We start from the raw sequence: 72,089 nt of genomic DNA on the forward strand, positions 1-72,089 counted from the left end.
GGTAACTATGAACTTTTTTGAAATGGACAGTACAAGTAGAACTAGAGGTCATAACAAGAAAATATTCAAAAAACGATGCCGTCTTGATATTAAAAAGCACTTTTTCAGTTACCGAGTGGTGGATTTGTGGAATAGTTTACCACAATCAGTAATAAATGTGGACTCTGTAATAAAATTTGAAATAATGTTAGATGAACATTGGAAAAATAACCGTTTTGATAACATCATTGTACATCAATTAACTCAGATATAAGCCAGTACACGGGAATTACTATGTAATTACTTTACAATATGTAATATTTGATATGGACATAGAGGCTTTAAGCCTGCGTCCATTATTTATGCTAATAAATTGCTAATAAATTTAACACTTAGCAGTATGGCCCTTTGTCAGTATTATTGTCCGTGTGGGGTGTCCTGCTTCATTTGTAGGTACCTTGGTCAGTATACGTTTTTCTGGTAGCGCTAAGCCGGCTTCCTTGACTTGAGAGTTAAAATTTAGGCACTTGCCATATTATAGACTGCTGAATGATGCAATTTACTTCACTATATTTAACTCTAAATTAAAAGGATTTCGAGCTTTTATGATTCTGTCCTTGAAGAAGGCTGCCGATGATTACGAAGTGTTACTTGCCCCTGTTGACAATTTTGTACTGTGATGTTCTGTACCATTTTCTTGTTATTTATTGGGTAATTGAAATGTTTCGCATTAATTTACAATCTAGCAACACCATTGCAGATTTATTTGCATATTTTGTTATATTGTGTTATTTTTCAAATCGAGACTAAATTAGATCGCTTTGAGGGAAGCTTTGTATATGACATGATCACTCTTGGGTAAATTAAAATTGACATGCTAACTGCCTTAAAAGTACTTAAACATTCTTTCCGAATTCTAATTGCCACCTATTTACCCACTATTGATGTTTTTTTCGTAATACATATACAAGGTGAATTAGAGTTAATTGGGATTGATGTATTTGCTCTAAATTCTGACACCGCTCGGTATTTCAAGGTTTAGTATAAAGCTTCCATGGTTAAATTCGTTCATTATGATCAAGGAGTAGATATCGTTACCCTCTCTGAGCCACGCGGGTAACTGTTCTACAAAATTTACCCTTGTCAACGACTGTATTGACCTTCTGTCTACCCGAGAGGTTTTTTTATCGTAGCGTTATAAGTCTAAATACGTATATTAACACATAAAAGGTCATTAGGTCCATCAAACGGTAAAACACACAGCGATCCAAAAGCAAATAACATTAAACAAACCAAAAGGTAAAAGACAAATGCTAAAAATCTTACATAGGTAAATTAACACAAAATATTTAAATGGTACGTCATAGTCTATTATAAAGACCAACTTATTTCACGTAATGTAGAATTTTTACAAATCTCAACAGTTTCAAAAAGGGTTTACGATAAAAACATTCTCGGGTACAGAGGTCAATGCAGTCCAATAAAAAATGTGTAATGGTAAATGGCTCATCACATCCTATGCACTGACGATTCTTTTCGCCATTCAACATATATGAATGTGTCAGGTATGTATGACCCATCCAAAGACGGGCAAGGACAACTTTGTCTCGGTGGTTGTCTCTATAGCCTGGAGACCATTCAACGACAACAGGTTTTATGGAGTGCAATTTATTACTGGTATATGTATTCCATTCCTCCTGCCACTGAGCTTTTAAAAATTGTTTAATAAATGGTTTAAAATCAGTAAAATGAAGTTTAAAAACAACAGGTGGGTTTTTTACCAAGGAACCCAGTCAAAAGCAATACGAAAGTTAAAGGCAAGTTCATAATATAGTATTAATTTATTATGAATGAAAATATTTTCGATATTTCTATTGTCAAGACTTTGTAGAACGGATAGAAAGTTTGAATGGATAACAGCTCTCATTAGCTTGTTTGTTTGAATATTGTGACAAAATGGTGATGTGACCCAGTATCAATTTATATAACGCTTTTAAATATTAATTTTGCAATAAATGACATGTATTTAATACCTTAATCTTTCTTAGAGATGTGTAAATGTTCTGGATAGTTGTTATCCATCGTGATCAAGGAAAGTGGTGAAATATTATCAGAGTATTTCTGCTGTGCCATGGTTTGTTTTGACCGGAAGTGACGTATTAACTGTGCACACTTGTAGAAGTTATATATATAGAATTAATATGACTGCAGTATTTTCACTGTGTTTACGGGAAATTGGTATTAATATTTATCGTAGTTATGAGATCTCGGGATTCCGACGGATAAACCGACGGTAGAACATCAGCACGTGAAAACCGACAAGCGTCTGTTGCTCTTTTCCGACCGGATTCAGTTGGACAGTAGCTGTCAGCTAGAACAGGTGTGTGTTGTCTGTGTGCTGTGTTTGTACTATCCGCCGGGTAACTTGGTGAATTCCTAGTCCCGATGCAGCCAGTCTTTTGTCCTATGAAATGTCGGGGGGGGGGGGGGGGGGGTGGTATTACTAATAGGAAGTTATTATTAAGGGTCTTTTGAGAAGTTTTTTTTGTAATTATTTGATATTTTACAATAATAGTTATGGTAAACGTACTAGGGCCGTAGTCACACTACTCGTTCTTATAGGGATGGACGGGCGGTATTTTTATCACTGGGTAATTTCTAAATTCCCGGTATGTGGTTACCTTATCAAGTGCTTGACAGGGATATATAAATCTATTTTGTACTAGGCTTAGCAGTGAGAAAGAAATATTGAGAGTTAAGCATGATGATAAAATAGTTGAATTTAACTTTGTAAATACACGTTCGAACTGAAAGAGCATTTTTGTTATTAAGAAGTAAGAAGTCTATTATTTTTGTGAGAAGGGATAGAAGTCTGGAATATTTGAATGTTAGTTTTTCCCTTATTTTATCTAAGGATGTAAATGTTTTGGAAGTGTGTAGAGACCAGACCTAGAATGGATTTGTAATTTCTTAACTTGCGTATGTTAAGATTTTGTCCATTTTAATGTAAGCTTAGGCCTTCTAGTAATGTGCTAATTTTATGCCAGGAAAGCTAATATAATAGTAATAATTTTGTCAATTTTACTCGAATATACAGTTGTAGAAATTAACTACTAGTGTGGAAGATTGTGTGAGTCTGATAGAATTATTAATGTAACTTATGTTCAAATATGAGATTCATTGCCTAATTAAATATTGAACTTTATTACAATCTTCTGGTTTTCTGTACAACTGAGCTACATATCTAGAAACATGATTTGCTCAAATAACCACAGGATAGTCTGATGCTATTGGAACATTTTTCATAAGTGATTACTTAGTTATCTGATTATACTGAATTGGATGACAACAAAAGGTCAAGTCCAGGTCAAAGTAATGTCATGATCAGTGTGAATTAAAAGGTATAACAGTTGGAGTACTCGGAAACTACGGAGATGAAACATCACTTAGTCCTGAATGCAGATGGAATGAACATAAAATCCTGATGAAGAATTTAATCGTTAATAATCTAATTATTTATTGGGTTTAGATCTATATATATTGTGACAGTCTACACGCTACCATGTTGAATAGATCTGAGATTGGGTCCAGATCACTATGGTGTCATTTATTTTTGGTGGCAGCGGTAAACGTTTATTGGTTTATTGTTATTCATGCATATCACTTTTTGGGTGTGATATTGAATTGTTCAAGTTTTAAAACATATTTCAGTATTGTTCATAATTGTTGTTGTAGTTTGTGAGTAATTATTGTTGATTTAATTTAAATTTCACTGCGTCTTTGGTAATAGCTGGTCTAATTAAACCTTATGTATGGAGGATGACAAACCCAGAATTCTTGAAACTGTTTGAGGTGACAGTGTATATAGAGCAGATTCTGTATGGTTGTAGATGTTTGATTAAGTTTTTGCAACTCAAAACACTTGAAACTGAGGGAGGTGTCAGTGGATAGTTTATGTTCTGAGTGAAGCTTTATTTTACTATTGACTTTATTTTTTTGGGTTACAATTCGAGGTTCTTAAAACTAAGGACTCGGTCGTCTGTGTAACATGGTGCTGAATGGTATTTTTATTTTTTTTTACTGTCGCGAAGTGAGGTGATGGTATATCCGCGTAGGGATGATACCTGGTTAGCGAGTTTTGGTAACTCGCAGTTTTTTAACAAAAATATTGTTAAGATGGCCAGCTGTTTAAAAAAAATGGTAACCATTAGCAAGGTTGCAGTCATAGTATTAATTATTATTTATACATGAAGGTTCTAAAGACAATGCAGCTTTATAATCAAAATATTTTACAAACCAGTTAGTGTACATATGGTATATTATGATTTTATATCATAGTACCCTTATCTCAGATTTTACATTGTTTCTGTGTTATAAGGTTACAAGCTAGAAGAAAACTGTTACAATACATTCCAACCTTGGGACTATAAAACATTTGTAGTCAGGGAATTATCCTTGTTTTATTCACTGTATAGTGTAATAAATATCCCAAGATCCAATTCTTTGGTGATTGGCGAAATCCAGGTGTTTCACCTGTGTAATAAATATCCCAAGATCCAATTCTTTGGTGATTGGCGAAATCCAGGTATTGTACCTGTGTAATAAATATCCCAGGATCCAATTCTTTGGTGATTGGCGAAATCCAGGTATTTCACCTGTGTAAAAAATATCCTCAGATCCAATTTATTAGTCATAGGTGTATAATACAGGTGGTAACTGCCTGTGTATTCATCTCAGTCCTACAGCTATAAACATGGCTGGGGGTACAGAGCGCCGCTCCAGAAGAAAACGTCAGCTTAGTCCAGTACATCTAGAAGACACCACTGATAGTGAGGTGGAGATCAGGCCTGGACCTAACTCTCGGCAGTCAGTCGTAATAACTACTTCAGGACATGTGGCGTCAACCAATCCTCCACTGGTGAATCACCACATACCATTAACAATGCAAATGGTACGGCTTCTGATGTCCCTATGAAAACGCAAATGCAGTTAGCAGAGATGAAAACTCAGTTACAGGCCAGTGTTTCCTTAATGGCAGAGGTTTTAGCATCAACAAAAGAAAAACCCGATAGTTTAGACAGTACCAGAAACGCATAACCTTCACACTGTATACATCAAACGACCAGACGTCACCCGTCACATGTATCCAGCTCGGATAGTGAGGAGGCTGACATTATGGAGAGGTCTGAAGAAGAGAGCGACAATGTCATTGCTCATACAGACTATGGTCCAAGAAACACCAAGATGTCCAACAATACAAAGTTACCTCCCTTTACTGATAAGGAGACCTGGAAGATCTGGTATAACAGATTTGAAACTGTAGCTGATAGAAATGATTGGGATGAGGGTGAACGACTGGACCAATCACTGCCTAGATTGCAAGGAAAGGCTGGAGATTTTGTATTTGGACAACTCAGTAGGAAAGTTAGAAACAGTTACAAGGCATTGGTGAAGGAGCTTCACAACAGATATAGAATTATCGAGACACCCAAGACTTTTACAGCACAATTTTTTAGAAGACAGCAACTGTCAGGAGAGAGTGTGGAAGATTATGCTGCTGACTTGAAGCGATTGTATGACAAGGCACACAAACACAGGGATAATAGAACTAGATCAGAGGACCTCTTAAGAAAGTTTTTTGATGGGCTCCTGAATCACAAGGCTAGCTTTGAAGTTGAATATCACAAAGAACCTACAGATATTGATGAGGCAGCCTTCCATGTAGTAAATTATGTAGAGACAAGAAGATCTCAGAGGGATGATACAGTATCACAAGATGGACCAATACGTAACGCTTAGTACAACAGTGGGTCAGAAGACGACACAACAGACAAGATTAGAAATGTTGATGCATCAAAGAAGAGTAAGGTCAAGGTCAAGATGACAAATAATAATGGGATGAAAGAATACATCGATGCTAAGCCAAACACTTTGCTAGATACTCAAACTCTCATTTCACTTTTAGTAGATATTAAGGAAGCAGTTGTGAAGTCACATGGCCATACTAAACCTAAGCCATGATAAGGTGCTTGTTATCTCTGTGGAGATCCTAGCCATTTTGCCAGGAATTGTCCACACCAAGCTGATCGCTCTACTACTTCAGCTGCTTACAAACCGGACCATTGTCAGAGGTATAATAGCAACTTAAGACAACAGAAATTGGTAAATCCTAGGAGGGACACTGCAGCACCAGCACAGACTTTAAACTAAATACGGCTACTTCAAGTGATCAGAAGGATGCCGATGGAATCCTGGACCTATCACCAGATAGAGGTCACATTAAAAATCAAGAAGAGATCATTAGACAGAAAACACCATCAGTCTCTGGATTATACATAAAAGGAAAGGTGGATGGAGTAGAAGCTGTATTTACTACTGATACTGGTGCAACCAGAACTCTTATATCTGAACATATATATTACAAGATACCAGAAGAGAAGCGACCCAGACTAAAACCAGCAGAAGGACTGAAAGGACCAAACAATGAGATATTGAGTAGCCTTGGAAAAGCTCATTTCACCCTCCACTTAGACACATTAGTCTTAGACTGTGTAGCTATTGTAGCGGATATTACAGATGATGCTTTATTGGGGTTTGATTTATTGATGGATAATGATAAGGGCCCTGCTGACATTTTTTTGGCTAGAGGAGAAATCATCCTAGGGGGAGTCACTATACCTTGTACATCCATCACCTCACCAAGCCGGATCCGGAATGTCAGAGCAGCTGATCATTATGTTATACCAGGATATACAGAGGCTATTATTGAGACATATGTAGATAGATTGGAGGAGGAGTCTGACAGCAATTTTCTTGTCGAATCTTCCGATAAGTTCACTAAACGATACCATTTAGCTATTGCTCCTTGCGTGGTTGATATCAGAACTAAAGCTAAAGCTAAAGTAAGACTACTTAATCCAATGGCAACAGATGTATCAATTAATCAGGATACAATCATCGGTCAGGCTGAACCAGTGGACCACATTATACCTTTCGCAGATTCGGAAGATTTATCAGAAAGGACAAACTTCCAAGCAATACGGAGAATCAGGATTTGTCGGGAACCCAATCTAAGTCATCCTTTAACTACACAGAACGGAAAAGGCTCACAAGCAGAATTACCATGCCATCTTCAAGACTTGTACGAGGGTGCAACTATAGACTTCGACAAAGGGAAATGCCTAGCTATTGCTACTTTACTGAATATATATTCAAACAGTTTCTCTCGGGATGATACTGATATTGGATTGACTCATCTAGTAGAACATAGTATTGATACTGGGAATAATCCACCAATTAAGCAGAGACCGCGTAGGGTACCTATAGCTTTTGCTGGAGAGGAAAAGAAGGCAATAGAACAGTTGGTTAAGCAAAAGGTTATCCAAGAATCATCATCTCCATGGAGTTCTCCTATTTGTCTTGTCAGAAAGAAGTCTGGAAAAGTGAGGCCTTGCGTTGATTATCGTAGAGTCAATAATGTCACAGTTAAAGATGCTTTTCCTTTACCACGCATTCAAGACTGTCTAGACTCTGTTACTGGTGCTATATATTTTTCTACCTTTGACCTAACGGCAGGATATCATCAAATCCCTGTGAAAAAGGAAGATATACCAAAAACTGCCTTCATTACCAAGTATGGATTGTACGAGTTCAAGACTATGCCATTTGACCTTAGCAATGCACCTGCAACTTTCCAAAGATTTATCGAAATTGCACTTAGCGGACTACAGTGGCTGACATGTTTAATTTATTTGGATGACATCATTGTCTTCGGATCCACGTTTGAGGAACACTTAAAGAGAGTTGAGGAAGTAATTCAACGCATACAAGATGCAGGGGTGAAGTTAAAACCTGGAAAATGCAAATTGTTCCAAAAAGAAGTTCCATTCCTTGGCCATGTGGTATCTGAGAGAGGGGTCAAACCCAATCCTGACAATGCTAAGAAAATATTAGACTGGCCAACACCAGTATATGTGAAGCATGTCAGACAGTTTTTGGGGATGGCAAGTTATTACAGGCGATTTGTCAAAGGTTTCTCAGACATTGTGTATTCCTTGGTAGAGCTGACAAAGAAAGATAGGAAATTTCACTGGGATTCGAACTGGCAGCACAGCTTTGAAGTCATGAAGGAGAAATTAACAAGTCCTGATGGCATGGCTTACTTTCGTGATGAAGGCATGTATACCCTAGATATTGATGCTAGTGATTTTGGTATTGGGGCGGTCCTCAGTCAACAACAAGACAATGAGCATCGTGTGATTACTTACGGCAGCCACACAATCAATCGTGCTGAACGCAACTATTGTGTGACAGATAAAGGGCTTCTTGCTGTAAAAAACTTTGTTGAATATTACCGACAATATCTACTCGGTCGTAAATTTATTGTCAGAACAGATCATCAAGCGCTAGTATGGCTATTCAGCATGAAAGAACCAAAGGGTCGTATTGCAAGATGGCTGGAGATCTTATCCTCATTTGATTTCATCATTGAATATAGACCAGGAGTAAAACACAGTAATGCAGACGGAATGTCACGATGTTATAACCCATACGAATGCAGCTGTCCCAAGCTCTCTCCAGACTTACTGTGTGGCCCATGCAAGAAGTGTACTCGCCGGACAGCGGATATGCAGAGCAACCTGCTGGTTACCACTGTGAAGGAGATCAGAGCAGTGACTACAAGATTACAAGCTAAAAACAACCCAGAAAAAACAAGAGAAAATGTAACCTGGACCCCATGGCAGTCTTCATACAGTTCCAAAAACCTTAGTCATCTTCAACAGATTGATGATGATCTCCACTATATATACCAATGGGTGGAAAAGGGCACTCGACCCAAGCATGAACAAATTCTTAAGTGTAATTCAGCTGTCAGACATTATTGGCACATATTCCAAAGTCTTACTCTTCAAGAGAGTGTACTCTGTAGAGAATTCCATAAAAGAGATGGAACAGGACATTACCTGCAGATGTTAGTACCTCATGGGTTGCGAGATGATGTCATGATGCACATGCACAACTTGTTAGGGGGTCACTTAGGGAATAAGAAGACAAAGGAAAAATTACTCCGACATTTTTATTGGTTTGACGTACGTGAAGATGTCAACGTTGTCATACATGTGGACAGATGAAGCCTCCATTAAAAACAACAGGGCTGGACTAGGAACCATTCTCGTTGGTGAGCCTTTAGATCGATTAGCTACCGATGTATTGGGTCCACTTCCGATGACTCCTAGGGGAAACAAATACATATTGTTGGTGACAGACTATTTCTCAAAGTGGGTGGACATTTTACCTATACCAGACCAAACCGCCAGGACATGTGCTGAAGTTATATTGAATGAGGTCATTAGTCGTTATGGTTGTCCATTATCATTACTCTGATCAGGGCAGAAATTATGAAAGTTCAGTTTTCAGAGAATTGTGTCGCTTGTTGGAGATTAAAAAGACCCGGACGTCACCACGTCACCCACAGTGTAACGGTCAAGTAGAAAGATTCAACCGTACCCTAATACGAATGATGAAAGCATTTCCTAAAGGTGAACAGTGTGACTGGGACAGGAACTTAGGGTGTTTGGCAGCTGCGTATCGAGCAACTCCACATGAGTCTACAGGAATTACTCCAAATATGCTGATGATGGGTAGAGAAGTTCGTCTCCCAGCAGAGATTGTTTATGGCAGTCGAAACTGTAGTAAAGAAGATATCACCTGTTATGGAGACTATGTTAACCTTCTTCGGTCTAGGATGCAGTTAGCACATAATATTGCTCGTGAACACTTGGAACACAATGCCCGACGTCGTAGAGATCATTATGATCTTGATCTTCAAGCTGTAACATACAAAGTTGGAGACTTGGTTTGGTGCCTAAATGAAGAAAGAAAAATAGGTGTTTCGCCAAAACTGCAGCCAGCTTATTTTGGTCCATACCTGATAACAGAGAAAATAACAGATGTTAATTACAGAGTCCTCATTGATGAAAAGAAAAAGGGCAAGGGTACTAACACCATGACAAGCTTAAGCCGTATGAGGGAATTTTTAAGCCCAACTGGATAACGAATGCCAACAAACATTTATAATATCCGTGTGGATGTTTACATTGCGATGAGTTTTTAGGATACTGTCAAGCACTACACGTAACCATGGACCAGGTTTATCATAGTATAGTTACATATTCAGTGGGAAGAATCTCTTCAGACATTAAAGGGAATGGAAGGTTACTGAGTCCAAGATGTACGACGTAATTCATCCTCTTGATATTTTCCAGAAAGAACACACATCATGTCACACCAACGTGAAGTACAAGTAAGCACTAGAGGACGGGCATATCCGTGTAATTTCAGTAAACTGACTGCAGAAAAGAAAAGGGTGGTTGCGCACATTTACAAATACATCTTCCATTAGAAGCCAGCAATTTCTTTTGCACGTTATGTTTATTTCGATCCCCGAGAAGAGCGCAGCTGGAGCACAACGTAAAGTCTTATACGCCACATACCACAAAGGTTCGGTCTATGATTGGATCGGGTGTAACATTTGATGAAAGTACTTATTTAAATAAGCCAAACTCATCCCAAGAGTTAATAGAAGGTATACATTATACCATCCTAGCAAAGGAGGACTCCAATAAGATATGGCTCTCACGATCAAAAATCAAATGCCCTTCACCCCTCCAAGAAGCTGAGGTGTTAATGTCCTCTTTAGAGGATTTTGATATGTCTCTATTAGAAGACACAGAACCCAGCAAACCTGACCAGAGTCAAAAAGGAACTGAGAATAGTTCTACTGAGCTACCATCTACGGCTCAAGTTCCCTCTTGGGCTTCAACTTTGATTACATTGATAGAGCAACAACAGGCGGTTATGGAGGGCCAAAGTAAACTCCTGGTGGACATTTCACGTGACTTACATAATACTAGGAAGGAGCTTACTGAGGTGAAAGAAATGGTCAAGACCTTGCATGCTGTAAGAAAAAGGAAACGAAATGAGTGACATTTACAATTGTGATGTACATGTATGATCATTATAAAGCCAGTTGTTAATTCAAAATAGTTAAATAGGAAATACTGCTGAGTGAATATTCATACCAAGTTATCTATATACATCAGTTGCATATGTACGTTATTATTTGAATTCTTGTAAATTAATAATTAAGTAATGTTCATGGGGACATGAACATGCTGAGAGAGGGGTAGTGTGACAGAATGGTGATGTGACCCAGTATCACTTTATATTACGCTTTTAAATATTAATTTTGCAATAAATGACATATGTATTTAATACCTTAATCTTTCTTAGAGATGTGTAAATGTTCTTGATAGTTGCTATCCATCGTGACCAAGGAAAGTGGTGAAATATTATCAGTACCATGTGGAGTATTTCTGCTGTGCCATGCTTTGTTTTGACCGGAAGTGACGTATTAACTGTGCACACTTGTAGAAGTTATTTATAGAATTAATATGACTGCAGTATTTTCATTGTGTTTACGGGAAATTGGTATTAATATTTATCGTAGTTATGGGATCTCGGGATTCCGACGGATAAACCGACGGTAGAACATCAGCACGTGAAAACCGACGAGCGTCTGTTGCTCTTTTCCGACCAGATTCAGTTGGACAGTAGCTGTCAGCTAGTACAGGTGTGTGTTGTATGTGAGCTGTATTTGTACTATCCGCTGGGTAACTTGGTGAATTCCTAGTCCCGATGCGGCCTGTCTTTTGTCCTGTGAAATGTCGGGGGTGGTATTACTAATAGGAAGTTATTATTAAGGGTCTTTTGAGAAGTTTTTTTGTAATTATTTAATATTTTACAATAATAGTTAAGGTAAACGTACTAGGGCGGTATTTTTATCACTGGGTAATTTCTAAATTCCCGGTCTGTGGTTACCTTATCAAGTGCTTCACAGGGGTATGTAAATCTATTTTGTACTAGGCTTAGTAGTGAGAAAGAAATATTGAGAGTTAAGCATGGTGATAGAATAGTTGAATTTAACTTTATAAATACACGTTCGAACTGAAAGAGCATTTTCGTTATTAAGAAGTAAGAAGTCTATTATTTTTGTGAGAAGGGATAGAAGTCTGGAATATATGAATGTTAGTTTTTCCCTTATTTTATCTAAGGATGTAAATGTTTTGGAAGTGTGTAGAGACCCGACCTAGAATGGATTTGTAATTTCCTAACTTGCGTATGTTAAGATTTTGCCCATTTTAATGTAAGCTTAGGCCTTCTAGTAATGTGCTAATTTTATGCCAGGAAAGCTAATATAATAGTAATAATTTTGTCCATTTTAATCGAATATGCAGTTGTAGAAATTAACTACTAGTGTGGAAGATTGTGTGAGTCTGATAGAATTATTAATGTAACTTATTATCAAATATGAGATTCATTGCCTAATTAAATATTGAACTTTATTACAATCTTCTGGTTTTCTGTACAACTGAGCTACATATCTAGAAACATGATTTGCTCAAATAACCACAGGATAGTCTGATGCTATTGGAACATTTTTCATAAGTGATTACTTAGTTATCTGATTATACTGAATTAGATGACAACAAAAGGTCAAGTCCAGGTCAAAGTAATGTCATGATCAGCGTGAATTAAAAGGTATAACAGATGGAGTACTCGGAAACTACGGAGATGAAACATCACTTAGTCCTGAATGCAGATGGAATGAACATGAACTCCTGATGAGGAATTTAATCGTTAATTATCTAATTATTTATTGGGTTTAGCTCTATATATATTGTGACAGCCTACACGCTACCATGTTGAATAGATCTGAGATTGGGTCCAGATCACTATGGTGTCACAATATTTACAAAACGGATCAATCCTCTTGACAGATTTGGCAAATTAAAGAAAACCATTAGATCAACAATCCAATCATTGATATTGTATGCTATATCTGGGACCAGTCATCAGCTCAGGGTGCATGTTTGTCATTTGTTTTATCGATAAGTAACCTGTACTTTTATTATCAGGTTCTGATGAGCGATTACACCATATGACAAAGTTTTGATAATACCACTATCATCATTTGCGACCTATATCGCCGATTTTCGTAATGGCAAAAACAGTCGTGGTTGACAATTTCCCTGTGTCCTCATCTTCGTATCGTAAACTGTTATTTTTCCATAACAATGGTTTTTTGAACACATGCCTTCTAACTATAGTTCTGAGGATGAACCTGTTAACTCTTTGAAATATAAATAATGTAGCATTTTCAGCATTTAGCAGGAACCTGGCAATGTTGATGAGACCATATCGATCAGTAATGCCCCAAAGACGTCCTTGCTCTGTGCTTTTCATTTTACCTTGAAAAGTCACCGTAATCGTTATAGATGATCAGTAAAGTATTGTTAATATCTTGTGAAATAAATATGGAGACTTCGATCTGAATATTTCATTTCCCTTGATGTAGAATTTATTATGTAGGGGAACTAAATATAACTACAACGTGATGAATTATAACAGGTGACCAATTAACGTGACACCAGATATGTGTATTGTATCAGTAAGGACTTGATAAATTTCACTGATAAGACATATGTTTGATTTTTTTTTAAGCAACTGAAAAATACAAAGTACTAGGAGTGAAAATATGATGAAACTTTACGATAGGAAACCCTGATGCATACATATATATCTTGCACATGTAATTATTTAATGGCAAAATAACTGAAGTTTGACGGTTTAACATTAATCATTTATCTTTAACCTTTTAGTTTGTTTGATGTTATTTCCTTTTTGGATCGCAGTGTGTTTTACCGGTGGATGGTCCTAATGACTTTTCATGTGTTGACGGGCCGTTAAAATTGTAATGAGGATAATAATAATCGTTTAGCGTAGAGTCTCACTTATATTCATATGAAAATTTAATTGATACCTAGTTTGGTTCATAATTTCTCTCCTGCTTAGAAGTTCCCCTATTGCAATGGAAATGATCATGATCCTTATAGTTTCCTTTCTTCCCTTTCTTCTACTCTTGGTCTCTTTCGCCATTTTCTCTCTGTTTAGAGGACGCGACACTGAAGACTCAAATGTCGAATTTCGATTTGCAGTGTGACAATACGGCGCACATCCGAACATGTCCTAAAAACCCATCATTTATCTTTGAAAATATATTAGCGTAAGTCATCAGAATTGTGTTATGAAAATCAATATCAACTCGTTAGCCTAATAAAAAATTTAAAAGTACTTGTACAAAATAAGTAGCTATTTACCGACAGGTAATTCTGTATGAAGAATGCATAACGCTAAAAGGTTGTTCCGTATCGGAATGATCTTAAACAAGAACTCCCAAAGTATCAATGATAAATATGTAAGATTAAAAATTGGTCATATGAATGAACAAAAGCATCACTGTGAAAGGACACTCCTATTTCTGCTTTATGTATTTGTTTACCCTTTGCTGTCAGACATATTGTGATATATTACTCTGACTTTAGTATAAGTTATTCATTATCATACGTGCTGTAGACATTAACAATAAAATATATTCCGTTATCCACATCACTTGCCTTGAGATTTTTCAACAGAACAGCTGAAGACATTCTTTTAGTAGCACGACTTAAACATTGGTTGTTCAAATGTAAAGTGACTGGACGCTTACTCCACAATTAAGTTAATGGAAACTCACTGACTCGTGAGTTGAGTAACGGAACTCTTGTGCATGAGTTGTATACCTGAACTCAAAATACAAATGTGTATTATATGCTATCGTAATTTAACAATTAAAAATGAACTGGTTGTCAAGTTACTTCTTAGTTGAGAAAATAGACACTATTACTCACGAGTTCAATGATGAAATATTTACTTCTGATTTGAATGTCTTAACATTTCCGCACTAGTTAACTGACTAAACATTAACCCATTACTTCAAACATTGACTCATTAATCCAGTGGCTGAATATTTACTTGTTGAGTGACTACATACTTGCTTTAGTGTTGGTTGGCAACACCTTAATTGAATTGACTTAAATCATACTCATACGTTTAGTGGTTGAATACCTCTCATAAGTTGTGTAGCTGAACGTTAAGTCATGAGGTAAATTTATATTAGCTCATGAAATGGGTGAATGTACACTAACTTATGACTTCATTTAATAGCCAATTAATCAAGAGCGACTCGCCCGTACACACGAGACGAATGATGTCCCATGAATTAGTGACGGAACTGATGAGTAAGGGAACATAACTCATTGAGTGAGAGTACACTTTATCAGGAGTGACGTAACACTAACTCTTAAGTTGACTTTTCTGAGGTATGTTTAAGAGAATGTTTTCTATGTAAGTCTGTTTAACAGATTAGTGTGATCGGATATCGTTAAGTTATTAACTAGACTAATTCAAGTTCCTTTTTATTCCTTGCATCACTTGTTGACCTCTATGTAACATCAGTTCATACTCAATTTGGTTCACAATCTCATCAGTAGATTCTTCTTTTGCATAATGAGAATGCAGTGGATTATAAAACAATTTCGAAAAAATATAGCTATTTTGATAACAGTAAAATTATATAAGAAATGATGATAAAAAAAAAAAACTTAAAAGCATGTCTGACATCCAGTCGATCATAAAACAACCAAGAATTCCCGACTTATCAATAATATATTTACAACTATTACATAAGCCTGATGGAAGTAACATTGTGTATACCACACAGGAGACATTACCTAAGCTGTACAATCTATTATACAACAAGACCAGTTTATCATCTATTTTAGATCGACTATTCGTAAACATGGGTGGATTCGCACACTGCACGCAAAACGACTGCACTATGAGACTTAATAAACCACACCCATGATTTTTAGATAAAGTCGATTCGGTTTTCATGATACTGTCAACGTTGACAAATTACAGGAATACAGATTGCTAAAGACTTGAGTAGAATTTATTGTCACGTCAGCAATATTACATCTGTGTGTGATGTATAAGCTGTATCTCGTTATCATGCGTCAATGTTTCGTTATTGAAAAGCTTGTTCTCATCTGGGAACGTACTTTTACTTGAATTTCTCCTCGTAACCCTGATTTGCATTTTAATGCTTTTGTTATCGTTGAACTGCCCAGAAACACAAGTCAATTTTAAGGTATATATGTATATATACATAAATTCAGATCAACACTGCATGCTATCGTTTTAGTAACTTATTTTATCACTTCCAATGGTATCAATTGTAAGTTAGGTAATCATCCCCTCAAACCAAACTTTACATTTTGTATATCATTAGAAATACTATATAATATTATTTTCTTGTTTTACCAGTCTTATGCAAACAACCTTTTGCATTATGATTAAAAAAAATTGATTGAGTGATGAATATTTATGTATTACATATTGCTGCCGAGAATCATGGAACAACTGGATGGAATAAATGTTGCTGAAATTGTAATATACACACTTTTGTGGATTGTCTATCCCCATTTTGTCCTTATTACAACGTAACATATATTTGACATAGGAAGGAGAAAACAAAGTTGGAGAACCAACACTCTTGAAGTCTTAGATTGCGGTATGGTTCCTAGATGGATACCACAGGGTATTCAATAGAGATCCTTAGAATATGTAAACATAAAACAGTAAAGGAAGGATACTCAACATCCAGGAACTCTTGTATCTGTTTATTCTTAAGAATAAACTTCCGTCGACATGTTTCGACCATGCAGTCGTCATCAGGACGGTGATTCAAAATATTACAACAGCTAAAGTATACTTTTGCGGTAGTGAACATGACGTGATAATGGACAAAGTGCAATAATAATTATGACGTAAACAATATCTTAACAATTCGCCGACAATATCAAGATGCTTTAAAAATTCCATAGATACTATGTATGTATATAGGTTCCTGATTCATATGTTCATTAATTTCATCAAGACAAAAGGTGTCATTAAGATCTGGTTGATTTTGATGGAATTTGGTATCATTTTCTGTAACATAGTTGTACAGGTAGTAGTGTCTATTTTGTTCCACTTCGTCTTCTTCATCTGAGGACAGATATAAATCTTCTTCAAGTATCCTGTTGAGTATATTAGCTGGTGTAGTTGATTTCTTGGTGGAGGATTTCTCTATAGTATCATCCACTGCTGGTTTAATTCTAAATTTCACGTTTTTGAAGTCCTGAGTGCTTCTGGCCTCAAATGGGGGTTGCCATGCTGTAGGTTTGTTAGCGATTTTTTTTAGGTGAATACATTTCTGGCTGGATGAGGTTATCCCCCTTCTCATCAGGATGTTGGTTTTTAATGTGACGTGTGGCTACATATTTCCGACAGTAATGATTTAAGCAAACAGTGCACAGATACCTGGTTACTTTGGTACTGTGTTTGAGGTTCATATGTCTTTTTAACGCTGGAATCGTACTGACTTTCGTGGTACATTTCAGACAAGAGATGTTTTTCCCTGGTTTCTTTGTTGTGAATTGATGTTGAGTATCCTTCCTTTACTGTTTTATGTTTATATATTTGACATGTAACGTTATGATTAAACAAGGCGTTTATATTACCTTTCAATTATATGCAGCTCTGTTTATATATGTGTGTAGCAGCAGAAAGGAAGTAACATCAGTTGCACTGCTGGTCGATTGGTGACAACACCGACGTTATGGGTGGGTCTTCACGGTCTTCATGGCTGTCGTTCGAATATAAAATATTAATACAACTACACGTGAAAGAATAGTATCACGTAGCTCGCGTGGCAAGTGAACACTATGCCATGTGCATAACCTGAATAGAATGTCTTGCCATGGTGTATTAATGGAAGAGCTTAGTATGGTGTACTGACTCTTTGAGAGGCGAGCGGAACACTACAGATACATTACGTATACATTTGTGTTCTTTAAAGATGAGATAACTATTCGATTTTAAAATCAAAGGAAATGAAACCTCTTTGGTGTATGTTATTGTTCAGTGTGACAGCTTACGCTATAATTTTATCAAAACTTCACACTTTTACTAGAGTTCTACGTGTAACGCCAGCGAACCATGATCTGTATACTCTCGATTCGAATTATGGAATTCAAAATCACATGATGTGTGCAAAACATTGCAAAGAAGCAACATGTCTCTCGTTCTCGTACACAACAGTCGACAAAAGGTGTGTCATCTACTCCCGATGGATCGAAACAGACAACAACGCTAACTTATCCGAATCAACTATGTATTTTTCAAAGGGTAAGTGCCTCTTTATACATATAAACACATAAAACCAAAACCGGTGTGATAATTTATTATACTTTTACAATGACTAAAAATTAAAAAAAAAAAAAAAAAATATGATATACATGCATACATGGACACCATTGTGGACAAGATTTCCCCATGAATTCGCCACTGCCGGAACAAATGGGGAAGATCACCCCAACAAATCAACAAGCTTACGTTTTCTTTGCTATCAATATATTACTGATTAATGTGCACCAATTTTAACATTGTACCTTTCTATTGATATGAATATTTTGTTTCATTTAAAGTCTTCAGTGACTGCTCTAAAATCCCAAACGGATTTCCTTCTGGTGTGTACCGAATTACTACAACGCAAGGCAATGTTTTTGATGCATTGTGTGACATGGAAACTGCCGGTGGACCATGGACGGTACATATTATGTCACTTGATTGAAAATGCTATATACACTTCTATTGATTGTTGAGCCTTTCCTAGATAAATGATTTGCAACATTGATATTTATATATTATCAAATGAGATTGATAGCTTGTTTTTCGACCGAGAGGTTGACTTGATGAAATCCACGACTGAATTTTAAAACCAAAATGATCACTTAATGAGACAAATGTGTTAAAGAATTTATTTAACAAGACCCATAAGCAATAATACATCTCGATGCATTTATGCCTATATCATCGCGCATATCTCATTTTAGGACGTGCATGTATCAATGGTAATAAAAATTTTCGCTTTAAGGATTCAATCCAAATCCGTTTTCACTACTTTACAGTTAGCTAATATGATTATTTGTGCATGTTCTATCATTAATCGTTGTTATAAGCAAAACATTTTTGGGTTAGCCGTATCAATTAATATCGATTCGTTATTATTGACAGGTTTAGTTTGTGTATGTTCATATTCAGATATTTAGATTAATTCAAATTATGGTCATGAAATATGTCCTTATTGGCAGTATTTCCCTCGTTGTATTTGGTATCCTTGATGACACAGGTGATCCAGAATCGGATAAATGAAGAGGAGGATTTCTATCGCAACTGGTCAGATTACAAGAGCGGTTTCGGCGATTTATACGGGAGTTTTTGGATCGGTAAGCTTTTACAGGTTAAACGTTGCACCACAAACCGTTCAAAGTGTAAAATTATCAAATTTATCGATTATTGATTTAGGACCAGTTGACATTCTGCTGTCGCCATCTAGCTTTCAACAACTAAGGTCGTTGGCATCACTAACGACAAACAAGATGTGTATGGATTAATTATTAGTGTTAATTGCTAATATATCTAATGCAAGACTGGTATTATAAGGTGCTTTTCACTCTTGTATCTTTTGTGCCAACTTCACTATAAACGGACATCTACCAGGATTGTTTATACCACGTTCATTGCTACTCTTGTAATTAACAGGGTTTTTGTCAGCATTCATTTTATTTCCCATATTTAGAACATACTTGAACACGATTAAAAAACAGGAAAGTGTGTGTGTGTGCGTGGTTGTGATGATCTGTGTGTGTATTGGATAGGTATGATATACATCTTGTAATTCTACATGTCTACATGATTTTAAGTCCTTGCATTTGAAGGTTAAGATTTCTTTAAGTGATGAATTTTTGAAAGGTGAAATATTGTCAGGTAATTTAAAAGCAAATGAAGTAATCCATCAAATCAAAGTACCATTATTTCAAATCTATGCATTATGGTCATAATGTATTTTTCAAAACTCTTTCCAAGATTTCTAGAGTAATTCCAATAGATGAGCTTATTGAAATTGTTGACGCTCACAACCACATCACGCCATCATATGTGCCGTCACAAAATGTAGTACACAGACAAACTATAGCTCAACTGTAAATCGCAAAGTGTATAAAAATACAATTGCATGTTAAATGTTGTATTTCCGGATAACGTTCCGGTTACTGATATCCTTAAGGCAATATCACATAGGTTTAATCATTACTTTTATCAAAGGCAATGATATTCTGCACCTCCTGACAAGAACTCCAAGGATCCTGCGCGTAGAATTAAAAGTCTGGAACGGAGTAAAGGGGTATGCCCATTACTCAACGTTTCAAGTGGCCAACGAAGATCAGAATTATACACTTCTAGTGAATGGCCTATCAGGGAACATTACCAGTAAGTTTCGTTACATATTATTGCGCTGTTGTGGTGTCAATTGTGTGATTGCAGAAAATTCATCCATCGATATACCAGTTTCCACTTTAAGTAACAAATGTAGGTTCATATCTGTAATACGGATAACTCAGTTAGATTTGTCTATGTTCTATATTTCCGATGACCCAAATAATGATTTATATATCGAGTGACTTTCACAATAAATGAAGAAATCATAAAAGATTTGCAGTTTGCTTTGTTCATTTGTGACCAAAGAAAAGGAAGAAATACTTTGCGCTACTTTATTTTTGATGGAAATGTTTCGTTTAAAACACATAAAATATAGACTACTCATCTATCGAATATGACTATTCTTAAATGAAAAGTGTCTTCTTTCGCCATTGACAATCTTCAATCTACGCATATTATCATGACGTCGGCTGTCATATTGTCGCTTATATTGTTACTCTATCATAGGGTTGTGCAGGTTTTATTTCGAGATGAACTCATAAATTTTAAGAATACAAAAAAATTATTTGAAATTATTCTTTTCATTCTTTTCCATCTTGCGTCACTCATCAAGTGCATTAACTGCAAAATTTATATATAGTTTAAAAATTCGAGACAATAATTGTTCTACGTTGCTAAGATATCTTGTCTCTCTTATTTACTTTAAAGAAAGATCAAGATTCTCCATGCTACTGTAATATTTCTTTATGTTGTAATGCAATATCATTTCGGTGAAATTTGTTTTCTAGAATTTCGCGTCCGAGACAATTTCTCGAATATGAAATCGCCGCGACTTAAGACAAGAATGATCAATTTCAATTGAGGTATAGTATAATATATAGGGATTCACGAACATTAACGTCCATGAACATGTTGTTATTCGGAGAGCAGGAATCTTCACAGTCCCGAAAGATAGTTGGTCTACAATAAGCCTATCTACATATCCTTTAATCTACGAAGTAATAAAGAAGGTTCTGGTTACATAGTTATAAACCGCCATAAGTATGAATAAAAACCAGAAATTAAAGTAAGCTTTTAGTCACCTTTTGTCCATCAAATGTATATTTTGCTGTCTCTCAAGTGTCGCCAATGATTTGCATATTCATAAAAATTGCTATTTTCATATTAATAACATAACAGATATCAATTAGTTACGCGGTGCTTTAAGTGCGAAGACTACAAACAAACGTTAAGATATGCACGGTAACATTATGTATTCCATGACAACTATATAACTCGATTTCCAAACACGGACCTCGAAATGAAGTTCGAAAACTGTGGTCAGTTATAAAAAAATAGCTACATGTATTACTGCATTATAAGTGCACCATTTACTATTTGAATGATACAAATTAAAAACTAGAATTAACTTGTAAGATTATTTTACACTAGTGATTATTTTTAGTTATGTTTTTGAATGAAAAAAAAAATGTTTTGAATTAGATAAGAAAGCCACTTAATGTCAATAAACCTTTACACGTTATTCAAAGTGTCGTTGCTAGACACTTTCCCAACTGTATTGCCTACATTGGATTTTTTCAGTCGCCTCGTAGGTTTCACATTTTATGCCACCAGTATCACAAGTCATCAAATGACGATGCTGTTTGATTCACTGTGTCTAACTTTAATTTGTATTAAAATGTGTAATTCACTTTTGCGTGGTATGTACAATCTTCTAATATTAGATACTGAACATGAAACAAGTAACAATTGGGAACATGGTTGGTAAATACTTAATAGCATTTTCTCGCTGTTTAGGTGATGCTATGGACAAAGACGATGGCATCGCCTTCTCTACGTTTGATAGAGATAATGACGAAAATCCTGATTTCAACATTGCCGAAATGAGGCAAAGCGGCTGGTGGCACAAAGCTCAAAACGGTACTAAGGCAAATCTGAATGGCCGTTTACTGTCTGACAAGAAAGAGCCTAAGAAAGCAATGACCTGGGTGCGCTTTCCCGACCAGAATATATTCTATATGCCTTTAAAGACGACCAGGATGCTAATTCAATAGATGAACTGATGTAAGATTTTAGAGTCTATATCACTTTGTTCACTTGTGACTTTATGTATTTTCCTTCCAGATATGTCATTTTGCTTTATCACAATTGTATAAAGAGTTTTGTTGTTACATTTATTTCCTACAACGATGGAAATTTTCATAACATGATCAGAATAACATTTAAGTTTTAAACAATGTTTTGTGAAAACGCACATTCATCAGCTCGCGTACACACGTTTAGATGCAAAATATAAACAACGTACAAACATGCTTTCCCGTACATACAATATGATGTTATACTTATGTTTCATATTATTCCTTAACCAAAGTCAAACGAATTAATCACTTGAATAAAGTCGGATATCTTGTATCGGTAAATCCGTATTCATAGCCACTGCGATTTCATCTTTGCTGAATCGTGAGGTTAAATTCGTATATGATATTAAATTTCAACTTGTAACACGCACGTTCTGTTTGTGTTTGATATTATTGTATCTGCTATTAAACAATTACAAAACGGATAAACCTATATTTATCTGTCTTCTTGGCAGAAGATCAGGTTAGATAATAATTTAACAGCTTCATGTAATAAGCAATCTCATCTAGTAAAAATCTATTTGCCAAAAATCCAATTGCGATGCTTGCTGTGGTACCTTTGGTAGTGGAAATATTTAGTCAGAGTCAGAGTTGTCTTTCTTTAGACTTATTTTTAATTCATTCACCAGCGAAAATGAATACTTTTACAGATTTACATCCTCTCTCTCTCTCTCTCCCCCCCCCCACCCCCCCCCCCCCCGCCTCAAAAAAAAAAAAAAAATTAACACACATTATTTTTTTAAAATTCACCAATTAAAATGTCCGAAATAAAACTAAAACATTTGCAATAAACAAAATGCTTACAGTACCAGTGTTTCAAGTCATTCTGTACATAAACATTTTGAAGTATGGCTGATATTATGGTGTCTTCATTTGTATTTGCACTTGTGAAAGATAAAAAAATAATAGCTATTCTCTTTAAACCTATTTGTTACTATAGCAGAAGCTATTAAATGTCTACTAAATAATCGTTATTTGGAATATACAGTACAGTTGAAGTGATTTGGCTCTCAACCCCTGCGGGAGCGAGCGATTTACTGACCTGTCGCTTTAACTGCCGCGACATCGCGGGAAAGGCGGGCGACAGGGATTAAGTTATTGTATACGGTTGGACCATTAGTACATCAGTCCTGCAAGCCTTACTCAAACTGAAGTTCAAATGAGGTTCATTGTTATAATAAATTACGATTACTTTTTTTAAATCACTAGTGGTCCAAAGTTAACGTGCCCACGCTCCTTTAATTTCCAACAGGGCATGAGCCAGGAGAAAATTTATTGTAACTTTAATTTCATGTATATTGGTCGGATTTTCAAAATCCAATATTGTGTTGTCAATAGAATTGATTTTACATGTAGGCATAAGTATGTTCGTGCAGCTGATCTGATGAGAGGAGAAATATTTCTGGTTTACACGTATATGTGTTATATATGTCTCTGGTATCGATATGAAATTTTTGACTGCACTCGCTTCAACTGTCGAGATGTTTGTTTATCTACATATGTATTGAACTGCATTTTGATCATGATTAACAATTCTAATTTCAATTTCATACCAATCATCTTATCATTTCTTACTATACAAGATTCAAATTCTTTATATTTACTTGTACTATATAGTACGATCGCCGCCTTTTTCAATAGTATATTTATATATTGTATGAATTAACTCGTTTTGACATACATATGTAGGCAGGTGAAAATAATTTTCTACCAAATCTACATTCAACAGCTACCATGAGTTTTGTAGAAAGTACATTAAAAAAGTCACCTAACGCCCACCCCACCTCATCCCCTAACCCCATACCTATCCCTACCCCTCTCTCCATTCCTGTTTTATAAAACAATGTTTAATAAGGGACTTAAATCACTCAAATATTATGTACGTATGCACCTTTGATGGGTCAGAAATGTTGATAGAGCTGAATTTACCGTGGCTACAGTTGTAATTTATTACCCTTGTTATGTAATTACTACCGGTGTTACCGGCATTGGTGCACGGACCAGTGAACATCATGCATATTACCTGTATTATAACGCCTAACAAATATATAGCCGGATTTGAATCTAAAGGTGATGAAAGACACATCATTAAGGATACAATTTCCATATCTTCGTGATCTCAGCAAAAGTGGAAACCTATTTTCGGTGAATGGTCTTCATGCTATAGAGACAACCACCGAGACAAAGTTGTCCTTCGGATGGGACATATATGCCTGACGCATTCATATATGTTGAAAGGCGAATACAACCATCGATGTATATGATGTGGTGAGCCATTCACCGTTAAACATTTTTATTGGACTGCATTAACCTTCTGTATACTCAAGAATTTTTTCATCGTAACATTACAATTAATAAATTAAATTAATATAATTTCAAGTTATCTGAAAGATGTTAGTAGGTATTATAGACTATGACTTACACTTTTAATCTTTTGTGACAATACAACCTTTTTAAATGATTAGCATTCATCTTTAACATTTTATTTTGTTTGATGTTTTTTTTTTTTTTTTTTTCATTTTTTGATCGCTGTGTGTTTTGATGGCCCTTATGAACGTTTATGAGTTGATGGGCCGTTAAGAATGTCATTATAATAATAAAAGCATATCGATTATTCCCTTGTTGTCTATATATATAAGTGTATGCTTTCACCTTATCAGAACTGACTCTTATCATTTCACTACATCATAAGTGTATATAGGTCTTTGTTCAGGTACCTAACAAGATAACAGAACGGTATTATGATCGAGGTACATGTCATAGCTTCACGTTTCCATAAATGTGCATATTTAGGTTGTAATGTTAATTTAATAAACTGTGTTACATAGAACATATCTAGTTTAATATTGCGGTATATAATTGAAAAACTACACATTTATTGGATAATCATCATCATCGGTAACCAATCAAAAATGTGTTTATTGCTCTGCTATTCCAACAGTATTCTAGCAGTGTGTCTTTTTACATGATATGTTTGGCTTTCAATTGTGTCAAATATGAACACGATAATTACATGTACAAGATGTGAACGTATTTCAGTTCAGAAATTCAGTAACAAAACTTGAGTTGCTGGTCAGGACGCTAGAAGTGACAACCATACATAACCTTTGTACTATACTTTTTATTTACAAAATATCATCATCCTACTTACACAGGTATAGACTATACAATATTTACACTTGTTTATGAGGTCATCATGATATACAGCCTTGAAATTTGAAAATGGAATGTTTGTTAAACAATAACGAATCTTTTTGTGATACAATGTTATAGATATTCATTATTCTGGAATCCAGACTTCATTATGTCTGTGTATAAGGTTAAATGGACTATCGTATCCGGCAGTAAAAGCGTATGCACTGTCGAATGTTGTCATCTTAAGCTCAGCCCTTAAGGCGTTGAAGGCAGTCATGTCCTTACTTTCGCTGCTGTACCCGGAGTAGGACCTAACGAAATTAATGAAATACTAATTATCAATAGACATGATAATGTATTGATGAAGCGTGAAGGTACTGTTAAAGTATGTTTTTATTGATGACCACCATTTGTAAATATTTTAAAGTGATTTTGCAGACATAACATTCGAGATTCTCTTGTTTCATTTCCGAAATTAAACGATACTTACTTGACGTACACTACCATTGGGGGTAGAGTGACGAAGTAGACTGAAGGGTCGGTCGGGGCTGGTGTAGAGTCCTGCATCTTATGTGGCACCATGAAGTACATGATGTGTGTAGAGGCAGCTTGTGGGTTTGCTCCGGGCACGTGCCGTTTCAACACTGGTGCCGTCATGTTGATTTTTTGGCCTGTTAGATGAATTTCATGTCAAAGTACTGTATGCATAATTATCTAATGAATTGATATTTCAATACATGTATATTATATCTCGTTTGTTATGTGTTTTTTATGCCTGATTTTTCAAAATAATAATTACCAATTGTATGACATTTTCGGCGCCAAATATGATGACCGATATGTGACAACACAATGGTAGCATAAAGGGTTGATATTAGCAGAAAAGTTTACTTATATTTCTATATTTGAAATGTATTTGACCTATGATATTACAGAAAAGTGTCATTGCTCTCTTGTTAACTTACTTAATGCATTATCGCCGGAGATGTAGTGAAAGAGTTTCTGAAACAATTGCGAATTTTTCTGGGAAGATGTTGTGTTGGTGGCGACCCATTTGGATGCTTCATATCTTCTTTTTTCGTAACCCTGCAAAACCGAAATGGATTATAAAGCTTAGCTCCAGTGACAGCAATACAGGCAGGTTTGCACATCGAAGAAATTATGTTCTTACTCTTTCAACGCAATGTACCTAAAATGAATTACCATAACTAGTACTATTTGATTACGTTCAATAAGGTAATTGACATTACATTTGTAACTTTTTAAAGTAAATCATTCGAGACGGGGACAATGCTTTGGAATTTACTTAATTACGAAGCAGTCATAAAGTCTAAACTATGTAAATATATGATACAAAGAATTATCTTTAGAGAGTTAAAAGAAAATTTTATATGAGGAATCAGCAACTGGATCAAGGATTTTGGCTATAGATAGGGATATCTGCGATTAAGTTAAAAGTTGGTTTGGTACACAACTGACAAAATCATTATGATATGAAATTAATATACATAGCCCTCATAACAGATAGATATAAGCAATGACTAATTTAGCTAAATTGACGATTTCAATTGACAGTGAAGATATTGACGTAAGCAAGAAATCATTGATACTATTTCAATTTAATGATAACGATAATTGTTATTATCCTTATTTCCCTTTTACTATGTATAGATTCAAAAACAGGTCATACATATGGTCATGCCTGTGCCTGTATAAAATGTACATTAAATGCAACCGAATCACAGTGATACAATATTTTCATATCAAGATGAACGCACCATCTCAGAATATCATAGTAAATTGTTTTGAATAAAGTATTCTATCTGACCGCTTTACCCTCCATGACATTATGACGCGAAGTTTTCAGTATCGAAAGGAAAATATTAAAAGTAACTCGCAGCAATATCGGCATTCAAAAAAAGATAGAGGCTTTACTTAAAAAAACAAAAACAAAAAAACCCCGATTATTTAGATACTTATTGTGCAATAAGAAGTCTCAAACATCATGTGATGGAATAATTGTAATTAAAAAAAAAACACTAAAAACTATGAACAAAAAAAAAAAAAAAAATAATAATAATAATAATAAAACGAAGACAGACACTTAACTGATTAAATAATGTGACTGGTCTGTTAAAATGTACGATATTGATGAGTAAGTTAACGTGAGGAGAGGATGATATTATCTGAAGTATATTATCGCATACATGGTTTATGGAATTATAACAACTTACCGGTGTTGTTAACATTGTTTCGTAGGCGGGACAATCAAGGTTGTGACAGAACCAGTGCTGATTTGTCATATCAAGTAATCCAGGAGCGTCAGTTGGAGTCCCCCCGAAAAAGAAATCTAATAACCCAGCAGCGTCAGTACCCACCACAAGGGTCACCAAAAAGGAAAATAACATGGTCTTCATCATGCTGAAAAGTAACACAAATTTAAATGCTTCAGAAACAACACAGAAAATACCGACATGTCAACAAATTCTTAATTTCAATTCCAATTCAATGAGACCATGAAATAAATCAACAAAATATGCTTTACACGAAGACTCTTCAAAAAGCAATGCTAATGAGATCAGGCGTTTTGGACGTTTAGCGTCAACTTTTTTTTATCGACGACTCCCGTCTTGCTGATATTAGTCCATCCAAGTAAGTATTGTTAAGTTTTTATAAGAGGACAAGGTAAACAACAGAAAATAAGTAAATAAAGAGGCAAGATTAGAACTTAGTTTCGATAAGAGAATGTATATTTTTTTTTCAGAATTTTCAATAGATTGTAACTGTGGTGCATATGTGTGAAAAAATAATTAAGATCGTATTAATTATCGCTGCATTACAGCAGATTAGGATAATATTCCTATTCTTACAGTATTCTTACCTTTAGTTGACTATAACGCAGTAGTGGTCTGGAATTGCCAATGCTGTAAGAGACGATTTCTTGGTCTTAAATAACTTTTGGTTAATCAAGTTACGAAACGTGTTTCGTCATGGTTTTGAAACACTGGTAGGCTTAATATTGTACACATTGAATAAGATAGGTAGTCTATATGACAATTATACGGAAATTGCATTTACAAATTATTAATTGAAGAACAGCGCATTGATAACATGTTTATAAAGAAATCAATTTATATTTCATTGATATTTTTTCATTTGTTCATGACAATGAAAGGAAGCTAACTAAGCTCCTAATATATGTATCGACACGTGACATTGCATGGTTGTCCACATGATGAGACATTAAATAAGCTTGTGCTTGTGGATCGTCATGTGTTCGGACATGTGTTGATAGCTGATAAAATTAAGCTAACAATACTTAAGTTAAACGTAGTATAACATTGGTCTGATCTTTTTTAGCAGTCATAACAGTGCTGCATTCAGAGAGCGTAGAATGATATTTATAGCTAGCATAAATTGCATCTGAAGTATATAGTGTTACAATGTTTCCACCATATGGTAGTGATTATTGCTACATTAATGAGGTTTAAATATATAAGATGTTATTTGAATAGCATATATTGCTGAAAGTATTGCACGTAAATTGGCTTCTATTGGTAAAATATGTTCCCTGTATGAATAATATAAGAAAACTGTTAATTGTTTTGAATAAAATCAAATCAAGGTGTAATAATTTTGTTCTAGATATATCAAACATAAAGATAAGTACACGTGTAGTACTTAGTTACATAGAAATGATCGTGCCAATAGTTGTATAAGGACTACAGCGTATCACGTGTACGTATCACATGTGTTCTTATCTATATAATCAATATCACTAGAATGTGAAATTGTTCTAGATTTTTTAAACATGAAACACAACTTTAAGCGAAACCTGGTATGTATGAAATGTCTAAAACACCTCGCTTAATCAAGCACGCCCACTTCTGTATGCGTACATATTGTATATATGACACTAAATCAAAATCTTTAACTAGCAACTGTTTTTTTCTTTGATATATAGACATATATTAATTACACACGGTTAATGATAATAGATTATAAAATAGTTATTAAAACAACTACTGACATAAACAGGATCAAAGGTTTCTGTCGAATACCTAAATACAAGTACAATTAGGGATGTATATAATATCACATTGTCGTAATAATGTATTTATGACCGTGCATGGTCATAATATTTTGATATTGACTTTGGTAATATGGTAATAATGTCCACTTTCTCAGTAATATTAACAGGAGTATAAATCATTGTAATATTGTGATCGATGGTTTTTGTTTTAATTCCTCTAACACCATGTTTTTGTCTCGTATATTTATATGGGGAAAACATCGCCATCGCTAATTTTCGAAATAACCCTGACGTAAATTCTATAGATACGTAAGTAAACGATAATAAGGCTGAAAAAAAAATCAACAGAATTGCGACTCGTTTACAAAACGAATTATTTCAGTTTCGGAGTTAAACAGCAAACGACTAGCAGCTTGATGCACTGTTAATTTAAGTAGAATCATTTACAAAGGACATTAAAAAAAATATAACAAATTTATTAGATGTCAATAAAAGCACGCATGTATACAATATATGTCCTCATGCAAGAGGGCTCTCACTCACCGCACATATACAAATTGTACACGTACACAAAGCATTGGAAAAGATATAAGACTATATTTTGAAATACAGACTCGGCGTGGATAGGGAGTAGCGAGAGCCGCCCTACTAACAACCATGTTCCAAGTCGAATCTGGATGTTCACAATACTATTTAAACTTCTAAAGCAGAATTCTGTATGGTATTTAGAAGTTTTGAAACTCATGTTCAAATGTTTGATTGATGATACTCTATCATTTTAGATAGTGTACATGTACTGTGTCGTGATACTATCATCAGTACTATTGCCTTTCTCATGTATTTCATTCATTCGTCTATTTTTTTCGTCATACGTATTCATTCATTCATTAATTCATTCATACATACATAAATACTTAATTTATATGAAGCCGGATATACATTACCATGCTTCGTTACAAAATGTATTGACATCAGACGCATTTCCGGTTACTGCCTGCGGAGGATGGTAAATATAAATTTTGTTGCAAATTTAGTGTTTTGTTCTCTTTTTTATGAAGAATAATAGAAATAATTTAGAATTTGAACTTAAATACCTATACAAAACAGTCAAATCGCCACTGAATAAGGATTGTACCTACTCCGGCACATCGTGATCGTTAGGCTACTGTAGTGTAGGAAATGCCTTATATTAACGTAACATTACAATCTACATAGTCATTGGCTGTAGATCCTTCCCTTAATTCTCGTCCAAGTATGACCTTGCTGCAGATGCTTCTCTAATTTCTCGCTCTCATATGATCTAAATGTTGATGCTCCCCTAAATGCTCGTCATTATATAACCTAACTGTCGATGCTGCCATACATTCTGGTCTTCATATGACCTAGCTGTTGATGCTTCCCTAAATTCTCGTTCTCATATGACCTAGGTGTTGATGCTTCTCTAAATGCTCATTATTTAACCTAACTGCCGATGCTGCCTTACATTCTGGTCTTCATATGACCTAGCTGTCGATACCTCCCTCAATTCTCGTCTTATATGACCTTGATACGATGCTCCTCTAAATTCTGGTCCTCATATGACCTTGTTGATGCTTCCCTAAACAGAAAGGTGCTCATTTTAAACATCGGACGATTTTGAAAGAACATCAGCTTCATTTGTATACACTTAGCCGTACTACTATTCGAATAAAAAGTAGACATGACAGAAATACAAGTCCATTGGCAGTGTCTACCACCACCAACATCAGATGGTTGTGCAAAGGACATACAATTAGGTTAACATGAAGGTCAAAGTTTCGAATGATGTACACTTATAATGCCTTACTTGCATTTTAACGTTGACCAACTTGTTTGGTAAGATTTTGTATATGACTAGTGTTTGCCATATATATCAAGTTTTGATATTACCACTTTAATACATCTTATATTTATATATTTCATGCAAATTGACACGGAGAGTTCAAACTTATTTGAAACTAATTAATTAATCAATAAATACTCAAGAATAAGCTTGCATTGATTCGAAAACAATACTATGTGAAAACACTGCCTTATGACGATTTGAATTGGAAATCTAATATCAAAACACTTCAAATACCCTTGCCCTAAACCAAAAATGCATGACTCATTTGAACTTGCAACTTAAAGTCAATGCGATTTTCATTTACCTGCAGAATTTTTTACTTTATCTTCTAGTTAATTCCTACCAGAAAACCGTATGTCATGGAGTAACATCATCATTAGTTCAATTGTCAGACTGTAAACAATACATCTCTAGCCGTTCTTTCGCAATTGTAATGTTCAGAAACGGGAGTTGTGAGTAGTTCATGTCTCCTTGTTGATTTTGGAGACACTGAAGATGGCCACCATCTTTATAACAGTTTCATGGAGACATGACTATGGAAAAATAATCCATTGACCTGAATCTGCCAATTAAAATCTAAGGTCAAGGGCCATAACTCTAGAAAAAAAGTTTATCATTACCAACTATTATACTCATGAACCTGCCTGCATCTAATAGTAATATAACGACACTTTAAATTCCATCTCAATACCCTATCCGGACAGTTTTAAAATGACTGAGAGCTCTTAAAAACCATGCCAGTATTAGATATTTCGAATTTCTCAACATGATCTTGGATCTTTGACATGTGATAATTTGGGTATATATATATGGTCAAAAACAATAATACTCCTGTCCATCGTGTATGTTAATAATAACTGTGTTAAGTTTGGATTATTTAAAGGCAAACTTTGGCGTTGATATTGAGTTTCCCTTTAGCTGGTACTATACCTTATACACACTCTGACCACGATCAGTCGCAATAGGGTGATTTTCTATGATAACTTCTAACTTCTTCATTTAAGTAGTGTAATATGTCTGAAAGAATTTACTGTTAACTGCCAATTACTGTTTTCCGCCAAAATATGTCTCTCAAAATATAAATGATTAAGTTTAGTCATATAGACGTTTATGATTGCATGGTATCGTTATATAATAATCATGATGAAAATAGTTTGAATGATGATCGGGATGATAAGAAATTGATCAGGGCCATTGTACTACAATATCCCAGTCACGATATTACAGAAATTTTGTTCTTAACAAAGAAATTGAAATCTTGTACTAAATATGACGTTATTTTGATGTATGACTCTACATAGTTATATGATGTTGTACTATGCGTGTATCCGAGTCGTTCTCACAAGACAATGTGCTAGTTTATTCTAACAACATCTCATCTCCAGGGCGCTTTGTAATTATTACAATATCACCTCAAATAACCTGACTTTGGGAGATTAAATAATATCGATGCCTTCGTAATCGTCTTGGTTCTAAGTGATAAATCTTCCTTTAGCCTGGCTAGGTTGCTGTATTCGCGTGGTAGTGGCCATTTACCAGAGCAGACTCTGTCATCAATACCGCTCATAAAACTAGTGTCTGCGCGTGCTTTGGCGCTATACATGACTAATAGATAGTTTTGAAGATTATCTTACATAGATTACTAATTTGATTTTTCTTCGAAATAAAATTATGGTTTGGAGTATAAAGTATGATGTCAAAAACAACAAGTACCAACATGTCATTGTAATCAGTATCATCTCAAATTCAGTAAAATTAAGGCAAACTATAAACAAAGGGAAGATGAACATGAAGAATCCTGAAAAAATGCGATGATGGTAAGACGAGGTGAGAGGTGTAGACATCCATCAACGAATACTTTCATGTAGATACGTATTTCTCTTAAAATTATTTATTTGTCTTACACCGGTTGATGGCCCTTTTAGGTGTTGACGGGCAGTTCAGATTGTAATAATAATAATAATTACATAATTGTATTTTGTAGTGCCTCCTACATGTATCTCTGTTTGTCAACTGATAATAGTTTTCTTTTTGATCTTGAATATTGTGTCTTTTTTATGGGCGAGGTTTTCAATTTTACGTCGTTTAAACCGTTTTGTTTTCCGTATAGGTATATAAACTTTCTAAATGTTAATTTACTTTAATCGTTCGATGTTGTATATTATCGATATATTTATCATTTAAAGTAATATTTTGTAAACAAATACTGATTATAATTTCCTGTTTTGAGTTCATACTATTGTTAATTTACCTTTATGTGGCGTGTTTACAATGTATCATGTATAAAGCAATACTTGCGGATGATGAAGTTTAAGACACATTTACGGCTTCTGCAATTGGTTTCACGAGATACATATTTTGAAATGCTATACTATGATCCTCCTTCCCCGTCAAAAAATAGAAATCAATAAAAATATATATATTATGCATTAAATAACTGAATTAATCTTTATATATCAGTCGTTATTTTGGATATCTCCTGAATAAGTGTGTATTAGTGCTGAAGATGTCTCTTTCTGTGATTTCCCGATGATTTATACAAACGGAATGTCGCTGACAAGAAGAACCACTCAAAAGTTACAGTTCAAATGTTTACTTTGCTTTGAAGTTTTTTTTCTCATTATAAGTATTCTCTTGTCTACAGTATCTTGTGTTTTTCGTTGACAAAATGTGCTGGTTTTTAAAGTTGTACATTATCGAATTCATTCTTTCGTTATAATATATGTTGTTGATCAATGGATATAAGACAGTATAACCGCAATTGAATGTCCACTTTCTCAATTACGTAAAGAGCCACGCGTAGCCAGATAAAAAACTCGAGATGGACAGTACGATATATAACCCCGTACTTCCAAACACGGTGGAGTAAACACCGAAATCATTCTTCTCTTTTAAGTGTTTGCATGACTTAATTTCTACAGGTAAGCAAAATATTGATTCTGATGGTAATGCTATATCAATAAATAAAGGGAAGTAAATTTGGGAGATCAGAAAGAATGGATATGTATGTATGTGTAGGTGTTCTAAAAAGTGGCAGCAAGTATTCTGTGCACACATGCTCGTTTCAGGACTGACTTTAGATTCGGTTTTATCTTAAAGACACATTTTGCCTAAGAATGTTATATATTTCAGAATTGTTGTATGCCGTTATCATTTTTGTTTTTAGTTGTATTTCATTTCAAATCTCCATTTTGAAGTGTTGGAATTTCGGAGACTAGCTGTATAATGTACAAAACATACCTTTCGTTCAAGGAAAATAACTAAATACAAACACTTAGACCAAATATAGACCAGTCTGTCTGTCTGCTGATTGAATGTGCATCGTTTCCTTGACATGTATCCTCTATAGACTGCACCACGAGACAGAAACCTGGCACCTGTGTGATCAGCCTTGTCCTTGGCTTAGGACGATTGTACAGGCGCTAGGATATAGGGAATTCTAAGGTCTGTCGAGTTGTCGATTGTTTTCACCACTTGTGACTAAAGCACAATACAGTGAAGCCATCCATAAAGGACGATGTCTGTGATACACTTGTAATGTAGGTATGCGTCTGTATGTTGTCCGCGGCGGAAAACTCATCTGTTTATTGATGATGTTTAAGCCGTCTGTGACTATTGCAATAGCTCAGAAAGTGAACTAAATTAATATCATTTACTCCAGATTAGCAACAGTCTCTATTGTTAAGTTTGTTTAACATCTAATATCTTTCACTATCTTAAGGCGGGATCAGTTTGACTTCTGCCAAGTCTCTGATTATATATCAACATACAGTACATACATTTGAAATTTGGACAGTAATATTTCGTCTAGTCCCTGTAAGTTACCGTACACAACCTTGGATATACGTCAGTGTAGTACAGGTTTTTACATGCCAGCTTAATTAAAACTCAGAATGGTCGTTTACGCATACACACGCCATGCTACTGATTGATTTTCAGATATCGACTTGTCATTTTGTGATACCGTCTCAGGATTACAATTATGCAAAACCAGTAAACAGGAAACAAGAAACATGAAACAATACCAACATGGCAACATAATCATAATTCAAAGTCAAATTCCTTAAAACTAGGGCTAAATATGAACAGAACATTGAAGATTTAAATGGAGACTCATAAAAAAGTACAAGGAGAATAATACCAGGTTTTCCCTGGATTGGTGGGCGTCTCCTGCTTCAGCGACGACATCCGCCATGTAACCCTTGGTCAATCAAAGTAAGTTCTCAAATACGAGCAAGGTATACAACAATGCCGTGGCATACATTAATACGTCTTTATGGCGTTATTCTATAATATTGCAAAGATTGTTATTTTTTAATGAATCTGTCTTCGATATGTTTCAGGAAAGACTAAAATCACAAGAAGGAGACACCATTGAAATAAAACAGATTACAAAATCATAGTCCGTTTAAACCTTTAGTGAAAAAAGTCTTACTGCTCGAAAACGTTTATGTAAATAACAGTATACATTAGAATGTGATATTGAATATACCAGATATAGCCACATTCCATAAATCCTTGATACTGTTGATAATGTTGTTCTCTAATCACAGCACAATTTAGCTTGTTTTATCTCCTTTATTTAATGTATCTTGTTCTTTTGATGATAACATCCTAAAGTATATATGAACGTTGTGTTCCTTTTCAGACCTCTCCCGTATCAACGTTTCTAAACGGTATTACTCAACATCCAATTTTCGTTTCATAATGCAGCCTTTGGGATATCACACATCTGCATATCCTCTTTGTTAACAGTTATTACATATTCACGAACAAAGAGTTTGATTTCATTTCAGATTGTATTTTGCATGTCTTACCAATAAAAGTGCAAACGAGATAGAACCCATAAACAAAACACAAATCTCGTTTTGTTGAAGACCTTTACGATATATGTTGCTAATCATATGCCGAGACTTGCTCTTTAGGGTTTGACTCGGAAATCTTGCTCGGCGCCATATTGGTGTATGCTTACTCTGACTGTTTACCACTAAATTTTGATGAGGTTTAAGAAAGTTCATTTTGATTTTTATCCACGGGCCAAGTAAATAAATGTATGTGTAAATGACACAGAAATACTATTTAATTATTTCAAGAAATGTCTGAAAAGTAGTTTTCCGAATACTGACACTTTATCGAAAAATTGAAGACGCTTAAAATATGCGACCTTCTGCATTTTGAAATTTATCGAAGGTACAATATATCAAAAGAAATAATTGTATACACGTGACAGCACATGACATTTACGCACCATGTTAGAGTAATAGAAACAGACAAATGCCTTTCTAAGAGACAGATACCATTTGTTTGTGACATAAGTAAGACTTATTGTGAATCACGGGCCATTTTGTTAAACAGAATGTTCACGAAAATAACAGTAAATAGGAATAATGATAAGCTACAATGCTATCATGAGATTCACTGTTCCTTTACTGGTTAAGTCACTACATAGAATACTAACAGAAATGAGACAACGGAAAGCTCTGGCCATAGGCTCCTTAATGTTGCATGCAGGACCATGAAATACACGCACACTCTAATCCGGGACGGATAAATGGTGTAAAAGTTCGGACGATTGCGGGCCATGTGTCCAGGACTTATGTCATAAAAGCGATACTTTTCTCGTCAAAAGGAATCAGAACAGACCAAACATGGTTAGCATTATACGTGAGGAAAACAGCAGACTCTACAGAAAATGGTTTAGTATTGATCTGGTATGTAGGCACTCCGAAATGAGAAGATGATATTCTACAGTAGGAAAAAGGGTGTTTCGGCAGTAAAGATAGGCTTTCGTTATATTCTCTGGACTCCCATGCCTTAACATGATATCTACAATTGTGGTCATACCTAAGTGGCTATTATTGTCAGAAATGTCTCTCGCAATTTCTTTGGAATATGCCCTTTTGCTCTAACTTTTTTCGTTCCTCTATAATCGCATTCTACGTATGACACTCTCTTTTTTGCCCAATTGGTTACATCCTTCATGCTACTGTAAAGTTCAAGAAATAAAAAATGATAATTCCATACTACGATATCGTGTTGTTAAAAACACACTTTAGATAAGTTAATTTTTAATGACTCTTCCTGGAAATGAAAACGGGAATGATACTGAAAGTTTCAACTCCGAAGGAGATTATTGGTTTTCTTTTGTTTTGTTTTATTTGTTTTTTAATACCTTTTAAGGGCTTGAATGATCTTTTTCGTACCAAGAAGTGCCGACAAGAATGTTGGTCTAGTTCAGCAATGGTTGATAGTCATAAGCATTTTCCTTATAAATTTTCAGCTTTATTATGTAAGGAATGACAAAACAGGTTAAATGTTTGCATACAGCGGTATATTGCATCTTGCAATCTTTAGCAGAATCTACACATTGATAATAACAAACACAGAGTTTTATCAATACAAATAAGGATTTGATACAGTAAAGTCAAATATTCTCAGGGCTAAGACCTTTCACTTGATAATCAACGTGAAAATTGCCAAACCAAAAAAACCAGTTTTCTGTATAACTTTAAAGCAGGATATAAAACACAATTGTGATCTAAAATTTTTTGATGTGTTATCAAAATCGCGAAAGAGTCTTTATAATTGAAAACGAGTGACTAACAAAGTCCTGTACCAGTGGTCCACAAAACCACGAATAAATGGACCAAACGTAACTAATATCGTTAGCCATAGGATAACTTATTATTCTATTATTCAAATACAATTGCAGTAAAGAAATTCTCGGTGTTCAGTCAAATTACATGTAAATGTATCTTTTCAATATGTTTCAATTCCAATCCCAATGCATCGTGGTACCATTTTTTTTTTATATATATATGTTTCTTATCATATTAAGATGTCGTATGATAACGGGCATTATAATTAACACGTGTTCTGCTCATAAATTTGCTGGACTCCGAAATGGTAAGAATGCAATATCTATTTGATGAAGAAGACGGAGAACGATTTGCAACGACATCGGCGGGAAAACAGCAAAAAAATTAATAAATGACTGAATAAAAATAAATACATTTGATACTTTGAAATAAATCGTAGCAGAGAAAGCTCTACAATGTATTATATACCAGACTTGTGAAAGTATTGTTTTGCTTTAGACCAGCTATTGAACGTGTATGTTGTGCTGGTTGCCGCCAGTAATACTACAATGCGGGAAAGGGATGGTTTACGATATTCAAGAAATACAGAGAAGCCGTATTATTGTTTCTAGTCATGAAAGCCGTGAAAAATAGATTACTTCAGAACAAATCTCGTGATACCAGATAAAATATTTAATTAAGTAAACATTTCACACTTATGTTTTTATCGTCAGAAATATTAATGTATGACACGACATGCCGAGCATGTTTCCGGACCAGCGTCTGCCTCGGGGGATTATCTCAGGGACGCGTGAAACAGTCTCAACAGTATGGCTAACATATAAGCATGCATCTTGCTGTTACAAAATATCGATATTGTCATCTTGAGTTATTCATCATGTTTTCATAGGCCTTTATTCAAACAAAGAACATAATAACCACTTTCTGCTCTTACAAATGCAATCTAGTGCGACGATGTTCTGTTAAATGTATTTGTGGTATACCATAATTACCATAGTTATGACAACTACACAAACCAGCATTTAGTTGTTCTATTGATGCAGTATTTGTAGTATACCATAATTACCATAGTTATGACAACTACACTAACAGCATTCAGTTGTTCTATTCATTTAGCACTTAACATATACCATTATTATCATAGTTATGACAACTACACAAAGAATCATTCAATTGTTCTATTGATGCAGTACTTGTCTTATACCACAATTACCACAGTTAAAACAACTACACCATAAAAAAGCATTCAATTGTTCTATTGATGCAACCAAAGCAGACATATTTTATTGTTAAATTAGTAGTTTTATAGTATTTCAGATATGTTTAGTTATTTCAGGGCGAATTGACGATGGTTATTTAAGGGTGGTTTTTCACAATAATATATTGATTTTTTAGAGAATGGGATATTGCATAGTATTTCGCCTTCCGCTAAAACAGCAAGGAATGTACTGAATAACGAGTATCTTTATGCGAGATATTTCCAGCTGCTCACGTCTAATCCTAACGATGACTCCGCTGCTTGTTGTCAATTAGACTACTAAAATTTAATCTTATCATAAAAAGTGAAGGAGGCTGAATATATCAATGACTCGATGTAACAAACAACCTGTCAATATTTTCGCTTCAGATATAATGATAATGTCTTGTTTTTCAATACTAACATATTTGCTTTGTCCATATTATATACTAACAACTGAAAATCAATTGCACGACACAACTTTCTTCCCAGCAAGCTGTCAAAAGGTATAAAAAGCGTTATATTGTGATTTTTTTAAATTCTAGATAAGATCATACATGATTTCCTCAACATGTAGAGCTGACATGTCATAGGTGATTCGCTAATCATCGGTGCGTTCCCAAACGAACGATTATCGTTAAAGATGTTGATGCTTGTACGTTTGACTGCCGGATTTTTTGTTGTTTACTTAAGCTTTGACAGTAACCGTTTCTCTAAACTCCCATCAACGCTTATAATTGATTTCTTAGATACACTGTACTTTTCAAAAACAAAATACCACATAAATTGATAAACTTGATAATTTAATGAAGGATTATTGAATAAGAAATTACTACGCATAAGAGCTCGCGTGCTATGACGTAAGGTCGTTGACAGTTTATTCGCTCCACTTTCAGTCATTCAAAATTCATGCATGAGTAGGCCCGTCACATTCCAAATGACATTGTATAATGTCATACAGTGGATGGGGGGTTTCCGATAGCGTAACCGCGAAATGTGGTCAACATACATATAATTGGTTGGTTACGATGTTGTTAGAGTATAAGCGGTAGCAATTTGTGACAGTCGTTATTGGGAGAAGACCAACGTTGCTATTTTTTACTCCCTGGTCCTGATGCAACATTCATTGTTTGCCAGATTCCCATCTAATCAAGCATCATTTCAAAAATCATTTTTCAGCATCAGAGTAAAATACACCACCAAGATTGAAATCTATCCTTTTTAATTGAGAAATGGAAAGAAAAAAACAGACGAATCAGAAAAAATAATTACTTTGTACACCTGCTCTATTCTTGTACGTTTTCAGGAGTCATCGTATTTTCCTTTTGGTTTTGTCCACAATTTAACCTGGTTTTAAAAAATATGAGTTTTCTTTGTTGATTTTGTAAAGATAGAAAATAAGCCCAGGCGATTGTTTGACCCAGTCTATGAAATGTTTTAAATCTAGTGTTGATTTGCTGTTAAAAAGATAAAGCATTTCACACCTCATTCCTATCTCCGTACACGATTGGTGTTTTTCTCAAATCATTCAAAAAACTTCAAAAAGCACGTAGTTCTTTGTCGGCAGACTTTTGATGTTGACGATTTACAGAGAGTAAAATTATGTTATCATCTGGTGCGCTATAAAAGCTTAATGCTTCCAATTAGTAACAGGAATGTAGAATCCAATATTCGTGCAGTTGAACCAGCCCATAAATCAAACAAGGTCTTCAACTAGAAATGCTTTTGTTAACGATTTTCAGTAACCAACCTATCGGATATACGATCCCTATTCGATGCTTTGAAATGTTGAATATTTGTGGAAGGAGTTGACATTTCATGGGATATCTCTAGTACATTTACGTTCCTTGAATCGGATAACATGGAGATTCACGAAGTGACAACACAATGATGTTTAATTGAAGGAAAATTACTAAATTGATGCGTTGCCCTTCAATTATTTACTAACGAGACACATTGTTGTATCGTCTGTCCGTGTCGTTCTAATATTGTATTTTTTTTTCTAAATAAAACTTTCATGGTTTTCTAAAAAAAATCAATCATTAAGTGGACTTATAAATTCGTTATTCTATATTCAGAGTATCAATTTTCTCGCCTTTTTAATCCTCTTAAACTCGAACCCTCAAATACAGCAACCTTGACAGTAAGGAAATTTCTAAGAACTTAGAATTGCCATTTAAAAAGATGAAGATTTGTTCTGTTAAATTTGGTAATTTTGTTAGTGTAACAATGTTGTAAATCTCTAAATAGCTGATGATATATATGTTTAATTGTAAAAGCCGTCCGGTGGTGTAGGCGTTACTTCTCATATCAGTTTATTTATCAATGTACCAGGTGTCAGGTAATGCAACATGATGTTATGGGGTGTAACAAATTTACTATTAAATAAGAAACACATGACAACTTTTATTTCACTGTCAAATACCAAATATCAAAAGATCTCCGAAAATTGGTCAGCTTTATTTTAACATAGAAAAATTGAATATCTTTTAAAACTGAAAAATATAATTGCCTATACAAAATTACAACTTACAAATTGTAAAAAAAAATAGAAAACTTAAATACAAGATGTTTATAATTGTTTATTTTCCATTTTGACGGTTAAGCTGAAGCAAACTAACCATCAGTGCATGGTTCAGCTATCTTTCAAATCATGACTGAGTTACCATCACATTAGTTGAGTATGCGATAAACACGCAATTAAATTTTATGAAGATTCTTCAAAGACCTCGTTAACATTTTGAAAACCCATAAATTTTAATTAAGATTGTTGCATGTTATTCATAAACAAATATAAATTTAAAAGATATATTAAGATTTTAAACATGGTGCGATGGTTAATTATTTTTATGTCTATCTCAATGTAATTGGAAAGTTGGATAACAGACGTAATTATCACGCCGCTTCATAAAACCTATCGGTAATCAATATGAACCACACTTTTAAGTACTTGCTGCAATATTCCAGCAAGTAGTACGTTTCCATTACTGCCGATAGGAGCACCACCCAAATCCATCTTTTCACCTCTAAATAGGGCGCTGGCGAATCGAGTGTTTGCATATATTTTGTATACAAGGAAATTATTTAATTATGATATATTATGGATTAGAAATGCACTGGAGCGATTAATTAATTTAATAGAGAAACTCAGAAAGAAAAAAAAGAACGACATTTACCCCTAATCTTAACTAAAAGGCTATGAAAATTAGGACAGATGTTAACAAAAGAAAAAAATTAAAAGGATACCACAAAAGAAATATCCTGGAGAATAAGAACAGATGTTTCGTTAAAGGCGTATTCGGTCATGGTTTCAATGACGACATTCATCGTGACAGTGATATTTGCATTTATCAAGCGGAAGTATGTAAAAAAAAGGTTAAGCAAATATTACTATATTTGCTTTCATTCTTTCCCGGTTATTTAACGGTTTTTGGGTAATAATTGTAAGTATGACGTCTATTTTGGACTGAATGACTAAAACGTACATAAGTCATGATATCGCCATTGCAGTTACCATTTCTACAGCCACTGTGTATTGAATGTGATTTTAAATCATGATTATGTTCACATTTGGAATTTTCAAATTACTGTTATTTAGAACATCGCCTTGTAAAATACGTACAATGTATTTTCTTAATTAAATTTGAAGGTTTAGGCTAATGTATCAATAAATGAAAATTGAGTGTTCGTATTTGACATAAACTGCCATGTAAATCTAGGCGAGTTGAAATAACTTCACATTCTCAAAGTGAAATTCAGTCATTGCAGTACACCTTTCAAGTAGTCTAGCTGTAAGCTTGTCATAGAAGTTTATTACTATGCCCGTTGGTTTTGTTTTAAATATGTTTCTAGCCTTATTGATAAAGGCATATATTCAATATCAGTTAAGAATGCATTAGAGCATCGACTGTTAGCACCATTGATGAGTCCTACAACTACAAAACATGTTTATGATGTAGTTTCATTGTTTCACTATACTGCATCTGGTGCCAAATTTGTATTGGAAGATACTTATCTCTTGTATGTCTTTTGTACAATATTTGACAACCGCTTCGTTGTATTATTTTCAATATATAAATACTAAGTGTAATTATCCTGTCATGCCTCGTTAACATATTTTATATTTCTCACGTCGACTGAAACCTACGTTAAAAAAATTCATATCTAATACATATAACGTGATATTGTAACACTTAATAAGTCCCAGCCTATAGGGTTTTTATTGTTACCAGGCAATGTCGTGGTAGCTTGCGTATCAGAGCTATTCAAATGTGTTTCTAAGGTGATATTCTACCCATCCGTACGTCATTCTACTAAAAAAAACATAGCAGTTTGTTTATTTTGTTCTGCAATTCGATTCGTACACGATGTGATGTCAATAAATTGGGGAAAGGTAATTACTATTCATCAAAATTCCAGACTTCCCATAACAACCGAGATACGTTAATTACATAAATATATACACTTCGGATGATATATTATCCTAAAAAAAGAACTCGTTTTTTTTTAAACCAAACATATACTGCATATATGAAAATATATGAGAAATATATCCGTTGTTCACTTATAAGGAATTGATTTTGATTTTGACATTGATGAAAATTATCCATGGATACGATATTTTTTCAAATATGTATATTGAAAAACTATTGTATTTTAATAATGATTTATACTTCATGTTGATATTTGAAGTTTCAATTATTTATTATATATGATATTTTAACTGAAAAATTTCCCTTTTATCATGTACAATTGCGCTGGACTGCAATGCTCTGAGGGTTGAAATTTAATCATTTTTGTATTATTGATATAGACGTGAATGCAGTGATACGTCTATGGTGTTTATGGAAACACGTTTCCTGCCAAAATTGTCAAAACATAATTTTGAAATTAAAAGCCGTATAGGAGATAAATTTCATATTTCTTCCGACTGTTGGCTTAAAACACATGTCGTTTTCAGGGTTACTTTCTTATATATATATACAATATATATATAATATATATATGAGGAAACACTAAATTACTCACTGCAGGTAATCATTTCCATTTTAGGAAAAAAGTGTTATATTACGTCTGTTGTGTAATGTGATTCTTATAGGGTAATAGTGTTTGTTCTTTTCACCGAGTGTATTACACTGAAAACCAGTATCTTAGCCAATTGCCTGCTTTGAACAATAATTCTTCGTTCTGTAATATCATTTGATAAATCGCCACAAACTGACGGTATATCAGGCTTTCAATTAATGGTATTGTATTCATTTCATCATAACCATATTATCCGATGGAAAGATATCCATATATATATATATATAAAGATATAAGATGGCATGATATTTGGAGGAACTAAGGAGTTTATAGTCTGTATATATATGATTTTGTATTGAGATAAGGAGGTGTTGGAATTTTATGAATTAATCAATTTAACTTTTAGCATCGTAAATTATGTAATGTATATGATCTATTTGTTCTGTTGTCCTTTGTTATATCTAGTGTTATTTATAGTAACATTGTAAACATATTCAATGCCTGTATTCCTTAAAGCTTTCATTTAGTGCCATACCTTAAAAGAAACAATTATGAATTTTTAAGATAATTTATTTTTTTCTTTCTGGTCAAATTATCATCTTGACTTATGTATGAAGTAATCTAGACAGAAACAACGCAGGAGAGATCAGTAGCCAGGGTACTATTGGAACAGCTTTAGTGTAATAGAAGCCAAAAGTATTATGTTGCATCATATAAAGAAATGTTAAAAGCTATGAAAATCAAATATATCAGAAAAAATCATCATGTAATGGTGTAATTAGTGCACATTTACATATTTACAGTAATAGTTCTTTTTGCAAGAAAACTCAACCGTGATTCATTTGTGAAAATAAGAGCTCTCCTGATTTAGATCAGTGGACGGATGTACGAAAGACACGCAAGTTGATAGCTCTTTTTAATATAAATTTAGTATGAGAACTTATAAGGTGTGTTATTGACTCTAAGGCTCAAATTCTAAAGCTTAGAGGCTATTAAAGAGAATGAGGTAAGTAAAAAGGTTTACCTACATGCAAGATCACGTCTTTTTCTAATTCATATTTCTAACATTTTAAAAGTGTTTTGTAAATAGTTTGATGGATTGTCACCAATCGTTTTGTAATTACTTTTAAAAATGAAATAATTTGATGTTCCCTGATATGTGCTTTGTGCATAACGTCTCTTTTTCTGTTTTAAAAACAATCTATCTTGACCGAGTGGCCCACTTTTTTTGGAGGAACTTTCTCCACAACTGAAGCACTCTGGAATAGAATTCGTGAGACGCTACAATCGTTTTCAGGTATCGTATCAAATAATTAAATGGATCAGTTCAGGCATTATCTATTTGCTCATGTTAGGTACTATATTCCTCTGTGGGTTTGTTATTTATGGTAGCCATGGTGATTGGGGTGGGATAGATGGTAAGGGTTATCTGTGATTTATTCCAAGGTATCGTCCATTTAAAATGAAAAATAAGTTACGTAAGCGTATCAGCTTTAACGATAATACCATCATGTCATTAAAAGTATTTTACATTAGAATAGAAAGAAATATATGTTACTTTATTTGTTCATACACTTTCTTATCTATACGATTGTACAAAAGGCACACAAGTGAAAAGCACCTTTTCATAATTTAGAGTGAGATGCGGTAGAGTCCAACAATGAATTAAACTGCATCATAACGGCTGTTTCGTCCTTCTAGGATTCGTCAGCGAAACTAAAATTTCGAAGGAGATGACTAAGGAAAATCTAAAGTGATCGAAAAAAAGGCAAAATCTAGACGGAAGCGTCGACTACATGTTTAATTTCTGAACCGTGCCACAATTCGAGTGAATTAAAAGTGGCAAACCAGTCATGGCGAAACCTCGGGGACCTTAAGACTATGTTTTAGACCTCGGGTGCCTGGCACCCATTGAAACTGAGCAAAATAGTATCGTCAAAGCAAATATATATCTCAATATTTCTTCTTTGCATCTTTTAAATATAGAAATATTGATTCTCAAGTCTTTTTAAGACAATAAAAATTATAATTAACTTAGGTTTCGCACAATACCACATGTGATTACCTAAAGTATGTAAATGTATCCTTTTGAAATAACAGTGAGTTTATTTGTAACTCAAATAAAGCTTTTCCATCAATACAGGAGAGGAGCGAACCTCAACCCCGGGACACTTTGTCATTCAGACGGAACACATCCATTCCATCTAAATGGCGTGTGGGACTTTGTAGTTGTTTTATTGTTATCAAACGCAAAATAACATGTTGCCCTTTAAACGTCGTTTTAATAAATCGTTGAAAATGAAGCTGACATATTATCCACTAAAATGTTTGAATTGACTATCTGCAAGAGTGCCTTTTTAGGAGAATTGATGGTGACATTACGTTAGAGAGTAAGACAGCTAATCTATTTATCCAACTGATTTGTAGAATTTCCAATAAGACTGTTATCTAATACGGTTTAAACCGATATAATCTAAACAATATATGCAATCCCATATACATGCTGTTTAATTCACTTCTTTGATGATAAGAGAACAGAAAATGAATCAAATAAAAATTTCCACGTTGAAGTCGACTAATATTATAGTTATCCTTTTTAATTAAACCAGGCTAGATGATTTCCCGTCAGTACTGTCCTTCGAGAATGCATTGGAGTTCTTCCTCCTCTTGACCTGTTACAAGTGACCTCGATATATTGATATATATGTTATTCATATTTATGCTACTTTGCCATGTTTTTCTCAATTTCATTTTCGGATTACGATCTTCTTAGCAAGTCATTATTTTCCTGCCGTTCTCCTAAGATTACTGAAATTGAAACATTATACCATATCCATATGCAGTAATGTTAAATATCAATTACTTGTTTCTATTTCTGTTAATAAGGATTTGGTTTTTATTTCGTTATACCATTTTGCATGAACGAACATGTGTTATCTTCAGGAAAAAATGGTTTTCTTATTAGAAATATTTTTGTATTTTACCTGAAAAGGTAATTTTCTCTGAAACGAATAGTGAGAGCGCTAGCTTTCAAAATGTGAAAGCTGGTGTAGATTTTAATAAGATATTGAAATATGGATTTTTTCATTCTTGATATACAGATTTAATGTTAAGTGAGTTTTCATTTCATATGTAATATTTGATAAAACGATTCATAGAAGCGTTTATATTTATGATTAAAACTTAAAAACTCATTAGAAATAAACAAACTTTTTATGACATTGCTCAAAAATCCATTTTCACAGGATTTGCAGGAAAATTATGAAGGACGATAAAAACGGTGGCAGTCATTTGTTGCGGCATGTTCAATTTATGACGTCACATCTTTATTCATTCAATGACATCACAATCGATTTCTGTTCTGAATGTCGCATCCAATGAAAATTGCTACAGAGAACAAACGATATATATGTTACACTAGTGACATACACAAAACAATTACATGGACGAGTGAACAATGTTATTTAATAAGTATCGTATAGAAACGTTATCGATTTCATTATTAGAAAAATTAAAACTTCAAGATTATATATTGTGATAAAGTTGAAAACTGCATTTTGAATTCTACGTGAGGTCGTGAAATCAACAAGTATTGAACACTATGCCATTGCGTGATTTAAATGCATCATCAACACCATTATATTCTTAATACACATAAGTATGTGCTAAAACGTAAAAAAAAACAGATATTGATCATTGCGTGTCTTACTAAGTTAAGACTGGTGCAGTATGCGGTAAGATCGTTTAGTAATATCATCACTTTTCAGCGTGTTTTCCAGGAGAAACAAAATCCAAGTCAACTGGTCCAAACTGTCTAATCAGAAAACATTTTTAGACACTTGCGAATTGATTCTTCATCCATATCAGCCAAACCAGGCATCGCGGAGCAATTTTGTATTACACACCAAACGAATCTGCCAATATTTACTCCGTATCATCAAAACGTCATATCACCCAAAAGCTAGCTTTTCTCGTCTGGGAATGTTCATCACCTACCATACGCCTTGACTCACACACTTCCGGTCTTAATGTTATTTTGATGACTATGTGATGGACGGAAGCCCATGTGATAAAATAGACCGCTGACTTGGTGTGATATATGTAGGCATTGTATAAACCCGGACAACATTAGGATGGGTCCTGATCAGACTTAGTTAATCATGTCCTCAAATGACCATCATAAAATAAGGTTAGGCTGGACAACGTAAACTGATTGAAACTGTATGAATTGATTTTTTCTTGATAGAAATTTTCTCCGGTTTAAACAAAACAATCATGGCTGTCGTGGAAAGGTCAATGAACTTCTCTATTCTCGAATTATTTTTCATTGTTTTTTATTGTCTTGATTTTGTTTTGTTTTGGTTTTTTTTTTTTGGTGTTCTGATTTCATTTTATTTCATGGTATGGCACTATGATAATGTCAGTGTTGAATAATTATTTTGATTCCTGTCTGTGCTTTTATCCATTATGGTCTTTACAATGATATAACTAATGAAAATAGAACTGTCTTTCCTCTCATATTTTAAACATAAGATATTGTTTCTATGTTTCATATTATATAACTTGCAAATGGCTTTTAAGACGAGATTACAATCTGTTAGATGAGTTCATTTATTTAAAATATAATCTGTATGATTTCCTCTTTGGTTGTGTGTGTGTGTGTGTGTGTGTGCGCGCGCGCGCGTGTGTGTGACTGATTTCAGGAGGGATTTCACTATAGTACCAAGTAGTTGTTTGTGACAATCCTACTTAGCATCATACAGGCCAACTTCCTTGTCTAAAGGCACACCAAGGACAGCACAATACGGTCCTTACTCAGGTTTCCAAGCAAATATGCCAAAGCTGGCTTTTGTTACTCAAAAGTGTCCTAGTGTTCCAATTGTAATTTATTTTGGTACTGTTATCATTAATCTGCTCCCATGCACTTTATAACTTTTTTCATTTTTAGATTATTTTGAATACTGTATAACCAGATAATTTTCGTTGGCTTGATTTCCGTGTTTAATTTAGTTTTTTTCCTTTTTTCCATTTTCTTACTATTTCGTCGGCACTTGATACCTTTTATATACGTATAAAAGACCAAGAAATCTGATAATACAGTAACAGTGACTGATTTTAAATGTTAGTAGACATGAATATGCACGAAATCTTGAAACAAGTGTCTTGATCGCATGCATCACTGATGAAATATGAAGAAATATATTTTTGTACTCTTTTGCAGTTATCCTGAACTAATTTCACGTTTTTGTATTTTCTAGAAGCTGTAAACAATATGGCTCAGATCCAATTTCTGGCTTAGTCAGCTTCCTGTCACTTGTAATAAAGACAATATCTAATGTTTATGACAAAATGCTCTAATAACATATTGATTCGACTTGTTAAGTCTGATGTGTGTCCGTGACACTCGCTGTTCCCGACGACATCAGTCATAAATAAAAGGTTCTTTTCACAATTTACGCCAAAATCTTCCGCAGTCATAAGTAGCACCAACGATGCATTTCATCGGTGAGTAAACATATTCTGACGTCACCTTAGAGCACATTTCTTTGGAATCGTAACATCAAAGGAGAATTTTGACTTGTTTCGTAAGGACCCTACTCTTCTTAATTGGCAAGTAAAACAGAAAATTGAAAATTATCAAGAAATAGAAAATAGAATCATTTTGCAAAATGGCCGCCTTGACTGCAGAATATTCCTACCATTTTGTGTCAAGTTTTTTTTTTTTAGCTTAACGTCCTTATTCCGGTTATAACCGAGCCTAGGACACCTTTTGTGTCAAGGTTGAATGAAATATCTATATAAGCCTCCGTCACAGGTCACGTGTTATGTGTCAGTTTCAGATCCAATAAAGCTGTCAAAACTTCGGATTTATTGATGTAATTATGAGTGTCTGACACCATCGGTGTTTTTGTACGTCAACTAACATTATCAATAGTAAGAACTAGATGTAATTTGTTTAAAAGTATCTCTGCGTTCTTGTTAAAGAAAAACGAAAACTGACACAAACTCCACTTCGCACTTTTAATAAAAGTATACATGCCTTAGCTATGTAGTCGATAATTAAGATTCCTCAACAGTTGTGAGTTTAGCCTCTCCTCACGATGTCGAGTTTGTATACGATCAATAGATATCTTTTTCCTATGATCTCAAGTTAAAACATCTTTTTAAAATTTGAAATGAGAAATTTCGCCTTTTTGTTTTTTTTTTTTTTTTGTTTTTTTTTTGGTCTGAGCAACACTTCTCTGTAAAATGAGCACTTATATGTAAATTTATATTATATTATCATATAATATTAGAGCAGGCGTTTCATTATACTAGTTTTTACGATAACTGACAATGTTTCGGTCTCGAAATTTTATTACTGTACCTGTCTTTTATTTTTTATATAGATTGTCCTTTGTATACCGCATATTTTTACGTACATGCCAAGTCCATGTACAAAACAGAGTTGTCAAAGAATAGTTATAACTCAATTTGGAATCGATGCAGTATACGGGGCTTCATCTAATGATTTTTTTTGCATGTACGACCCCGGCTTGGACAGAGGTGAGTGTAAACATAATTTCTTGAGCAACCAACACAGCACATTTGCATTGAATACATGGTAGTTCTGGAACTTTATGGAACCCATAATATAAATATATTTGTCACTTTTGCAGTATTTGCAGTCAGAATGACATGTTAATATTTATTTTGAAATTTATTTCTTCCTTTTGTAAGCAGTGAAAGGCTTTATATCAACTGGCATGAAATGATATAATGTATCCAATATTTTCTTTCAACATTGGTATCATTCGGATTTCATAACTTTCTTAAAGAATCATTCAGATCCATGAACGAGTTGTACAATGGAATACAACGAGTACCATTTACCAGTAAATTTATTGAGTCCGAAAAGAGAAATGTTCTCTTGGAGAAGTATAGGTATAACAATATGCTAGCATTATACCGAAACGTATTCAAATAATGTGTCTAAGACGAGTTGGACGTGTTTGATGCCGGGTGGATAAGTTGTCGTTCACGGTTCTTATTTAAAAACATGACATTACTTACTTAGAATAACTAAGGTTTACACGACAGGTGCCATTGATGCAGCAGAAAGCACTAGCTGTTCTAGAACATGTGGTATTACTCTTGATACATTTCAGGGATCGCTCTCTATATCTTTCTATTGTTCATATTTGTCGCAATTTCATCGAATTTATTGTTGAATTAACACTACAAACGTAACAACTTGTAATTAAACTCATATTGAGAGGAAAACAAAAACTAAAATGTTCAAGTTATTTGATTTTATTTTTTAATATCTTCATTCATTTAAACGTTACACAGGTATTCTGTCAGATACTGTATTTTTTATCAATGCCGATATCTCGCAACTGTTTGAAGAAGGCAAAACGTGTACAGACTTTTCAAACCCTTTGCTATTATAATGACACATGTGATATCTATTTCAAATGTTGCCGATGATGATACATATCAGCAGGAAACACAAATATAATTATCAGAGGTTGTACACTTTACCTAGTGTAGTATGTATACATTCCTGTATCAATTCATTTGATATCTTATTTTTTCCTGTAATGCCACAGAGTATCGGCATGGCTCTATTAGCTCATATTGGCTTTGAAATCCGGTACCCCAGGAGAATCACATGCTGTCTAGCCCTGTACCAGATTGAAAACGATCACATAACAACATATTCTATCAATATTGGTCATCAGCTTGTATACATTTGAGTATAATTCAGTAAGTTTTGTGCGATTTTTGTTGTCTTTTTCTCAAAGTGAGCGAAGTTGAAACAGAAAACGTCTTTAAGTCAATGGCATAGGTAGCTTTAAGGTATACCTTCCATAATACATTTATAATCAAAAGACGATGTGAAATACATTCAGTATAAAGCGTATTGAAGAAGTCAAGATTTTACAAGAAACACACATGCCAGATATGAAATCCCTGCTTCAAATGATGCAATAGTTATGGTCAAGGTTGAAGTTTACAACTGACAAACAAAAAATGACAGACAAACAAACAGAAACAATATGGCCTCGATATACCGATCCTGGGGCATCAAAGCAACTTTGTTTCATCGTGCGATATTTTCAATGATTGATCTTTTAGAATCAATCACCATTTATATTTGAAAAGAAGTTATGAATATTTTCTTTAAAACTAAACATTCATTGTCGGTCTTTTGGAATTCTGTCATGATGTTTTGTTGTTTATGTCAACGAAAAAGAAAGAAATAAAGAGAAAAAGAAAAAAAAAAAGACGAAATCAAATGTCAATAACAAATTCGATGAAACTATCGCTACATTTGAATAAAACAAAGATTTAAACGGAGACTTCTAAAATGCACAAGGTGATTAAGGCAAAATGTTGCGGAAGGTTGAGCATTTTCTGCTTCATGTAAATTTTAGTGAATCCAAATAAGTAGTGCCACGTTCCAAAACAACAACTTAACCAGCAACCTTAACTTAAGCATCAAACACATCCAGCTTCATATCAAACAAAGAGATATTTCTCGATGAAATCACAATGACGATCATAACACTTCCGCATGATCTTTATCAAATAAATTGTTTCGTCCTTCAAGGACCAGTTAGAAATTCTAAGGGTCTAAATTGAAAAAAAATGTAGGAGGCGACTAAGAGAAATCTAAAGTGATCGAAAAGAAAGAAAAGAATTATGATAGAAATCCAAATGCCTCAAATGATCTTATCTGTCATTTGCCGACATCTTGGCACGAAAAGCGTTTAACACTTCGACATGTAAATACCAATTGTCTATCGTTGAATAATTTGTCCTATCCATCCTTGAAAGTGTATGTGTGTTTGGGGGTGGGGGTGGGATGTTACTTTTTGAGAATGCATATTGAATTTTTCTTTTTAAATCAACTTTGTCGAGGAACAGATAATTTTCGACCTCCTCTGTGCTGCTCTTTACAGGGTTTCTGTTTTTCTGAGCATTTCTCAAAGTAAAATTGGTCTTACCAATTATCTGTGTTTTTCTGGTACCCTAAGGATTATGTCATGAAAAGATTTTATGTCATCTAAATCTAGCGGTTCGTATTTTATCTCATTCTAACATTTGTTTAAACCCTCGAGAATAAACCAAAAAATCAAATCGAATAAACGTTCACAACCGATTTATCAATCTTATTCTAATAAAGAGAATAAAATAGATTTTTCTGCTCGTTTCTGTGTGTAAAGTAAATTCCGTTTCTATTTGTGGGTGACTGCATTGTGGAGTATGCAGGTTTTTGACAGAAGATATTTGTTCTATGCTTTTATAATTGTACTGCCGATATTTTGTTTAATTATTATGTTATATAATTAGCTGTCAAAATAATTTCACCGATATTTTCATTATTGATTAGTCTTGAACGCGTTGGATTTCTTATCCTTAAATGGCAGCTAGAGAAAATATGTTACATACTATTCTGAAAACCAAATTCAATCTGATTATTTTGTAACCTAGGAAGGAACCATCAAGTTCATAATATTGTATATTAACACCATCATTAACGAGATTTTGATGCGTAATTTCGTTCCCCGTTTACCACACACTGTGTCAGACAATATCCTCTCGTGTGGAAATATTTGGCGTTTTTGGTATAAAATACCAATATGTACCTTCCGTCAAGCAGGCTGACGTAAGTTCATAACCTGTTAGTGACTTTACACATTGAAACGTATAGATATGTTACACTTGGGAATATGGCTATGTGGCAGACATAAGCAGGTAGTGATAGACACTCTTATATGCACGTGACCTGTCGGGAATGACTCCGGTCAATTTCACCATTCCCAATATACTTGTATAAGAAACAACAGCTTGACCAAATATCAGGAAACCGAATAGCCCTATTGCCATCGTAGGTGTCAGTAAAACTAGAGCCGATTCAGTCTAGCACACTTCCGAGAGAAAATGACCATGATTCCAAGATAAAATTCACCTTTATATTTTGCGAGTAGTTCTTTATAGCGCCTCTGTCTACTCAGGTTGTCCAAACAGAGCAGTAGATGTACAAATGCAATTTCCAAATTATATTTTGCTCTTTAAATGCCAGTGGAGATGATTCGTGGAGTTTCGATAGTGCGGTATCATAAACATCTCGTGTGTGCCATTTCGGTAATGAATTCTGAACATCAACTGACATAGGGTCCCATCGGGTCCTTACCAAGCCCATAAGAATAGCGCTCGCATTCTAACGTTATTGGTCGATTCGTTCAACAGTTTTGTTACTATTGCAGTCGTTTGATAACTAGTTTATACTCTTTTCATATCCTGGCAAACCAGCGATGGTAATTAAAAACGTAATTGATCACCACTAAAGGCAAGAAAGTTCCTACGAAAGAAACGCTGAATCCAATATCTTAAAAGGATTGTGATTGGTTTTTAACATAAGACGATGCACCTGATTGGTCGGTAAGTTTTATAGAATTATCAAAGCTATTGACCTGTCTATGCAAACGAAAAGCGGATAAACTAATTAAAGTGCTCTGTCTGAGACTATTGTATGTATAGACTTGTGTAACTCACCAGGTAACACATTCATGTCTGAAACAAGTGCCAAGTTGGAATATTCATCATGCAAAGGCTTTGGAAACTATTTCCCTCGCAATCATCTGAAATTGGACAAGTAGGCACATCAGAAAGCTGCCGATAAGTACAACTCATGCTTCTCTAAAGCGCACTGTTTATTGACGGCAGCAAAGTAATACACTTAACTGCGTACAACAGCAATTGTTCTATGGAACTTATCTAAATTTATGTTTGTTTTACTATTTGGATGTAAATGTATATTTTAATCTTTGAAGAAGGAAATGGAGCTGTGTAAACATAAAGGGAATTTGATTGTTTTCATGATCTATCTAGCTGTTCACTTCCATTCAGGTAAGTCTTTATTTTACTTATTAGATTAGAACCCTTTACTTAAAATTATCTGCATGTTAATTTGCTCGTATCTGACTTAACTCAGGAAATGTTTTAAGTGTTGTGTAAAAAGCAATTCCTAGCTCATTTCACATGCACTGAAAGCCTTGTAGTGTTCGTTGTAATAATTCTTATAGTTTTGTTCTTAACATGACCTTGATTCCATAGAGAATTTCGAATATCGGATTATCTCAAAGTTTACTGGTGCTAACTCTTATGGATTATCGTATATTTCTTTTTGAAATTGAAATGCATTGAAAAAACAAAACAGATGAACTATTGAGTAGAATTTGGAAAAATACGATTATATGTTTTTTTTGTAAAACTGAACACTCGCGAAAGGAAACGCATGAGCTGCAGTGTATATAACTTCCTTACAATCTAAGAGTGGATTCGTTAGAATTCGAAAATTTTAACACCTTATTAGTAAATTGAGATGTGACTATACTTCTAAATGGAGGTCATTGTTAGGTGTTAAGTACTTTTACAGTGTTATTGTTTGTAACGTATCCTTCCATTACAGTATTAAAACGGCGAGTGAAATTGAAATACAGCATATATGTCAAGTAAATTTATCATTGTCAGATACTTTCGAGTTTGTTTCAGCATCTCGTTACTTCCGTTAAGGAGAGTTCTAAGTTCAGGAGAGAAGTTCGCATGAATTATCCCCTGACATTTACACTGTTTTCTTGGAGAAAGTTTTTCAATTCAAAGAAAATCTGAAAAGTTTGAAAATAAGTTAATATGGCGCCTGATAAGTTTGAAAAAGCATAATCTATGTCCATGATCAATGTAGAAAAAAACCTTTTATTTCAATCTTTTCAAACTACAAATTATTTGAAGATAGAAACTTATTTTTTTCAACGATGACAAATTACGCCATAAATTCAGAAAAGATAGTATTCTTGGGGATAGATTTGACAATCTTGTAAATGTAGAGTTTTCTAGACCAATAACAGCATAAATATGTCTTGAATTCCAATACTCTATAGTAAGAATATCATTTTAGCTTTCATCTTAAACGTTCCTGACAAACGAGGCCCAAAAGGATAATGCATAAATAATGACATACAAAAATATTGTTAAGAGATAAGGCCATTAAAATGACAAGTTAATTGTTTGTGCTTTAATAAGAAATTAATGAAGCAATACAAATTGGACAGAGTAAACCACTAACTACTGCCGAGTACTATAATTTTTATTATTTTTATAAATTTTTTCCTTATTTTATAAGTTTGACAATAATACACTTTTAAAATTGTCTTTAATCTTAACATCATTTTGTCTAAACCTATAGCGCGTTTCATCCATGTAAATTAAAAATACGTTTCTTAGATACGCCGAGTTGTAAACCTACCTAAGAAGAGTTTTTACAGCCACAGCAAATTTGTTTGTTTTTTTTTACAATGTACGTCTATCATTTCAGCTGACATTTAGTTAAGTTAAAAATACTTTATACAAATGGTTCAGTTGGGTTGTATTTCTGTCATGACATTTACATTATTTTTATGATAAAAGCAACAGCCGTCATCAAAGTGACAGTAATATAATGTAACAATATAAATGTGTTTTGGGATTAAACACTGGGCACAGAATAAGAGAAAACGGTACAAAACTTATAACAGAAATATCTCTTGTTGCATATTGTACATTCAGGATTTTTATAAACTTTAATAACAATGAAATATATTTAATGCAATTAACCTGGATGCTGATATATTTGTAGCATTCTAAGCAATCATGTTTGAATTATCGGCAGCATTTCAAATGCTCATTAAGGTAGCTGTGTATATCATATAGCATGTTCTTGCTAACTTTCATTTCCTTAATTGCCTGTTGACGCCTACTGTTGTTTTATATAAATATCATCCTTACATAATTGATATGGCATTTTGCCTAATTGATCCAATGGTAATTTATCTTCCGACCAAACAAAATGAATTATACATGCATTAGTGCCATGTGTTATTTACAAGTTATATTGTATTATGCTATGAATAATGAAATCTACTATATTATATCAGTAAACATCGAAACGTTTGTTTCCTACATGGTTATTTATTTGTTAAAAAAAGATAATGAGGTATTCATATACATGTGCAATAGAAAATATGATAAATACGTTGACAATTAATTGCTATTTATTTTTTTTGTTTTTTTGTTTTTTTTATTTTTGTTTTTTTTTTTTATAAGAATGAGAAGTGAAGATATTCTCATCAAATTGTACCAAAGAATCTTCGCCAATGATCTAAGAAAATGGAAAAGTCCTGTCAAAAAAATATCTGTTTTCTAGCTGGATTTGAACATGTTCTTTAGCAACGAATTCCCTAAGACACATGCAGCAGAAGTGTCTGTTGACAGTTATAGACCAGTAGATAAGGGTGTATCAAATATCATTACATGTACGTTTTTTGTCACGACAAAGCACATTTGGGTAGGTTTAAAGAATAGTATTATAATGAAAAAAGACAAAAAAAATGTTTTGAAACGTTTTTAATGGATGATTTGTGATTGTTAAATTATTGTTGTTAGATAATTGGTTTGTGTACTCCATAGCGCGTATTTTTCCCTGAATAATGAACTGTCCTCTATAAAAAAATGATTCTTTTCTCCCAACACTGCAACTTGCAACAATTCTGAGGCCGTCAATGTGACGAATTTAAAATTGAACGCTGAAATTTAAACCATAATCTTAGCAACACGAAAATGCTTGGTAAAAGCATCAAATCATGGGCAGAAAAAAATGAAATTTTCAGCTTTTTATTTCAATATACGTTGTCTCGAATATACTCCGTTGTAATGTCGAACTGATCACAACAAAGTCCATTTTAAGACATTGATGGTACTACTTTGGGCAATAAAACGTTCTAGTGTAACTGACGAAACAAAATTACTTATCTTACGCATATGTGGGCGACAGACTCATTTCTTCGAGAAAAAAATATGCCAAGTTTCTTAATTTTCATGCCGACAAAGCACATGCTTGAATTTAAATAAGAATAAAAAAAATGATCTTGTTTAGATGCGGTGAGAAAGGAAATGTCGAATTTTTTGTATGACTCTTATCAGTCTCCTTAGTTACTGTCTGAAGATTGGGTTGTTAGAAGTGATGTTGAATTGATTAACAAATTATACATTGACCAGGTTTTAAATTAACTCTCTTGTAATCTATTGCGACTGCAAACATTGACAAATTACAGAAAGAATCACGAAATCAATTATCATTTGAATGCACAATTAAAATGATTAATTAAAATAATTTCGTTTGAAGTTCGATTCGAAAATTAGAAAACGTGATGTCGATGAACTAAGAACCATTGTGAGGTAATCAACTTCCTCTGTTAATTAGTACACTTAAACACCGATCGTTCTATCCATATTTGCTTTCTAGCATATTCATTCCTGAGCGAGTCTCGAGAAAAGTTCTTGATTTATTTATTCCATGTAAATAGATCAATCAATCAATGAATAATGAGATAGATAATATTTCTAATTTCATACCTCCTGAAGGCTACATCACATCTGTTATTAATTGTAATTTATAGATATATGATACAAGACGTTATCATTAATTTGTGGAAGAGCCAAAATAAAGAAAAAAATCATCTGTTATAGAGACGGGGTAATCAAGATAGATTGAAGATTTATCGGGCGTGATTTCCAGCAATTATTTGCTGACGCTCAGTTCGAGAGATGACCTGTTTCTATCTGTTGTTATAGATTTATGTGACAATGTGATAATGGGTTTTTATTACATCCGGGCACTTATATCAAATATCACTACTCAAACTATATTATAAAGTTTCATCTTATATCACCCAACACTGCCCCCGACTCTCTATCACACCCTGATCTTATCTCACACACCACTGCCCCCTTCTCTGTACCACTTTTCTTATATCACCCTCTACTGCCCACGACACTGTACCATACCCTGATGTTATATCACCCACCACTGCCCACGACTCTGTATCAAACCCTGATCTTATATCAACCAACACTGTCCCAGATTCTGTACCGCTCTCTAATCTTATATCACCCACCAATGACCACGCCTCTGTACCACACCCTGATCTTATATCACCCTCTACTGCCCACGGCTCTATATCACACCCTGATGTTATATCACCCACCACCGCCCACGACTCTGTATCGCACCCTGATCTTATATCACCTAACACTGTCCCAGATTCTGTACCGCTCTCTGATCTTATATCACCTACCACTGCCGGCCTCTGTGCTGCACCCTGATCTTATATCACCCACCACTGCCCCCTTCTCTGTACCACTTTTCTTATATCACCCTCTACTGCCCACGACTCTGTACCATACCCTGATCTTATATCACCCAACACTGTCCCAGATTATGTACCGCTCTCTCATCTCATATTAACCACCACTGTCCACGACTTTGTACCACACCCTGATCTTATATCACCCAACACTGTCCCAGATTCTATACCGCTCTCTAATATCATATTAACCACCACTGTCCACGACTTTGTGCCGCACCCTGATCTTATATCACCCACAACTGCGCAAGACTCTGTACCGCACCCTGATGTTATATCACCCACCACTGCCCTCGACTCTATATCAAACCCGGATCATATATCACCAAACACTGTCCCAGATTCTGTACCGCTCTCTAATCTCATATTAACCACCACTGTCAACGACTTTGTACCACACCCTGATCTTATATCACCCAACACTGTCCCAGATTCTGTACCGCTCTCTAATATCATATTAACCACCACTGTCCACGACTTTGTACCACACCCTGATCTTATATCACCCACAACTGAGCAAGACTCTGTACCGCACCCTGATGTTATATCATCCAGCACTGTCCACGGCTTTGTACCACAACCTGATCTTATATCACCCAACACTGTCCCCGACTCTGTACCGCTCTTTGATCTTATATCACCCACCGCTGCCCACGACTCTGTACCACAACCTGATCTTATATCATCCACCACTGCCCACGACTCTGTACCACACCCTGCTCTTATATCATCCATCATTGCCAACGACTCTGTACCACACACTGATCTTATATCACCCACCACTGTCCGTCTCTATACTGCACCCTGATCTTATCTCACCCACCACTGCCCACGACTCTGTATCACACCCTGATGTTATATCATCCACCACTGCCCACGACTCTGTACCGCACCTTGATATTATATCACCCAGCACTGCCCACGACTCTGAATCACACCCTGATCTTATATCATCCAACACTGTCCCAGACTTTGTACCGCTCTCTGATCTTATATCACCCACCACTGCGACTCTGTACCGGTCTCTGATCATATATCACCCACCACTGCCCACGACTCTCTACCACACCCTGATCTGATATCACCCATCTGTGCCCATGACCCTGTACCACAACCTGATCTTATATCACCCACCTCTGTCTAAAACATGAGCTCATATCAACCAACACTGTTCCCGACTCTGTACCGCTCTTTGAACTTTTATCAACCACCACTGTCCACGACTTTGTACCATATACTGAACCTATGACCCACCACTGTCCAAGACTCTGTACCGCTTTCTGATCTTATATCACTCACCACTGCCCACGTCTCTGTACCGCCCCCTGATCTTATATCTCCCACCTTTGTCTAAAACATGAGCTCATATCAACCAACACTGTCCCCGACTCTGTACCGCTTTCTGATCTTATATCACTCACCACTGCCCACGTCTCTGTACCGCTTTCTGATCTTATATCACTCACCACTGCCCACGTCTCTGTACCGCCCCCTGATCTTATATCTCCCACCTTTGTCTAAAACATGAGCTCATATAAACCAACACTGTCCCCGACACTGTAAAGCTCTCCGATGTTATATCACCCACCACTGCACACGATTCTGTACCGCTCTCTTATCATATATCACCCACCACTGCAAACGACTCTGTACCACACCCTGATCTTATATCACCCATCTGTCTAAAACATGAGCTCATATCAACCAACACTGTCCCCGACTCTGTACCGCTTTCTGATCTTATATCACTCACCACTGCCCACGTCTCTGTACCGCACAATAATCTTATATCACTCACCACTGCCCCTTCTCTGTACCACCCCCTGATCTTTTATCACCCACCAATGTCTACCACTCTATACTACACCCTGATCTTATATCACCCGACACTCCACACGACTCTGTATCACACCCTGCTCTTATATCATCCATCATTGCCAATGACTCTGTACCACACACTGATCTTATATCACCCACCACTGTCCGTCTCTATACTGCACCCTGATCTTATCTCACCCACCACTGCCCACGACTCTGTATCACACCCTGATGTTATATCATCCACCACTGCCCACGACTCTGTACCGCACCTTGATATTATATCACCCAGCACTGCCCACGACTCTGAATCACACCCTGATCTTATATCATCCAACACTGTCCCAGACTTTGTACCGCTCTCTGGTCTTATATCACCCACCACTGCGACTCTGTACCGGTCTCTGATCATATATCACCCACCACTGCCCACGACTCTCTACCACACCCTGATCTGATATCACCCATCTGTGCCCATGACCCTGTACCACAACCTGATCTTATATCACCCACCTCTGTCTAAAACATGAGCTCATATCAACCAACACTGTTCCCGACTCTGTACCGCTCTTTGAACTTTTATCAACCACCACTGTCCACGACTTTGTACCATATACTGAACCTATGACCCACCACTGTCCAAGACTCTGTACCGCTTTCTGATCTTATATCACTCACCACTGCCCACGTCTCTGTACCGCCCCCTGATCTTTTATCACCCACCAATGTCTACGACTCTGTACTAAACCCTAATCTTATATCACCGACCGCTGTCTAAAACATGAGCTCATATCAACCAACACTGTCCCCGACTCTGTACCGGTCTCTGATCTTATATCACCCACCACTGCCCACGACTTTGTACCACAACCTGATCTTATATCTCCCACCTTTGTCTAAAACATGAGCTCATATAAACCAACACTGTCCCCTTCTCTGTACCGCCCCCTGATCTTATATCACCCGACACTCCACACAACTCTGTATCACACCCTGATCTTATATCACCCGACACTCCACACAACTCTGTATCACACCCTGATCTTATATCACCCGACACTCCACACGACTCTGTATCACACCCTGATCTTATATCACCCGACACTCCACACGACTCTGTATCACACCCTGATCTTATATCACCCGACACTCCACACGACTCTGTATCACACCCTGATCTTATATCACCCGACACTCCACACGACTCTGTATCACACCCTGATCTTATATCACCCGACACTCCACACGACTCTGTATCACACCCTGATCTTATATCACCCGACACTCCACACGACTCTGTATCACACCCTGATCTTATATCACCCGACACTCCACACGACTCTGTATCACACCCTGATCTTATATCACCCGACACTCCACACGACTCTGTATCACACCCTGATCTTATATCACCCGACACTGCACACGACTCTGTACCGGTCTCTGATCAAATATCACCAACCACTGCCCACGACTCTGTATCACACCCCGATCATATATCACCGAACACTGTCCCCGACTCTGTAAAGCACCCTGATGTTATATCACCCACCACTGCCCACGACTCTGTGCCACACCCTGATCTTATTTCACCCAACACTGTCCCAACTCTGTACCGCTCTCTGATCTTATATCACTCACCACTGCCCACGTCTCTGTACCGCACAATGATCTTATATCACTCACCACTGCCCCTTCTCTGTACCGCCCCCTGATCTTTTATCACCCACCAATGTCTACCACTCTATACTACACCCTGATCTTATATCACCCGACACTCCACACGACTCTGTATCACACCCTGATCTTATATCACCCGACACTCCACACGACTCTGTATCACACCCTGATCTTATATCACCCGACACTCCACACGACTCTGTATCACACCCTGATCTTATATCACCCGACACTCCACACGACTCTGTATCACACCCTGACTGCCAACGACTGTACTAAACCTTGACCCTTATATCACCCGACACTCCACACGACTCTGTATCACACCCTGATCTTATATCACCCGACACTCCACACGACTCTGTATCACACCCTGATCTTATATCACCCGACACTGCACACGACTCTGTACCGGTCTCTGATCAAATATCACCAACCACTGCCCACGACTCTGTATCACACCCCGATCATATATCACCGAACACTGTCCCCGACTCTGTAAAGCACCCTGATGTTATATCACCCACCACTGCCCACGACTCTGTGCCACACCCTGATCTTATTTCACCCAACACTGTCCCAACTCTGTACCGCTCTCTGATCTTATATCACTCACCACTGCCCACGTCTCTGTACCGCACAATGATCTTATATCACTCACCACTGCCCCTTCTCTGTACCGCCCCCTGATCTTTTATCACCCACCAATGTCTACCACTCTATACTACACCCTGATCTTATATCATCCGACACTCCACACGACTCTGTATCACACCCTGATCTTATATCACCCGACACTCCACACGACTCTGTATCACACCCTAATCTGATATTACACACCACTGCCCACGACTCTGTACTAAATCCTGATCTTATATCACCGACCTCTGTCTAAAACATGAGCTCATATCAACCAACACTGTCCCCGACTCTGTACCGGTCTCTGATCTTATATCACTCACCACTGCCCACGTCTCTGTACTAAACCTTGATCTTATATCACCCTCTACTACCCACGACTCTGTACCTGTCTCTGATCTTATATCACCCACTACTGCCAACGACTCTGTACTAAACCTTGATCTTATATCACCCTCTACTACCCACGACTCTGTACCTGTCTCTGATCTTATATCACCCACCACTGCCCATGACTTTGTACCACAACCTGATCTAATATCACCCACCTCTGTCTAAAACATGAGCTCATATAAAACAACACTGTCTCCGACACTGTAAAGCTCTCTGATCTTATATCACCCAACACTGTACCCGACTTTGTACCATACACTTATCCTTTGATACACCACTGTCCACGACTCTGTACCGGTCTCAAATCCCATATCACCCTCTACTGCCAACTCTGTACCGCTCTCTGATGTTATATCACCCAACACTGTCCCAGATTCTGTACCGCTCTCTGATCTTATATCACCCACCAATGCCCACGAATCTGTATCACACCCTGATCTTATATCACCAACCTCTTTCTAAAACATGAGCTCATATAAACCAACACTGTCCCCTACATTGTACCGCTATCTTATCAAATATCACCCATCACTATCCACGACTTTGTACCATACACTGATCCTATGTCCCACCAATGTCCCCGACTCTGTATCACACCCTGATCTTATATCACAGAACACTGTCCCAGACTCTGTACCGCTCTCTGAACTTATATCACCTACCACTGCCCGACCTGTACCGCACCCTGATCTTATATCATCCACCACTGCCCTCTTCTCTGTACGCACCATGATCTTTTATCACCCACTAATGTCCACGACTCTATACTACATCTGTGCCCATGACCCTGTACCACAACCTGATCTGATATCACCCATCTGTGCCCATGACCCTGTACCACAACCTGATCTTATATCACTCACCTCTGTCTAAAACATGAGCTCATATCAACAAACACTGTCCCCGACTCTGTACCACACCCTGATCTTATATCAGACGACAAAGTCCCAGATTCTGTACCACAACCTGGTCTTATATCACCCACCACTGCACACGACTCTGTTCTGGTCTCTGATCAAATATCACCGACTACTGCCCACGACTCTGTACCACACCGTGATCTTATATCACCCACCACTTCCCACGACTATGGAACGCACCCTGATCTTATATCACCCACCTCTTTCTAAAACATGAGCTCATATAAACAAACACTGTCTCCGACTCTGTACCGCTCTCTGATCATTTATCAACCACCACTGTCCACGACTCTGTACCACACCCTAATGTTATATCACCCAACACTGCCCACGACTCTGTACCGATCTCCACTGTCCACGACTTTGTACCATACACTGATCCTAACACCCACCACTGTCCACGACTCTGTACCGGTCTCAAACCCTATATCACCCACCACTGCCCACTACTCTGTATCACACCCTGATCTTATATCACCTTACACTGTCCCAGACTCTGTACCGCATTCTAATGTTATATCACCCACCACTGCCCACGACTCTGTATCACACCCTGATGTTATATCACCCACCACTGTCCACGACTCTGTACCATACCCTAATCTTATATCACCCACCACTGCCGACGACTCTGTATCACACCCTGGTCTTATATCACCTAACACTGTCCCAGACTCTGTACCGCATTCTGATGTTATATCACCCACCACTGCCCACATCTCTGTACCGCATTCTGATGTTATATCACCCACCACTGCCCACATCTCTGTACCTCATTCTAATGTTATATCACCCACCACTGTCCACGACTCTGTACCATACCCTAATCTTATATCACCCACCACTGTCCACGACTCTGTATCACACCCCGATCTTATATCATCCACCACTGTCCACCATTCTGTACTACACCCTGATCTTATATCACGCACCACTGCACACGACTCTGTACTGGTCTCTGATCAAATATCACCCTCCACTGCCTACGACCTGTACCACACCCTGATATTATATCACCCATCACTTCCCATGACTATGGACTATGTCCACGACTTTGTACCACACCCTGATGTTATATCACCCAACACTGCCCACGACTCTGTACCGGTCTCTGATCAAATATCACCCACCACTGTCCACGACTTTGTACCATACACTGATCCTAACACCCACCACTGCACACGACTCTGTACCGGTCTCAAACACTAAAGAACCCACCACTGCCCACTACTCTGTATCACCCACACTGCACACGATCTTATATCAATGTACCACACCCTGATCTTTATATCACCCACCACTGCCACCTCTGTCTCTGATCAAATATCACCCACCACTGCACACGACTCTGTACCACACCCTGATCTTTTATCACCCACCTCTGTCTAAAACATAAGCTCATATCAACCAACACGGTCCCCGACTCTGTACCGGTCTCTGATCATATATCACCAACCACTGCTAATGACTCTGTACCGCAGCCTGATCTTATATCACCTAGCACTGCCGACGACTCTGTATCACACCCTGATCTTATATCACCTAGCACTGCCGACGACTCTGTATCACACCCTGATCTTATATCACCTTACACTGTCCCGGACTCTCTACCGCTCTCTGATCTTATATCACCCGCCACTGCACACGACTCTGTACTGGTCTCTGATCAAATATCACCCAACCCTGCACATGACTCTGTATCACACCCTGATGTTATATCACTCTCCACTGCCTACGACGTGTACCACACCCTGATCTTATATCACCCATCACTTCCCATGACTATGGAACACCCTGATCTGATATCAGACGATACAGTCGCATATTCTTAACCACAACCTGATCTTATATCACCCACCACTGTCCACGATCTTTACCATATCCTGATCTTATATTATCCACCACTGGCCCCAACTCTGTACCACTTTTCTTATATCACTCTCTACTGGCCACGGCTCTGTACCGGTCTCAAATCTGATACCACCCACCACTGCCCACGACTCTGTACCGCATTCTGATGTTATATCACCCACTTCTGCCCATGAATCTACCATACCCTGATCTTATACCACCCACCACTGTCCCCGACTCTGTACCATACCCTGATGTTATATCACCCACCAATGCCCACGACTCTGTACCGCATTCTGATGTTATATCACCCACCACGCATTCTGATGTTATATCACCCACCACTGTCCACGACTCTGTACCTCATTCTGATGTTACATCACCCACCACTGTCCACGACTCTGTACCATACCCTGATCTTATATCACCCACCACTGCCCACTACTCTATATCGCATTCTGATGTTATATCACCCACCACTGCCCACAACTCTGTACCTCATTCTGATGTTACATCACCCAGCACTGCCCACGACTCTGTATCACACCCTGATGTTATATCACCCACCACTGTCAACGACTCTGTACCACACCCTGATCTTTTATCACCCTCTACTACCCACGACTCTGTACCGCACCCTGATCTTAAATCACACATCACCACCATGACCCCGATCTTATATTAAAAAATTCCCCCCTTTGACGTCCCTGTATCATTAATGTACATCATCCATTACTGTTAACCTTGATCTTGTATGATCTAGTATTTGCGATGTCTCAGCATTACCTCGGTTTTTTTTTTTATATAACCTAGTAATGCTCACTTACGTCTCTGTTACATCCTGTTATCTCACCGGAATCTTTGATGTAATACAACTTTATAATTTCTGTAGATATACGAATCTGATTTACTCGTCTCATCCAAATGGTATTTTGAGAATATTTCAATTGCATTGATAATGACAGTTAATTGATTCAAACGCTAATTTGTGTTAGCAAGTTAAAGGGAGCAAAGCTATGTAAGAATGAATTCATCCATCCCTATATACTGTTCAAATCATTCAAAGTCATATATCTTTGAAGAATGACTTATCCATAGTTACAATATAGGGCACTGGTACGGGTCTGTAAAACAGCTTTGAAATAAACTGAACGTAATAAAAAATTAAATTACAACAAAATTATTGTGCCCATGTTTTGGTCGATATCCAGGCGAAATAAGGAAAACAATATTTGTGTTTCCACAAGTGTAATTTGTAAAATAAGATCTATTGTCCATGGAGGACAGAGGTGATGGATGTGAAGCGCAAATCTGCCAACATTGCCCGTCATAACACGGGATATGGATGTAGAAATAACTTGGTTTGAAAGTTATTGTTACCAACAAATCTAATTTGTATACTGTATAACGTAATAAAAATGGGTTGCCATCTCGGACTTAGACGCTGCGGATCTGCTAGAATTTTATCATAAATTTAAAGATGTCTTGGTAATGAATTAAGGGTCGCTACGGATTTTTTTTTCAATATCTGAAGTCTTACATGTAGACTTTATCTCCGTCTTCTGTTGTTCTTTCGTCTCTAACAATTACGTTTTTCTGAGCCAAACACAAGAAAATTGTATTACTGGTGGGTGTGGATGTTGCTCGGCACAGCTGGGGCCTAGGCGGCCTCTGCCTTAAAAGTTACTGTTTGTTGCAAATTCACGATCACGTTGCAAAAATGGACTTTGATACTTTAAAACGCCATTGTTAACTTACAACAGGAATGAAATGCTAAAGTTGTGGAAGCCCTTCACCATTTGTCATATACCCTAATCAAGTAAACAAACAAAAATATTTTGATAAATCTCTAAAATTTATTTTAATGTTTCATTTAATGCTAATTAAAATCTAGAATGCTGTAATTTGAACAAAATGATAATAATAATCAAAAATCGGAAAATGCAAGAATTTTAGAAAGGGACAAATTGATTATCAAGCTGACAATGCTTTACATGTCCGGAAGTATTTGCGTTATCTGTTCCAGCCAGGGAGACCTTATGTCAACACTACCAGCTAGCATTCTGTAATGACAAAAACTTAATAACGATAACAAGCCTTATTCTGTCTAATAAAGTTATCGTAAGACGTTGAAGCTCGGCTAAACTTCATTTCGGGGATTTAGCATTTTTAACATGTGTTTAGAACTCAGGGGTCCTTTAAGGTACACTTCGAGCGCCAACAGATCGAAGAACAAAAAATGTTCAATAAAAGGATGCGAACCCCCCCCCCCCCCCCAAAAAAAAAAAAAAAAAAAAAAAAAAAAAAAAAAAAAAAAAAAATAACGGAAACTTATGTGTAACGCTGCAATCTATGATTCGTTATGTTCAAAGTTGTTACAAGGAACCTTGTTTATGTTTCAATCTTCTCTCCTATGTTGGGAAGTCTATGTAGCACCCTTAAATTTGTGTATCTAAAGCTAAACCCTTGTGTTTTGGAGGTAAGCTGTCAGTTGATTTGAATGACTTCGAAAGGAGATATTTTTATTTAATTTAAATATTTGTGTATATATATATAGACTGAGAGAGAAATACCTTTTATAACAACAACGAGTTTTATCGGGTCTCAAATGAGCTAAAATATAACAATGGAGATTGAGGTAGGTTTAGATTTAAGCTTATTGGTTAAATGACACTTTTGGCATGTAACTGTCACACTGCCAACATATTGTCTTCCCTTTTACAATAGTAATGTGAAAATAGGTAAATCTGGGGACGACATATCAAATTTACTGTGAAGTCTGTAACACCTCCAGACACAGCTTTATTATGATACCGTGTTTTATGAGTAAGACTGATTAGGAAATGCTGGTTTGTATCACTTTTTATTTTTCTATCGTTAATTCCCTCATTTAATCTTCATTCCTTGTCCTGTAAGAATTTCGCTCAGTCTTTATTAGCTGTATTGCAGACTACTGCATTCGATATAAAATAGTTTTATAGACACAGTAGCACTCTCACAACTAACTTAAAATATATTTATTTGACAGCATAATATGCTGACGTCATGATGATTTTTCTTTGGATACAAAATCATTTCATATGAGAAACAGTCTGTCATAACCTGTTGAAATTATATCTTTCCACGTCTGATAAACATTGCATAGCAGATGTCAACGACATTTAACAGTCAGAATGATATTTCCCTTGGGTTGGAGTTGCACGTCATTCCCGTTTTTGTGTAACATACTTGTATATGTCAGTAAATAAACACTGTTGCCTAGCAGTGTTTAGTACTTATATATATATACCCGTGTAGCAACTGTCACAAAGCGTCAATAACACAGTACTCTTAATTCCCACTGATGAGTCCTGAGCGACGTATGCTTTTCTAAGGTAGGTACGCGAGGGACAATTGTTGTATGGGAGGTTTAATACAAGCAGTCTAGTGATGTTAAAATCTATCCAAGTTGACCAGACATTATCACTGGATCACACTATATTCTGTTGATTGTAAACTGGAATCTGCTTTCTGAAAAGCGACACAATCAGAAATTGAACTTAACATATAGTGGTCCCCGGACTGCAGTTTCTTTACAATACATATTTGGTACCAAAGAGTACATCCTCAAATGCAATCAGTAACGTTTACTGATGCTGGCAATGGACATGATTGTGTCTCTGCATTTTCTATACAAAATATGAATATTCTTTCATTTATTTCTTTTGATATCAAATACATTCATATCCTCTTTTTTAGTAATACATAATCTATTGCTTTTACTCTTAAAATGACATTTATACGATATCCGATGTGTTATCCCATACTATCAGACCAAATATGTTCATAGGATTTTAATATCGTGGTTCTTAAAACGAATCCTGTAAGGCTGATACTCCCTTTCGTGAAAATATAGTTCTCAGGAGATTTACTAGACCTAGAACAGAAAGGAAATGACAACATGTTAAGAGAACCGTGTTTCAAACTGAAATTTGATGAAACTATGGCAAAATATAAACAAAAGAAATGTGAACATGAGGGCTCCCCAAAAGTACAAGGAGAATAAGAACGGGTATTCCTGAAGAGTAAGCGTCTTCTGCATCAGCCATGTAAATCTTGGTCTATCCAGGTAAGTAATGTCACGTTTCGAAAAGAGAATAGATCAGGTATACAAAAAAATGCAAATCAAAAAGCATCAAACTTTAGCTCCATATCTCTCAAAGAGATATAATGTTTTCATTGAGATTAATATTTCGACCGTATGAAATCAATACCAAACATCACTCGGTGGTCACATCAATTCTTGGATGAACAAAACCCACGCAATCAAGGAAAATAAAACATCCGCAAGAATTACAGAAAAAACAGTATATCACCATAGTGGACTTACTATACTCGCGTTTCATTGCTGAAGAAACATTGATGTAATATTAAGTATTTCCTTCTATGTATTTTTATATATTTCATCAGTTATTTATTCCCAGGGTCAGATACTTAAACCACTTTTAATAATGGAGCTTAAAGTGTATTCATCAATTTACTTAATTTATTTGATGATATCGAATATGATACCTGAAAACAGTCTAAAACTACACGACGTACTCTTTTTAACTACATTCTTGCCGATGTATGAGATTTTTTATTTGTCAAACAAAGCTATATTTACTGATTTCGTATCGTTAAAACAAGTCATGCTTAGTCATTTAAATAAGGTATAAGATAAGACAATATTTAGGTTCATGACTGCCGCCCCAGAGACGATGTGTCGAGTTCATAAACCTTTGCATCGGAAAGTAGAAGCATTATAATTGACAAATTTGTATTTTGTTATGGTCTTCATAGTTCAGAGGGGTATTGATAAAATGCTCTAATGTTGAACTAATGGAGAATAACATCACTGATAAAGTAAACATGTCAAAATTATTCCATATTTCATTATTTGTCGGGTTATCGTTTCCGGATAGGAACAAATGATTGGTGTCTTCGTGCACATACGTGTAGAACAATGCTGAAAGTTAATTATCTTTATATGAATTATATTTAAATTTCTAAAATTGATTGACGACTGCAGTAGTGAGGCCTGAGAAAGGGAGCCGATTATATTCTGTGATTAAAAGTGCATCTTTCAAATTATGAAAAAATAAATTTCAAGAATATACATATTTCAAATAGCGATGAATATATACTGAAAACAATATTGATTTTTATCTAAGCCAACACTATACCTTTAGAAACAAAATGGAATATCTCCCATTAAGCTCATCGTCAACCACGGAGTCTCATTTCATTATACCACAAACAGATCAA

General features: G+C 35.6%; 2 protein-coding genes across 2 annotated transcripts; one reads left to right on the forward strand and one right to left on the reverse strand.

Annotated features, from left to right (window-relative positions):
• The first annotated feature begins 18,134 nt into the window (after window positions 1-18,134).
• Window positions 18,135-22,295, forward strand: LOC132543324 (angiopoietin-related protein 7-like). Its single transcript, XM_060206813.1, has 5 exons — window positions 18,135-18,150; window positions 18,450-18,571; window positions 19,154-19,250; window positions 20,128-20,292; window positions 22,039-22,295. Exons 1-5 carry the CDS (start codon window positions 18,135-18,137, stop codon window positions 22,293-22,295), a joined length of 657 nt encoding a protein of 218 aa, XP_060062796.1.
• A 3,364-nt stretch (window positions 22,296-25,659) lies between these two features.
• LOC132543340 (heme-binding protein 2-like) lies at window positions 25,660-27,931 on the reverse strand. Its single transcript, XM_060206831.1, has 4 exons — window positions 27,749-27,931; window positions 26,480-26,600; window positions 26,005-26,185; window positions 25,660-25,825 (listed from the first exon to the last, which is right to left on the reverse strand). The coding sequence occupies exons 1-4, from the start codon at window positions 27,929-27,931 to the stop codon at window positions 25,660-25,662; spliced, it is 651 nt and encodes a 216-aa protein (XP_060062814.1).
• Between the last annotated feature and the right edge of the window lie 44,158 nt (window positions 27,932-72,089).

Source organism: Ylistrum balloti, unplaced genomic scaffold (assembly GCF_031769215.1).
Source record: "Ylistrum balloti isolate Yb309-2 unplaced genomic scaffold, AGI_CSIRO_Ybal_v1 Utg369752, whole genome shotgun sequence".
NCBI lineage: Eukaryota > Metazoa > Mollusca > Bivalvia > Pectinida > Pectinidae > Ylistrum > Ylistrum balloti.

Bases quoted from the DNA above. Each gene is read 5' to 3' on its own strand.
- LOC132543340 (XM_060206831.1), bottom strand. From the start codon at position 27,931: ATGAAGACCATGTTATTTTCCTTTTTGGTGACCCTTGTGGTGGGTACT. The intron at 26,601-27,748 runs GTAAGTTGTTAT...TCGGTTTTGCAG, and splicing joins AAACAATGTTAACAACACCG to GGTTACGAAAAAAGAAGATA. The intron at 26,186-26,479 runs GTAAGTTAACAA...TTCATCTAACAG, and splicing joins CTCCGGCGATAATGCATTAA to GCCAAAAAATCAACATGACG.
- LOC132543324 (XM_060206813.1), top strand. The intron at 19,251-20,127 runs GTAAGCTTTTAC...CTTTTATCAAAG, and splicing joins ATACGGGAGTTTTTGGATCG to GCAATGATATTCTGCACCTC. The intron at 20,293-22,038 runs GTAAGTTTCGTT...CTCGCTGTTTAG, and splicing joins CCTATCAGGGAACATTACCA to GTGATGCTATGGACAAAGAC.